Genomic DNA, 71,713 nt, shown 5'->3' with positions numbered 1-71,713 from the left:
GATCGTGCGCGTGCAAATTTCTTATCACTATGTGAATTGTGCTAGAATCAGGGTGCCTAAATATCTAGACTAAGACTCCTAATAAAAATACATATTTGCACAAGAGTCAACATTTCAAGGTAAATGAGCTCCATTTTTTTATGATTTTTCATTTTTTAATTTTTTTCAATTTTGATTTTTTTAATTTTTTTGGAATTTTTCAATTTTTTTCAAAAAGAAGAAGGAGTTCGTTTTCAATTATGGCAAATTATCATGGTATCTACTCTATACCCCCAAACCTAAACTAAACATTGTCCTCAATGTTTCAAAATATGGAAAGAATTAAAATGCAACATATGGAAAGGGACATGCTGAGTAGAGTAAAAGGAGAGAGAATACCCGATTTCGGCGAAAGCAGAATTAAAACTCCGTTATTCAAGGCAAAAATCCAACATATTTCAGCCGAGATCATATTGGATTAGCAAATATATACAAAAGGAACAAAAGGGTTTTTAAGAAATTTTATCTACTGGATTATATACAAAAAATTCACCATACACCAAAAGTCTAAAGAGTTGAGGATCAACCCAAAAGAAAAAGTGTAGAGACATAGAAAGTTTCAAAACACTAAAATTGGACTTAAATGGGAGTGAGAGTGAAAAACCGAATGAATCACCCCTAAACCTAAATTGTTCAACAGGTTTACTTTTAAGCACAAAATCTAACAATTTTAGGGGTGCAGGATTCAAAAGGTCTAACTCATAATGGACTGTTTTCGGGATGGGCAAAGAAATGCATTCCAACTGTGGCTCTTTAAAAGTGTTATATTTTGAAGCAAAATAGTCCAAGAGGACTTGGGAGGCACACAGTTCCAATCCTAGATTAGGAATTTTCAGAGAAATCGGTTTGACAATATGGGTACAAACCAAATCTAGGTTGGGTGGAAGGCCACCAGATTGTGACTTAGGTAGAAGAATAGGCATATCATTATCAATCAAATCAAAATCTTCTAACTCATCTACACATGTCACATCATGCTCACAATCATCAATCAAATTGGAAAGATTACAATCAGAATTATCAACAGATTTATTCTCGTGTATCGGCACATCAGGGGAAACATCACATGGAATACTAGAAGAAATATCATGCATTAAGGTCGGGGCAGAGAAGCCTAATGTATTTGAACCCAAAGGTTCCATAACATTTTCAGTATAGACATGTTCTTCTAACATAACATCATAATCATCATCATCATCATGATAGGGATTTTGCAATCTAGGATAATTTTCAATCCTAAGTTCGGAGCTATTACAAGAATAAAACTCTAATTCATGGGGGTGACTCATATCATGTGGTGTTGTTCCTGTTTCCCTAACGGATTCCCATTGATGGGTTTTCTCTGCAATCTCGGCTAAAAAATTCCATGCATCATCCACAGATTTATCAATAAACTCACCATTACACATAGACTCAACCATGGTTCTAGATTTAAAGTCTAGTCCCTCATAGAGGATGACGACAAGTCTCCACTTCTCAATTCCATGGTGCGGACATTCACTCAACAAATCATTAAAACGTTCAAAATAGTGAAAAACAGTTTCCTCATCCAATTGGACAAAACAATTGATACTTTGACGAATAGCGATGGTCCTATGATGTGGAAAGAATTTTTGGAAAAATTGATTAGTGAGTTGGTCTCAAGTGTTGATTGATTGTGGTCTCAAACCGTAAAACCATGTTTTGGCCCTTTCCTTTAAAGAAAATGTAAACAAACGCAATTTCAGAGAGTCTTCGGACATATGATCAGGTTGCATAGTCCGACAAATTTGTTCAAACTCTCTTACATGAGTATAGGGGTTCTCAGAATCGAACCCTCGAAATATAGGAAGTATTTGTATCATGCTTGCATTTATTTTAAAAGGGTTATTGGTTTGAGGTAATACAATACATGATAATGGAATTTTTATTGACGGATACATGTATTCATGGAGAGCACGAGGTTGGCCCATTTTGAAGAGACACAAAGCCCACTATTTGGTTTTAATGGGTTTTCAAAAATTTGGTTTTTTTTATGGGAAAATTTTGGTTTTGGTGGGAGACATTTGAAAAAGAAAATTTGGTTTAAAAATGGGAGCAAGAGAATTTTTTTTTTTTTTTTTTTTTTTTTTTTTTTTTAAAAACAGGGAAAAAAGTAAAGTTAAATTTTTTTTATTTTTTTTTTTTTTTTAAGAAAGAAAATAAAATTTGGTTTTTGAATGGGAGCAAGCCCACTGTTTGTCCTCTAATGGAATGGAAGGAAGGCTGCGGCCCACAATCGGTTACAAGCTCAGCTGGGTTTAAAAACCCAGAATACAAATTACCAGTCCAAATTAAACAAGCTCACAAAAATTAAATACACAAGCCCAAAAATTAAACAAACAAGCCCACAAATAAATTATTACAAACCCAACAGAAAAATAAAAAGCCAAAAAAAATTGGGTTAATTATTACAAGCCCACAATTAAAGAAATTGGAAGCCCACAATTAGGGTTCTCTTAAATGGGTTACCTTTTAAGCACAGCCCAGCTGCTCTGATATTGTTGCAAAAACCCAGTTGGGTTTTGGTTCTTTTCCTTGGTGGCGTCCCAGCAGAGGAAAAACAGGTTCAGAACAGCAGGTCCAACAGCAAATGAAGTGAAGCAGATGCAGATGCAAATGCTATGCAGTGAAATGCAAAAATAGCTAAGAAAAATACAGATAAAACACAGCACCAATCCCCGGCAGCGGCGCCAAAAACTTGGTAGGCTTCTAAAAGGTCCTAAAAATTATCCCCGGCCAAAAACTTGGTGGGCCCGGAGATATGTATAAAATTAAGCGCAATGAAACGCGGGCCTACAGTAATACCGCAAGTGCACGGTCGTCAGTTGTAGCTCGTGCAAGTACGGGTCGATCCACAGAGATCGGGTGTGTTTTGGAGTGTTCTAGCTATTTTGGGTTCTAGTTGCTATTGGGCTATGAAGCCTTTTGGCTTAGATTGGGCTTTGAGTACTAATGGGTTTGAATGCCCTTTGAATGAATTGGGCTCTGTAATGTGAACTGATGCTTTGGGCTCAGAGTTTTTGAACTAACAGTTATAATGGACTGGGCTTGACCTTTTTTCCTAGCAGTGAACTAGGCTTTGCCTTGAACTTAGGCTTGGGCTCAGTGTAGTGAACTGAGCTTGGGATTAAACCTGGGCTTTTGGTCTTTTGGGCCTTGGGCTAACAGTGACTGTGAATTGAGAATTGGGCTCTAGCTTTTCACCTGGGCTTTGATTAAGTCTACAGTGGGCTTTTGTAATTAATCTGGGCTTCAGCAGTAGCAGAAGCAATGCACAGCAAGGCCAAGAAAAAGAAGTAGCAGTAGCACAAGGCAATGCAAGTAGTAGCAGCAGGGGAAGAAAACAATGCAATGCAGCAGTGCAATGCAGCAAGGCAAGTGCAAGGAGACAGCTGCAGGGCAAAAGCAACAGCAACAGCAGCTGCAGCAGCAGTGTAGCAGACAGCTGCAAGGGAAGTGGAGTGGCAGCAACAGCTGCAGAAACTCAGATGCAGTGCAAGGGGAGGCAACAAGAGAAGAAGTGGCAGCAGCACAAGGCAATGCAATAAAGAAAATAGCAAACAAAATAAACATGGAAGCAACACAGGGCAACAGCAAAGAACAATGAAAGTGAACCAAGGCCTAAGGCCAAGGGCAAGGATGATAGTGAAGCTAACAGAGCAAGGCTAAGGCATTCATATAGAATGGGAAGAGAACTAGCTTGCTATGAGCACTAGTTTCTCCCAACTACTCAATCAACACAATGCACCTAAGCATACAAAAGGAATGGCAAGATAATCAGCTTGCTATGAGCACTGATTTCTTCCATTGCACAATCAAATCAAAGCTTCAAAGGCTTCTAGCCTAGCATTCCATCAAACTAACATTACATGACAGTGAATTAATCCTAACAGTGAGCATTTAACTAACAGTGAGCAACAACAGTGAACTAACATGACAAATTAACATTAAACAGGAACACATTAAACAGGAACATTAACAGGATATGAAAACAACATTTAACATTAACAGGAACATCTTACATACAAAAGAAACATGAACAAGAATAGCACAAAACAGTTTAGAACAATAGAGAAAACATGACATAAAATTGAACTTTTACAGAACTCACAGTTCTGGACACACTGGATAATCCAGGCATGAATCTCTCTTCACCTAATAGTTCCCCTTTTATACCCAAATTATCAAATTAGGGTTTACACCCATTTTCCCCAAAAATCTCCAATCGACAGTACAATTAGGGTTTCCCCTTTTTCTAGTGTTCTGGGTCTAATTTTTCCCATAACCCTACTCTCATCCTCTCCTAAGCAGTTCTATTACATCAATTGGGGTTTTCTAGAAAAACTCTAAATTATAAAGAAAATTAGGGTTTTCAGACTTGGGAGAAAATTACCATACTCTTCTGATTTCGTTGTCCCCTCTGCGATTAAGCTCATACCCATGCTTTATCTTCTTCTTCTGCTCCTGTCTCTTCAAGTTTTGTCCCCTCTTTCGATTGTGTAACCCTAGCTTCTCACTGTTCTAGCTTGTAGCACCTAGTTTGATGCTAAAAACGAGACAAGGGAGAAACTTGGGATGGGGTGGTGATGTACGGTGTGGTGTGGTGTCTGTTGCGACAAGGAAGAGAGGCAGGAGCTCGAGTTGCAGAGCTCTGCAACTGTCGGGTGAAGGAGAAGGAAAAGAAAGATAAAGGAAGAGGAAGAATGAGGTTGGTTCGATAGTTTTAGGGTATGGGATGTTCTGGTGTGAGGCGGGTCCATCAAGAGGTGATGTTTCGTGAGATGGGCCGTGGGATGTGAAGCTGGTAGGTGGATCGGATGGTTCCTCCTGAAGAGGCTGGTAGCGACCGTCAGATTTTTTGATACAACGAAGTTAACGGCTCTAGATGGGGTTAGGTGTTGTAGTGTAAGGCGGAGATATCAAACTTTGATGAACAGCAAGGGAGCGACCGTTGGATTCAACTACCATCTAATCTGAAGGCTTGGAATTTCAGCGCTGTGGTGCTTGGCAGAGACTTCAGATTTTGATGCTCTATGAAGGAGCGACCATCGGATGCTTCTGAGAACTGATCTGATGGCTGAGAACGGATGCGTTTTTGTGTGTAGAAAATGAGGTTGTGCGCACCATTCTTCGCGGCTTCCTTGCGTGATTTCTCCCGGCTTTTCACTACTTTTCTGCTCTTTTCCGCTCCGCAAGTCATCCAGACTTTATTTATTACCTAAAAATGCAAAATTAAGTAAGAAAAATATTTATTCTTGAAAACAATGAAAATACAGAATATGGGATAAAATGTAGAATTAATGCATAAAAGATGAGTTAAATGCCAACAAAAAGGGATAAATATATACAATATTTGGCACTCATCATAAAGAAAGTATTATTTCTGGTCCAAATCCCGATAATTTTAATGATTATTCACCTATTCAAAAGGATGTGGATTTTACTAGAGATACCATCGTTTTAGACGATGTAGTTCATGATCCTTTAGCTAGCAGTGTGTTGGATAATCCATTAGCTGATGTGCCTATCAGTGAATCGGATAAAGTAACTATGATTAACTCCTTAGCTAATGAGCCTTTACTATAAAATTTCGCTGATAATCCTTTATATGATTGTGATGATGGTTTAGAGGAAAAAGTTTATTCTGAGGATATTGTTTGGAGTCTAGCGATTTAGAAACATTAGTCTTAGACAAAGAAGATGGACTCATAGAGAGTTAAAATATGAGTGAGTATGCACCTCCAGATTATAACTTAGAAGAATCAATTGATCATTTTCAAGAATCTGATGATTTAGAAATTGTGACTAGTCTTCCTTAAGACACTGAAAACTCTAAGTTTGGGGGTGATTATCATTCTCCATGTGCCTTACCTTTAACTCTCAGAGATTTCCCTCGCGTAGGACTTGACATTTGTGCCTCAACCATTTTACAAGATTATCTTCATTCACATTTTCCTGAACCTAGTTATGTCCATAGAGAAGTTCAGTTGTTAGAAACCCATCCTCTGGTTGATGTGGTTAACCCATGCTATGATACCAAGATTGACTTTGTTTTCCACCGAAAACCTTTCTTCCAATTGTGGAAACATATGAGTTTCAGATGTGTCAGTTATTAATTTTTGAGACTAAACCTAATTACTTCAGGAGATTAGGGTCGACACATTTGCTTAAGAATGACCACCACTGTGGTCAACTATGTGAGTCAAATCTGATTGACTTAGAGGATCCCCAATTATTCAGGTTATTTTTATGTGCTTCTAAGTTCTTAGTTAAGTATTTCCATACTTTACAACCTCATCTTCCGGATCCTGCCTTTGAGGAAATCCATACGTTGAAAACTTTTTATCTAGACCTGTTTATAGAGCCTGAAACATAACTTGATGTAGTTGTCTTGAATAAAAGAGTAGATAAGGGTATGCTCATCTTTTTGGTCGATTCCAATTTCCTCTACTTGTGGTTGTCACTTTTTGCTCCAGATGACCCGCAGTTATTTCGGTTGCTGCTTTATGATTCTACGAGGTGACTAATCTCTTCCAATGTCTAGCTGAAGACATTAAACTTAGCTTTTCTTGAGAGGTATCCCTTGCTCATGCAACACGGAGATGGTGGCCTAACACTTGTAGATACTTGGAAATAAATTGCCAAGGGAGATCGATGTTGATACCCAAAATGACCATATAGAATTTAAGCCCAAATATGATAACAATAGGGTTACCAGAAAGGTCTAAGGAATGATTTGGATCCAAAGAATAGGAATCCTAATTACCCATTAAGAGAAGCCAAGATAATAAGTGCAAAAGGAAAGACCAAGGTGTCAAGTTAGAAAGGAGGAAAGGATATGCTTGTAAATACGTTTAAAATGATGGATTTTAGATAAGGCCAATTAAAATGATGGATTTTCCTAGAAATTTACAAACATGAAACAAATTAATGTCTATGATTTAGACATGAAACAAATTTCAGAACCTTTCCTTTTAATTCTGCCTGGTTTTTATGTTGCTTGCAGGACTTTAACCCACTCCTTTCTTCTTTAAGCCAAAATTTAATGCGCTCAACTGCTTAATGAAAATTATTAAGTTCACTACAGCTAGCTCGCATTGTAAACAAACCAAAGAAAGTAGAAGACGAATAAGTCCAGAAGAAAAGAAAATGTTGGAGCACGCTTGTTTGTTTTAGTCGAACGTACGTACTCCGGACTTGTCCCAGTATGATATGAGCCTATCTACGTTGCCGCAACCCAGAAGCGAAACCGTGCCTGGCGCAGCCAATTTGAAGGTTGTACTCGTGCATATATGCGAACCAGTTGTACGTATGTACGCCGATTCTTCAGGGTGCACTCGAATGATTTAATTTTAATTTCAAGCTTCAGAGTGAAGTTTCCAACTACTACCACTGAAATCCTATAAGAACTATAGCCATCTCATTGTGAAATCACAACAGTGTTTTGTTTGTTTGAAATTTAATTGCAAGGAAGGTTCTCATGGCTTCCCCTTCTCCTACTCAATTTTCTGCTGCTCTGGTTCTTCTATGTCTTTTGGTTTTCTCATTTTCCACGACTACATCTTCATCTAAAGTTGCAGTTGCAGTTGCAGTTGCTCCTCCTCAAGTAAATGAGCATACAATCTCAAAATCTTCAGTTGCTGCTTCTGTTGAAAAGGTGTCTTTAACAGTCTACTACAGTTCTCAATCTGTTAGATCTGCAAACTTCATCGCCTACAACCTAATGAAAATTCTCGAAAACGGGCTCATTGATTTTGTTGATCTTAAACTAGTTCCTTTCGGAAAATCTCGTCTATTGAAAAACGGAACAATCCTCTGCGAGGTATTCCTCTCTCGATCCACCTGATTTCTTTCAATAATAATTAATTTATTTCACTTCATAATCACTAATTAATTAAATAAATGGTTGTTTTTTCAGTGATAAGGGTGTATGGTTGATTGATACCACTTCATGATCACCTGATTTCTCGATCAGTACAAGCATTACTTGCACCACAGCATCAATTTAACACAGTGTAGAAATTTACTGTTAGGGAGTACTACACAATTAGCATTAGTCTATGCAATAACCAATTATGCAGAGTACTACACAACTTGAGGGTGTATGGTTGTTAATTAATCACTAATTAATTTATTTCACTTCATAATCACCTGATTTCTCGATCCGTGATAAGGAATACCTCGCAGAGGATTGATACCGCTGGGAAAAAAACAACCAAAGAAATCAGGTGGATCGAGAGAGGAATACCTCGCAGAGGATTGTTCCGTTTTTCAATAGACGAGATTTTCCGAAAGGAACTAGTTTAAGATCAACAAAATCAATGAGCCCGTTTTCGAGAATTTTCATTAGGTTGTAGGCGATGAAGTTTGCAGATCTAACAGATTGAGAACTGTAGTAGACTGTTAAAGACACCTTTTCAACAGAAGCAGCAACTGAAGATTTTGAGATTGTATGCTCATTTACTTGAGGAGGAGCAACTGCAACTGCAACTTTAGATGAAGATGTAGTCGTGGAAAATGAGAAAACCAAAAGACATAGAAGAACCAGAGCAGCAGAAAATTGAGTAGGAGAAGGGGAAGCCATGAGAACCTTCCTTGCAATTAAATTTCAAACAAACAAAACACTGTTGTGATTTCACAATGAGATGGCTATAGTTCTTATAGGATTTCAGTGGTAGTAGTTGGAAACTTCACTCTGAAGCTTGAAATTAAAATTAAATCATTCGAGTGCACCCTGAAGAATCGGCGTACATACGTACAACTGGTTCGCATATATGCACGAGTACAACCTTCAGATTGGCTGCGCCAGGCACGGTTTCGCTTCTGGGTTGCGGCAACGTAGATAGGCTCATATCATACTGGGACAAGTCCGGAGTACGTACTTTCGACTAAAACAAACAAGCGTGCTCCAACATTTTCTTTTCTTCTGGACTTATTCGTCTTCTACTTTCTTTGGTTTGTTTACAATGCGAGCTAGCTGTAGTGAACTTAATAATTTTCATTAAGCAGTTGAGCGCATTAAATTTTGGCTTAAAGAAGAAAGGAGTGGGTTAAAGTCCTGCAAGCAACATAAAAACCAGGCAGAATTAAAAGGAAAGGTTCTGAAATTTGTTTCATGTCTAAATCATAGACATTAATTTGTTTCATGTCTAAATCATAGATCTGAAACCTCCATCTCCAAAGCATCAGTTGGACTCGCAAGGATCTCGGACGGCTCGTTGACATGATCAGAATCTACATTCTCCATCTCATTGTCATTGCTAGGAGGAACCACGTTTTCATCTAACCCTGAAGGAACCACTGTTTCGGCATCAAAGCTTTGACCGGAAGGAAACATGCTTGGCACAATGGCTGTTCTGCGGTACTTAGACACATCCTTGTAAGAAGCTAACCATACACCCTTATCACGGACCTGCCATTTGTCAATCATACATAGTATCAGTTATATAGCTACATCAAATATCCAGGAATCTCTATCTACAAGAGTACACTAACAGCAACCGTAGGTATAAGAAAATCAACCTTCCAACTCTTAATTCCCGGGCGACGGACCAACTGAGGGAGCTCAGTAGAAACATCAAGAAGTTCAACAGATCCCCCGCATCTCCTCAGAATCTGAAGAAAATAAATGGAGATTAGGATGGATGAGGAGAAAAGGGAGCTAAGAAAATGTAATAGGGTAGCAGAAAAAAACTCATGTAGCATCAGTAATTTCCTTATAAGTAGCTTCGCCATTACCTCAGCAACTACAGCTTCATTCTCGACGGGATTCATCGAACAGGTTGAGTATACCATTCTTCCACCCACTTTAAGCAACGCAATGCCTGCAATGAACTACATGGATAAGTTTGGGGAATTATGGAAAAAATATAGTGTCGGATTCTAAGTTTGACGGAAGAGAGCATATATACGAATATAAGCTGATGTAGAGCAAAAATACACATCAGCACAAGCATCTGGTTATGTTATGACACAATGTGGTCATAAGCGAATCTGGTGAAATTGGAATAGCGGAGATTCACTTTGATACGAAACTTATGATTATGGTACAATTATATTGAAGACGAAAATCTGCCAGGAGCCAATTATGTGAAACACCCATAAAGCATTAACCTATAAATGGGTCATATTACTGATATAGTTCCCTTGTAAGGTTTGGTTGGATGCGTTCCAGATTTTCAAAAATAAATAAATAAAATAACTGATAAGGTTGTAACGAAGCAAATAAATTTCAATTCCCAAGTGTTGTTTATAAGAACTATACCACGCATAGCGATCTGCACTTGAAGGCGATGCACTCCGTTGCCCATACCTCCACTCCTGGATATAAATGGAAACTTTTCTCAACAAAAAGAAAACAAGGTAACAAGGAGTAAAAGAGAAAATACAAGATGCGAGTAAGTAACAACCACTTCCTCCAAATGTCGGGAGCCTTGCGAAGAGTTCCATCTCCACTGCATGGAATGTCACATAAGACTCGATCAAACAAGAGTTGACTGATATCTGGAATTCCAAATTCAGATGTGTCTAAGCCATTTTTGCTCAAATTGCAGCTTGGAAAGTGCTGAGCCTCATGGTTGGTAACTATCAAGTTGGCACAACACATTCTTTTGGTCTGGTGAATGAGAAGGTTACACCTTTGGGCGTCCACATCATTAGCGATAACCTAAACGAAATTAAAATAACAAGAAGCCATAAACCCCATAGAGCAGCGAGGTAAGTATATTTAAAATATCACAGTAGGTGGCTGGCAAAAGTCTATCCAGATTCAGCTGACAAAGCAAAAACATGAATATAAGAAATAAAAGAGAGAGCTGATTGAGAAAAGAGTATGACCAGTCCAGTAGGCAGTGCTGAGTCGGATGATTGATGTATTATCTCAAGTAATTGGAACGTTTTCGAGCCAGGAGCTGCACACACTGATATCGTAAAACAAAACAGTCAATCCAAGTCAGAATCTTCAAAAACTCATTATAAAAAATCGGCATCAACAAGTTTGCAGCAAATATCTAGGAACTACGTGACTGATCTTGGTCTGACATGCTTGTAGCAACATGGTATGAATGGTGTTCGAGAACTTGAGAGGCACAAATTGTGTTATTATAGTTTATGCATATAAAGCTAAGCAAGGACTGTCGATAAAATAACTCAAATCTCACAAAGAGTGTGGACACAAAAGTAACTTAGTATCAAGTACGAAATGTTCAGGGCGTACATCCAGGAACAGTGGGGGTACCTGTCTCACCCAAAATATCACCTTGTTAGCAAGTAATCGTTCACGAATAACAAGCAAAAAGAGCAGCGAACCAATGAGCAGATAATTTCTCCAAGGAGCCTGAATACTACTCAGTAACTAGAATAGACTACTTCATAAGCAAATGAACTTGAAAACATTTGCTCACCATGCTAACAGCCTCTTGTCGTGTTATGTTTCCAATATCATTTGCTTGCTTCAAGAAATGATGAAACCTGACATGATCAGCTGTTAATTATGTACCTCAAAGTAATGATTACAGAATACTGAACAAGGGAGACTAATCTCAATTGAAAACTTCCAGGTTAAACCATTTTGAAAAGGTAGTATCACGGACGTATAAGACATCATGGTTTACCTCTCAAGAGATTGATTCTTGCGTAGCTGCATTCTTGAAAAATTCGAATGCCAAGCCATATTATTAGGATACCAAGGTAATGGTCTGACAGGTATCCCTTCATCACCATCAGCCACCTGCCAAGAAGAAGAAAATCATCTCAAGCATCAAGCCAAAACTGCAGTAGATGCATTTAAATTTATATAAAGTAAATATACACACCTCGAACTCAAGAGTTTTCATAAAGTCATTCTCTAGCTGCAAACGAATATCCTCATAAAATTGTCCACTACAAATTTCAAACATCGAAAAACATCAGCAACAGTGCAACACCCAAAAAGCATTAAATTTTTTAATTGCACAGAAATAGAAGTTGTTATCCAATATATTAAGATAACAATAACACTGTAAAGGTAATGGATCAGTCCTCTGATTGTCTTCAACTGTCATAATCTTATTACGTGTTTGGCTTAAATAATGTTGTTTATAAATGTTATATAGATATCGAAGATTGCAGGACATAAGTGACGAACAGAAAAGGGCTTATGCAGAGATAGTGAAGAAACAAAAGGAAGTGTATCTTCATTTACGGAGGTCTATAATCAGAAGAAGGAAGAAGATGAAATAAATCGTTAAGAGAATGAAGATACGAAAATTCATAAACATGAAGCTGTTGAACAGCTAAAGAAAAGTGACAAAACAGGAAACATAATAAAGAAAACAACAGAAGTGAAACAAGTATAGCAGATCCTAACAAATCACAGATACCTGATTCTTCAATCATTCCTACTCAGGCAGGTTCTATTCATCAAATTTACAAGTAGTGTCGCTTCATACAGAGATATCTGGATGAGATTTCTAAAGCTTTTCGATTTTATCAATGTAGCAAAGAGATAGAAGATTTTGGTCCTTTAACAACAGAACGGATCAGCAATATGACTATTATTGCTCTAATTTCAGTGTAGTGGAATGACAAGGCAACAGAAGCCACAGAATCACACAACATGTCAGTTGCGGCTAATAATTCACAAGCTTGAGAAGGCGTACAGGTCTGACCATGTTCAAGTTGTTGTTTTGGTTGAGAGGGTATACAGGTCAATCTTCCATATGTTCGGGATTCATCCTTAAACCTTACATGCTACTTACTAACTCATCCAAAGTCTAAACCCTACCCTAATTTGAACTTGCATGAAAACACTAACAAATCAAAGCAACCCCAAATCAATCTAAAAACAAGAATCAAAACTAAAATTAACTAGAATTGATTCTGAAAGCAGCTGGAATGGTTTATGAAGAACATCCATAAACACCTTCCATTCCTCCTCCTTCACTATACCTTGTTCCTAATAAACCAAACAAATCAAAAATTAAAACCATGTATCTATGAATCAATAAGAATCAGAGAAAAAACAATCAAAGGGGTTTCTTCTTACTTTGTAATAAGCTTCAAAAGCTAAGTTCTGATTAGCAAAAGATTCCCACCCTGGTTGATGATTTTCACCATTGTTATTATCATTGTTGTTAGTAGTATCAGATCTAGTTTTCTTCCAAACGTTTTCTCTGGTCTGTTTAAAGTGTTTTCTCTGTGTTCTTCCTCTCTTTTGTCCGCCACCTCTTCCTACTCCACCCATGGCTGCTGTTGCTTCTTCTGCTGAAACCGGAGAAGAGAGGGATAGAGAGAGGTTAAGGTTCATCGGAGGTTTTAGGGTCTCAGTTTTTAATTCAATTTTTGTTGATTCGGGAATTGAATCTAACGGTCACGATCGTGGCCTCATATTGTTAGTGCCGCGCGGCCCGTGCCCATTTTGAGGGAAGAATCATTGTTTGGGCCATGCCTTGTTCTAACAAGTTGTTATTGGTGCCGAGGCGAATGACTCTCGGCAACAGAAATATCGGCTTCGGCATTGATAAAGGACATGGTGAAATTTCTTACCATTGGTTCTGACAGTTTTGATAGTGAGATGAATAATTTTCGTGAAGAGGATAGGAATAGAAAGTTTATTACAGACAGTAGTCTTTTTTTTTTTTGGTTTTTCTTCTAAGGTTCTGGGTGTTTTCTTAAACCTTGTGGATTGTGTCAAGACCAAAAAAGAAAAGGGATTTTTACAGAAATAGGCCTGTTTTTTTGGTGCTTTTCAAATCTAGGCCACTTTTTTTACTTATTGCTAGACTAGGCAAGTTTTGACCAAAAGTGATGGATGGAAAGTTAGCACCGTTAAGTGTAACTAAAAAGACCTAAAAGTCCTTTGAATCGTTCGTTCAAGTCTGTGTCACTGATTTAACTCGACTAAGTCAGCATGGACTTGGTACACCTGGACTCGAATATGTCATGTGGACTCTGTACACGTCAACATTTTGACAAGTGGCACTACTGCACAATCCCATTTCATCGCCGTTAGACCAATATCACCTGTAGCTTCATGCCTACACAATCCACTCACAGACCTAAATCAACAGCAACCTTACTGCAGCTTCAACAACATCCAACCATCAACAGTCCCCAATGAAACAAACTTGGTGTACACCTAGGATTAGGTTTCAACGCAATGCCAAATCACTCAAAAAAGTTATGCAGGTCCAGTTTTGAAACCTATACCCATCCTACCAACAAAAATTCTCCCTGAAGAATATTTTGCAGTACAAAATACTCTCCGAATTGCTGGAACAGAAGGTATCACTACTCATGAACATAAGCAAAGGTCTGTACCTATGTTGAGTTTAGAAGATTCTTTTATGATCTCCATTGAAGAAAATATTCTATCAGATTCATCATCATCGAATTCTCCACTTTACCCACCTGGTTTTGAGTCATATATAAGTGAATTATCTGAGGAAGTAGACTCAACCTGTAAAGATACAGTAACATCTCAGCAGGTTGTGTCAAAAAAGCTAAAAACTGAATGGAAAAGGCTTGGAGTGACTGTGATAGATATACACTCACCAACAACTAAAAGAGCAGTCAAAACAAGGGGACACTATGGTTCTTCATGAATCTTTCAATCCTAGACTGGAATGTGAGAGGACTCAATTCCTCCATTAGAAGAACAGTTGTCCACAAAATGATTCAGTTAATGAGACCTCCAATAATTATGCTCCAAGAGACAAAGATGACGCAATGCACTCAATATGACATCAAGCAAATCTGTGGTTACACAAATGTGGGTTGGACTTTTCAAAAATAAGGTTTTAGTATTTCTTTACCTTGGACACTTCAAGTGGGATACATATCATGCTTGTATAGCGCCCGAAGAAAGCTCAAGAGAAGCAACTCCTAGAATGGACAACACATACAGTCTTCAATCTCTACCAGCTGCAACACCTCAACCAACTATCACCACATCAAATTCACTACCTTCAACAGCCTTCACTACCTTCTACAGCCTTGTAATCTCATCATTTTCGCAGCTTCAACTTCAGTTACAACCCTGCAATTACAGCTTGCCCTCAGCTCTTGTTAGTTCATCTCACCACGGCATCACTCCGCTGCAAACCACCTACCAACTCAAGAACCCATCTGCTCATTAATTGCACACTTTTCTCTGTTACTCACCTCATGCCTCACTGTCATGAGCTACAACCACCAACAATATCTCAATACCACCTGTAATTCTAAGTACCAGCACCATCTGAGACTGCAACCATTCTTGCAGTGCAACCCCTGCATATCTCGACAACAGAAACTCATACCCTGTGTTGTTCTTGCTCAAATGCAACTACCAGCACCAATTACCATCAGAACTCAGTCACACACAAACCAAAATCAAATCTAGGAGCAACCCAATCTTCTTAATTCATGTAATTTTCGGTTTCAATCTTTTGTGAAATTATACACAACACCCATCTCTACATCCAGGCCATCACGAACTGTGAATTAGTAGCACCACCATCTTCTTCTTCTGATGCTGTAATTAATCCAACAAGAACCCCACCTGAATTCCCATCGAGCTCAAACCCATTCACCAGATGAGTCATACCCATCTCTATTCATCAACACAACTGCTGATTGCTTCATTAAAAAGCTTCTCCTCAGATTCACCCTAACTCTGAATCACCACATCTTAATCATTTCTTCTATTTCTGTACGCATCTCTTGTTCACAGTTCAACCTTGCTCAATTCACCACCATTACCATCTCATAATCTCTACCAGTACCCATCTTCAAAACCTCTTCTTCTTGATAATTCGAGCACAACAGCAAATCACATCCCGACCAATGGCATCTCCATCAGTTCATGTTGGTTTCTCTCTTCAATCGCATCGATCTAATACTCAATTATAGAAGAAACCCGTCTCTGATTCTCCTCAGATTAGATCCAAACACCATCAATACTTTCTTCACAAACCGAACCTTAATCTACTTTGCTTCTCAATTTCTATCAAACCCTTTTTCTCGAATTTCCATGTTTAATCAATTTCAGAACCATCATCAATTTCTTCCCACAAATCTTTTCAGTGAAACCCTAATTTAATTCCAAATCCTCTCTTCACTAATTTGAGCATCAAAACATTAGCCAAACTCTTCAGATCAATCATACCCCTAAGTTATCTCTCGATTTTAGCAGAAAAAAATTGATTTAGATGAACCAGAGAGAAGAACTAGAGAGAAGAAGGAAGAAGAAACAATGTAAATCGACCTCTCTCTGAAGGGTTTTCATGTGAAGGACATTTTAGTAATCTAACCACCTCCACGAGATCTCTTTACACGAAATTTTGACGATAATTTGACTAGTCAACTCGATAAATTGACCGAGATGGTTAAAGTGGATGTTATCCGTTTAACTTGCCTAATTTTGCAAGAAATAAAAAAAGTGGCCTAGAAATAAAAGTGAGGGTCCAGACCAGGCCTACTTCTGCATATAATCCAAAAGAAAAAAAAGAACATGGTGAAATATGATATTTGGTGTGGTCTGTGATATCCCAGCTCCCGCACTACAAGGTGATAATGGTCATGCCCAATTTAAAATTTATTAATGAGATAGAGAAGAAATCTTACAATGTTCACGAATAAAGATTACAGCAATTCTAAACGAACCGCCCTGAAAACAACCGAAAAATCACCCTCTCACGATTTTTCCGAAACAGTGGACCCACCTTTCGGGAGTTTATCAAGGATCATACATATTGTGTGTTGCGGTTTTTTTGCGTTGTTTTTATATTGGACCATCGAAATCTTTTGTAAAGATTATAGGTTGTTGTTACTGTTGTTGCATGTTACTAATTATTATAGATATAAATATTTCGATATATTGGAGGATTTAGCTTTTTTATTTGAAAAAAATATGAATGGGTTTTATAGCATTTTAGTAAAATATGACAATTGATACTTGAAATAAGTTTATTTAGACATTTGAATCAAGAGTACTTCTCATTCCTTTATTCAACTTATCTCATTTTTATGGATAAATTGCAAAAATAAAAACGTCTAGAGCTAGTTATATACCACATACATCAAGGTTACAGACTCAAATAATAAAGAAAATCCTACAACAAATCACACCCATTTGAAGGGCAAATCCAAATGATTCTCATCCTGTGCTTTGTTGCATCTTTTAAGGGCATGCATCTGAAGTTTCTCTCTGCTAGGATCCAATACCCATAGCAGCGGAGGAAGGTGTGCCAGTTGATATTTCAGTTGCAAGACATTGTATCTGAATCTCAGATGGTAAAGATGTGGAAGGTGGGAGAAGATTTGCTGGAGGGATGCTAGGATGGCTTTGAACTGCTTTAACAGGTGAGTGCATAGGATTTTGGTGTTGGAGTTGAGTGCATTGATTATCGTGTGATGGAATCATTTGGATATTTTCTTGGATTTCAAAGTTCTTCTGATACAATTGATATGGAAGTTTGAGAGAAGGACTCAGTTCAAAGTCCATTGTCATAATTTTTTCCTTCGTTTTCCTTTCCCTTTGAGCTGTGATTTGTAGCATTGCTTTCATCAATTTAGTAGAAAGTTTTACATTTTCTCTTGTCCTTCTCATGCTTATTCTCTTCTTTCCACTCCCAAAATTAATTGATTCTTCTTAGTTGAGTCTAGCATGCTTCCTTCACCCTTTGTTGAGATTGCATCTCTGGTATTCATATCAGTGCTTCTTTCTTGACTTGCTCCCTCCCCATTTTCTGTGATTGATAGTTTTGAGTTTCCAAGGGGTAGTTTTTCCTTGTTTACCATTACAAAATGCCCCCTCATTAGTTTCCTCAATTGTCTACTCTTTTTCTTTGTGCTTCTTAAGCATTTCAGCTGAGACCCTCCCTTGAACTTTTGTCAGATGAGTTCTTCTTGTTGGTCTAGTATGCTTCTTGAAGTTTCCAAATCCTGGAGGTGGTCCAGCAAATGATGTGTGGTCTACTAGTTGGAAAGCAGCGTTAGGATTTGTCACAAAATTCACCACCTCAGAAGGTCCATGGAAAAATCGAAAGATGCTTGATTTTCTACCCGTCTTTTTGAACACCCTGCCATTATCATTTCATGTTCTTTCTTTGTATATTTGGTGTTGGTGACATCTCTTCCTCTTCAGATAACTGTCTTTTTGAATGTACATCTTCATTTTCGAGCAAGGTATCCTAAAGTAAGACTCCTAACTTGAAGCTTGGGGCTGGAATTCCATTCAATAAATTAGCTACCTCAACAGTTGTTTGAGAAGCTGCTTGATCAAACTGGGACTTACTAGATTCTCATGGCTGAAAGTTTTGTGGTTTTTTGAGCAAGTAGGTTGATGTGGCTTTGAAAGCTGCATTTGTTATTGCTTACAAAAACTTCATTCTCTTCTTTTTCTTCTAACTCCTCAATTTGGATGTCCTGTATGGTTTTGCGAAAATGTTGATGAGGGACACGTTTTCTCTTTGGGTGATTGAGAATTCTATAATGTTTATAGAATACTTTGGACAGTTTCTCAAAAAATAGCTTCACTTTGATGGGTTCTTGTTTTCCCATGTTGACTGGAATGTGGCCCAAATTTTTTCATTGACATTTATCTCAACAAAAACTCTGGGAAGGATATATTTAGCCTACTCCTTGAAGGTTACTTCACTACGAGGCATGTAGCCATAGAGCTTGAAATAAGTTTATTTGAACATTTGAATCAAGGGCACTTCTCCTTCTTTTATTCAATTTATCCCATTTTTAATGGATAAATTGGGAAAATAAAAAAAATAAAACTAATTATGTACCACACACAACAATGTTACAAACTCAATCAATCAAGCAAATCCTACGACACATCACTCCCATTTGAAACAAAATAAATAAATAAATCAATCAACAGCTTCCGAATATCGAATTAAAAAAGAAAAACTATCAACAACGAGGAAGATCTGCCGGCGGTGGAGGGAGCCTGGTCGATAGTGTTGGTCCATTTTCGACAATGAATGCCATTGCAAGACCAAGCGGCATATGAACATCCAAGTGGCAATGCATCATCCATACACCTACACAATACCATCAGTTGAAGATCAATTTTTCCAAAGATATAACGCAATTACTCATTTCCAGCAACGTAAAATAAAAAAAGAATTACCTAGATTATTTGCTCGGAATCTGATAACAGCCCATCCACCAGTCGGCACAGCGATCGTATTTCTTTCCTGTGGGTTAAAAAAGTTGAATTTCTTCATATCTTTCTTGCTATTGTAATTCCCAAACCCTTGAGCCAAAACATGGAAATTGAAACCATGAAGATGCATTGGGTGGTTCTCAGGAGTAAGCAAGGCTGTGTTCTGAAGCACAATCTCGACTATCGAATTGGACTTCACTTTCTTAACCCGCGTGCTTTTCTCGGTCATCCACAGCGAACTGCTCAGGTTAGCCTTTGTGTAATCAAATTTCAGTGGTGGATGGTCAGGAAAATCTTCTGTGTAAACTCCTTTTACGCCATTAGAAAACGCTTCCAACATCGACGTACTGGTAGGGAGCTCGAACGAGTGGTTATTCATACTGGCGGCGAATGAAATCATAGGTCCGAATGGACTGTTGATACAACCATTTGGTGTTCCGCAGACGCTGATTCCCAGTCCAAAGGTTATGAACATTTTCTCATCCGGGTGACGCGGAACCGGAACGAAGAACCGCGAGGTTGTTAAACCTGTCAGATTGGTGTAGAATTTGTGAGATGTTGCGGTGTCATTCAAGGCTGGTAGGATTGGCATTTTGGCTGTTGAATTTTTGGTTGGGCCACCGATGTAGTGGACTATTCCGGTGGTGATTGTGTCGTCGGAAAACGGACCAGCTACTGCTACGCTATTATATGGACGAGCTGCCATGTAATAATCTGCCATGGGTTGATTAGTCTCCATCAAAACGTCCACTGTTTGGCCTGGAGCTATTACAACTACGCTTGTGCGGTAAGGTTCTATGTAACTGGCATCAATAGCGACGACTGTAAACTTGTGATTTGCGATCTTGAAGAAATGTTGAGAATTGAGTGCAGCGTTGATGATCCGAAGAAGATAAGTTTTTCCTGGTGTCACCTTCAACTTATATGTATCTGTTGGATGACGCCATTGCCAAAACAAAAACATTAATTTTGGTCAAAATTGACTTCAGTGGTAAAGTCACTGGGTGATGTACCAGAGAAACTAGCCTGCACCAACAATTTTATCACAATAAATATTGTATGTGCTTACGTTTTTTAGAATACGGGTAAAGATCACCAAGGCGACCGTTGATGGAGTATGCATCGGAGATATTTGGGACACCACCGGTTGACATACCTATCCGCTCTACATCCATCACGTTGGCATTCCACCACTCGCCTGAAAATTTCACCGGAAGGGTATTTTAGTCTTTTAAATGAACTGAAAATGAATCGTAACCGGAAAATGAAGAAAAAGAAGAATACCTATCATAATTGGGACTTCTCTATATGGTTTAGGGAACGGGTATTTTCGGCCTATCCTTGGACGGATAATGAGAGCACCGTACACGGTGGCTCGCATATATGATGTGTGGGCATGCCACCACAAGGTCCCTTAGCTTGTTTAGTGACTTTGAATTTGTAAGCAGCACATATGTTGCGTACCTCTGATCCAAAATCTGTTTCAAACATTGAAAGTTAAAATAAGTTTGTGATTTCTCTCTGTAACTGGTTTCTTAATCTCAAATGTAATTAATAAATCTCAATTTCATAGATAAATTTTATTTTCATTAATCAAAAACAAATAAAACGTCGTAGACTGACCCGATCAAAACAATCCCCTGGACTCATAGTGTATAATCATCTATAAGAAATTGGATTGATGGTAATGCTTGATGATGAAGATATTCATGCAAGGTTTCAATGCAAGAGTTTCTTGAAATAATCGCTCTTAATGTTTCTTACGGTGAAAAAAGAAAATTCCTTCTTTCTGTTTTTGCGTTTTTGATATTTTTGCAGACATGGATGAGAAAATACAAACATCTCTTCCATGTGGCACGACACGTCAATCTTTGTTGTCAATCAGCTGTTATATAGCGTGAACAAATAGCAATTTCGTTTTATACCGACCATTTTCTTTATCAAATCTAAAGATTTAAAGGCCTAGACAAATAAAGCTCTCATGTTGAACGGTGAGGACATCCTCGATTTCTATTGGCCGAAATTGTTCTTTTTTGAGTTTTGTGAAACGAGCTTTTTGGTGAGGACAATTGGGAATGTATGATAGGTTTAAAAATAATAGAAAAAAGATTAAAAAAAGGAAACCAAATTCAATTTGTAATTCATGAAGTGACAATATTTATGTGACAACACTAGGCAACGTATGATTGGTTCAAAAATTACAAACTTAAAAGGAAATCATAACTTACCGTGTTTGAAATTTTATGAAAGTCCAAATTCAATTTGGATATTGAGTGATTACTATGTTAGGGCAATTTTATCAAAATTAATATATAAAGGGGAAAAATCCACAAAAAAATAAATAAAATATGCACATATCCTCCACCTATAATGTATTTTTCCTCCACACAATCCAAAAATACATCTTCACGGGGCCGGGCAAAGCCACGCGCACACCAAATCAAAATTGCATTGTCGTAGGGTGGGGCGAAGCCCCGTGCACACCAAATTAAAAAGAATAAACAAATAAAATTTGCACATATTTTCCACCTATTTAATGTAATTGTCCCGCCACACCAAATCAAAAATACACCTCCAGGGGGTGGGGCGAAGCCCACGCACGCCAATTAAAAAATACATCGCCACGGAACGGGCCGAAACCCCGCGATCGCCAAATCAAAAATACATCTCCACGGGGCGGGATGAAGACCCTCGCACACCAAGGTAAAAAAAAATATATGCCCGGTGCGTAGCACGGGCACAAATCTAGTATACCCTTAAAGGCACAGTCGACTTACGTTTGAGTAGTGTCCTAGGCGAATTTAAAATTGGAGGCCTTTATGTGATATAAGGTCAAGAGTAGAGGAAAAATTTTAATTTGGGAGATAAATTTATACACTATCATTAGTTTGAGTAGTGTCGGCCACCATCTATGTCCGACACGTGGCGAGCCTATTTCGTGTATCCACAGTTTCAGGGGATACTTCAATGAGATACGATACATGTTGGAGAAAAGGGATTGTCATAAGCTTCGAATTCAATAAAATTCTTTGATGACTTATGTAATGAGTTGGGCCTTATTGAATTGACTTTTACTGATGCGAAGTATACTTGGAGTAGACCACCTAACAACAAGAGAAAAATTGACTGTTTTCTTTTCTCGTCGGAATGGGAAGATCATTTTCCAAATATCAACTTCAAGCGACTTGCAAGACCTTTTTCGGGACACTTTCCCATTCAGTTATGCTCAAAGGACCAGGATTTGGTTTCGATTTTAATTAGCTTGCTTGAAGGAACTAACATAATTTATTTAATGAAAGAATGGTGTGAATCTTTTTTCTTTTGTAGGTACGTCGGGTGAATGTTTATCAAAGAAGTTACATGATTTCAAGAAGAAATTGAAGGTGTGAAATCGAGACGTCTTTGGGAACTTTGAAAGGGAAATTGACTTGGCACTTACCAAGATGAAGGAGTTAGATGAACCAGATGATGAAAGGGGTCTGACCGAAGGTGAAGAAGACATGGTTGTGACCGCTAAAGTGGAGTTTGATGTGGCTCATCGTCGTCAAAGCATAATGATGCGGCAAAAGTAAAGAATTAAATACTTTCGAGATGGAGATAGAAACACCAAAAAATTTCATCGAGTAGTGGGGGTCATAGAGCTTTTAACAACATCAGTAACCTTCGTATAAATGGTCGATGGACCGGAAACAAAGAAGAAATCAAGTTGGGTATCGCAAATCATTTTGAGTTAACGTTTAAAGAAATTTCAAATAATTGACTAAGAATCAAAAATATGTGTCTAAAGCGTATTGATGAGAATGCAAGCATATGGTTGGCCAGGTCGTTTAATGAAGAAGAAGTTATGAATGCAATTAAATATTTGTGAATTGATCGTGCTTCGGGTCCGGAATGGGATCCCTTATGATGTTCTTCCTTGTTTGTAGGTATTTCCTAAAATATGATTTAATGAAGGTTTTCGAAGAATTTCATGACGATAATATTCTTCATTCGTCTTTGAAATATTTTATTGCGCTTATCCCTAAGAAGGCTGGCGTAGAAGAAGTAAAAGACTTTCGGCCTATTAGTCTTATTGGGAGTGTGTACAAAATCATTTCAAAAGTATTTGCGGAGCGTTTAAAGGTATACCTTCCTACTCCAATCTCAACAACTCAATCTAGTTTCATTAAAGGAAGAAAGCAAATTCTTGATAGAGTTTTGATAGCAACCAAATGTGTAGATTTCTAGACTTCGTCAAAAATTACCAGAGTTGGTTTGTAAGATTGATTTCGAAAAGGCGTTTGATAATGTGAATTGGAATTTTTTAAATGAAGTTTTGTTCAAAATGGGGTTTGGTGGTGTTTGGAGGGATTGTATTAGAAATTGTTTAACATTCTCAAAGTTCTCGGTTCTCGTAAATGGATCGTCTTTCGGTTACATCGGAAATAAAAAGGTACTTCGTCAAGGAGACCCCCTTTCTCCTTTTCTCTTTATTATTGTTGGTGAAATCTTAAGTTGTATGTTGAACAAAGCACAAGAACATGATCAGATCTCGGATTTTTCCGTCAAAGAAGGGGGAACAAAAATAAATCACTTGTAATTTGACGATGATACTATGATTTTTCTTGATGCTAAGAGAGAACAAGTTGATTACCTTCTTCTTTGTTTAAAGTTAACTTCGGGTTTGAAGATAAATTTCTCGAAAAGTAGCTTGTTTGGAGTCGTTGTGGAGGAGGAAGTTGAAAATTATGCTAACATGCTAGGATGCAAGTATACAAGTTTTTCTAGCATATATCTTGGCCTACCTTTGGGAGACAAGGTAGAACGCACTCAAAAATGGGAAAAGCCACTTGAAATATGTGGGTAAAGAGTTATTTCTTGGAATCGAAAAACAATAGCAAGAGGAGGTAAGTTAACTCTCATCAAAAGCGTTTTAGTTAGTCTACCCATTTATTATCTCTCTAATTTTCTTGCTCATTGTTCCATAACTAAGAAAATTGATAGAGTTGTGAGAAATTCCTTATGGGATAATCAAAATAAATAAAAAAAAGAACTCACGATATTGGTTGGAAATTGTCTTCAAAACGAAAGAGAAAGGTGGTTTTGGTATAAGAAGAGCTAAGCAAGTAAACTCGGCTTTGCTAAAAAAATAGTGGTGGCGCTTTGGCGTAGAGATTGAGAATTTTGGAGAAGATCATAGTTGAAATATTTGGTGAAACAGTTATCGGTTGGTAAACTCTCCAACCTAAAGGATCGAAAGGTGGTAGCTTGTGGTTTAATATCTATAAAGAGCTTGAAGATTTCAATAAAAGTATTAGATTCAAGATTGGATTGGGTGAGGAAACTAGATTTTGGAAAGATTCTTGGCTTTGTGAAGAAAGATTGTGTGAAATGTTTCCTTTGGCTTATGAAGATTCAGGGACCAAGGAGTTTGTGGTGGCTAGTATGTATGAAGTTAGAGAAGATGGTGTAAGGTGGGTGTTTATGTCTAGGCAAAGATACTCTCAAACCATTACAAGTGAAGTGTTATCTATATCAAATCTTCTCTCTTACATATCTATTCAAGAAGGAGTTATGGATACTCGAATTTGGATTGGTAGTAATCATGGTGAATATACGGTTAAGGATGGATGTAAAGACAACGACAATCAAGTTGAGCCGGATTATCCAATGTTGTATGGAGTAATGAGTACCCTCACAAAATGAATTTTTTTTCTTAGGAAAATATTGTGATATCTTTATCTAATTTATTATACCGGCTTCCGTAACTTTTTATGTTCTTTTACTTAGTTAGCCTAATTTCCTTTCGGTTCCCCTTTTTTGTTCAGGTTGTATCATTGGGTTAAAACACCCCTCCTAAATGTTTTTTTTCAATAAAATTTCTATTTGACCTGTTAAAAAGAAGGAAGGAAAAAAAATAGGCTTCAAGCTTTTGAGTTGGATATGGGGCCGGTGGTGCTGAAAGACTTGATGAAACTCACCAATCACCATCCAAAACCGAAACATTCATGTGCACAAGTAATTGAACCTCAATAATCTATACTTTCTGTTCCAACTGCTACTACCACTCATTCAAGAAACCCAGATATGGTAACACTATGCCAACTATAGTTAGTTATCCCATTTCATGGCTTAATGCAAATCTTTATTTGGAGAATGGTCCATAATGGGTTAGGCTGCCGTGATTCAATGAGAAAAATAATTAGCAATATTGACTTTAACTGCTGTTATCCCATGGAGGATTCGTCGAAGTACTCCTACATCAAACAAGATGCCAACGACATGGCACATGATCTCGCATAGCATGAATTACATCCACACTGTGTGGGTCTCTCCAAATCTCCCCTCGTGTATCACTTCTCTTTCTTTATTTCTTTATTTTTTTGAAGCACCTGTATCACTTCCCGAACAGGAGCCTGTGTTGTTTTTTGATTTCTTTGTTTTTGGCCATCAAAAAAAAAAACTAGCTCTTGATTTAAGAGTGATATTGCATTACTCATGAATATTGCCTAAGTTGATCAATCCAAACACGTTATTTTATGAAATTTTATTCAATTTTAATTAAGCTCAAGAACAAAATTACATGTCTCAATAACTGGAGAATTATCATTTCACCATACGAATAATGGCAAGAGAGATTTTAGTAAGCTGAACGAAATCACCATTTATTATGGTCATTCTTGAGCGCACACCACTTTTCTTATAAGTTTTTTCACAACCATTTCCAGCACCCATTGTAAGCCTCATGAACTTATTAGTTGTACCATAATCTTTAGCTTCAAAACCTTCGATAGCATCATTAACAAAATCTGTACTAACCGCATACCCCAAATAAAAAGTCTCTAGAGGCTCTACATATGGCTTTAGATTTGGTCCTTGTTTTCCCCCTTCCAAGATTTTATAGATATTAGATTGAATAGAAGTTGCATTTTGTAGACATTTTTGAATCGATATTTCTCCAACCCCAAAAGGTTAGCATCTTTACTTGCAGGGTTTTCTAGAAAAGATGCAACACAAAAATCATACTTTAGTCGTGGATCACTTTTGGATGCACTCCTACATACATCACTGATCAAATCACCATTTACGTAATGATTATCAAAGCAGCTGGAAAGAAAAAAAATGAAGATCGGAAAGAGGGACAGTAATGAGAATGTTGGAGAACTCATGTTTTGCTTTAGAAGTGTTTTTAAAAAAGACTTTGTAATGTTCTTCCAAGTCATGATTATATTCATTCATATTTATAGATTAGAGTTGATGCAGCCTCCATGCAGGAGAGAGCCAGAGACTTGATAATATTTTTGGGAATCAAACATTAAAGGGTCATTAAGATGATGATTTTGGGGAATATTAAAGAGTAATAAGGTGATATTTTTTTGGATTTGACCAAATATTGTGTCATAGGATATTGGATGTTTTCCATTAATAAAAATTTAAGGGATTTTTGCAAAAATAGAACCCGCAATTTTGGGACACTTTTTCCAATCGGGGATATAAATTACGAACCTCATCCAATATTATATGTTAAGGGGTGTGTTTTTTTTTTCTGTGTGTGTAGGTTGGGGGAATACTAAAATACCCTTTAGGTTCATGCCTTCCATCTAAATTAAAATTAAAATCAAACTCCGACAAGTTCTTAAACATATGTTAAATTGAATTGTTGTTGAGCAACAAGAAGAAAAAGAAATAGCTTCATTGAGAAGGTACATGATACCAAATCTTAAGTGTTGTTGTTGTTTTAAAACTCCGTCTGGGTTAGAATCATAAAATGAAACTTTTTAGTAAAAATTTCAATCTGGTCCTGGAAATTTGTTCATGATGAATACCATGCCGATATCTTGTGCTGGCATGGCTTTTAGAATGAATACCATGTCGGGACCAACATAGCAAAGAAAGTTCATCCCAAAACTTGTTTTTGCCGGCATGATCGATATCCCAAGTGTACCGTGTCGATTTGAGGACAAAAACATATAAAAAAATTTGTATGAAATAGTAAGTTACAATGTACATTGCCGGCACTACTAACGGCACGCTCGATAATGAACATTCTGTGTCGATAGTGTACTTACAATTTCAAAATTGGGGGGTATTTTTTATCGTCCTGGTAAAAGTATGAATACCATGCCGATTTGGTACCTTCCGGCATGGTATTCATGCTTTTACCATGCTGACACTGAGTTTCCCAGGTGCAACAATGACGAATTTAATGAAAAAAATCAAATTGAATATATTTTAATGAAAAAAAAATCAAATTTAAATACTTTAATACTTATAAATGAGTAATTGGAACACTTGTATGTTCAGCTTGTTTACTTTCCTGGATTGGTTCTGATCATCTAAACTTTCATGATCATGAATATCTTTATTTGACGTTGTTGCATCAATAGATTCAACAATAATGATTTATTCTAATTATTATCAAACTAATCTATTAACTTAACTAATTATATTTAACTACTAAACATGATTAGTGAAGGTTTGATTAGGAATTATATAAATTACCCGGATAGATGGTGACCTTAATTTACTAGTTAAATCTTTTTATCGTTTTCTTATATCCCCAATTTCTTTTAGTATCCTCCAATTGTACGTTCCAAAAATAGGCATTTTTTATGGTCTACAAAATTAGGCCAGTTTTTTTAATTGTCATAAAACTATGTCTAGTTTGACCAAAAAAGGTGGATGGAATGGTAAGCTCCACGCGGGAAGTTAACATGACTTAGGAATACATATACGCCCTTTGAAACAATGAATTCACTCAGCCTACATTGGGAAGACCATTGCTTGCAGTTCAAATTCTTGTAAAGACTCATGAGAGGACTATTTCCAACTCATCACATTCTTATTTGAAACCAAACACCTCATTTAAGACCATAACCATCATCATTCATCGTGTCAACACCAACAACACAGACGACCACCACTACACCTTCACCAGTCAATCAATATCCACCAATCCAACGATTATACCAGTGCAACATACAAGTAAGAAGTAACAATCTTAACAATGCATTGAAACTCTATTTCAATCATTGAAACTTTCTTAGAGGATGAAAATAGTCGTTTTCACACACTATTAGCATCAAAGCGATTTTCAAGTTATTGAAATAATCATAACGAAACATTTCAAGTCTACACCAAATGTGTGTATCACATAAACCATGTAAGATGTTACTCGGAAATTCTCACATGATCATCTTTTGACTTTTGTCAAGAATATAAGATGAACTTGGTTGAAGCGAAATCTTATCAACACATATTTTGAGAAATAGATGAGCGAGTTATACTCAGCTCGAAGTCTCAAATGTGTATAAACGAAAACTATCATAATACGACTTTTGCCTCAATATAGGAGATAGAGTAGAAATAGACTTTCCATGTGATGGATGAGTTTCAGTCTTCACATACCTTTTTTAGATGAAGTTCCACAATCTCTCCTTAGTAGTTCTTCGTCTTCAAATGATGAACGTCGTGAATTCTAAAGCTCAACTACACTAAATTATCCTAGTCCGAGACGTCATTATAAGTAGACTAGAAATCAAGACTTACAGTCTTGATCACTAACATTGACAAACAACCTTGAGATAGCAACGCTTGAGAGATCGACCGACAAGTTCTCTAAAGTAATTACTTGATGAGTTATGTGGTGCAACTGTTTTCTCTAAAGTGTACATGCGCTCAGCCTATAACCAAATTCGATTACATGATCTTGGCATGCATAAATCAGCTTTTAGAACACATGATGGCCATTATGAGTTTTTGGTCATGCCATTTGGTTTGTCAAATGCTCCTGCGACGTTTCAAAGTCTGATGAATGATATATTTCATCCTTACCTTGGAAAGTTTGTTTAGGTATTTTTCAACAACATATTGGTTTATAGCAAATCTTTATCTGAACATGTTAAATATTTGAAGATAGTTTTTAAGGTGTTAAGATCGCACCAGCTGTTTCGTAAAGATTCAAAATGCGAATTTGCAAAGACATCTATTGGTTATCTTGGACTTATGGTTTCGGCTAAGGGAGTTGCAGTGTACAATGGAAAATTTTCTATTTTCAAAAATTGTCTTATTCCAACTACAGTTAAGGATCTTCGTGGTTTCTTGGGTTTAGCTGGTTAAGTTTGTCACACACTACGACACTATATATAAGTTCTCCATTAACTAAGTAGTTAAAACATAATGCTTTTGCTTGGAATGACGAAGATACAGTGGTGTTTAATTTATTAACAGAAGCCTTAACAAGTACACATGTGTTAGCATTACCAGATTTCTCGAAATAATTTTGCTTAGAATGTGATGCTTCCGGTACTGGTTTATGATCTTTATTAATGCAAGAAAACATACCCATTGCACTCTTCAGTAAACCACTCTCGGGTAAGAATTTAAATATTTATGTTTATGACAAGGAAATGTTGTCTATAGTATCAGCAGTTCAGAAGTGGCGGCACTATATTCTTGGTCGGAATTTTAATGTTTATATAGACCATCGTAGTCTTAAATATTTTACGGAGCAGCGGTTATCTTCAATTGAACAACAAAAGTGGTTTTACAAACTATTGGGTTATGATTATGAGATAATCTATCTATATGGTGCAGCAAATAAAGTTGTTGATGCGTTATCTCGCATAGCTAATCTACTGGAAATTACTGCTCCAATATTTTTTAGCATTGATGATATTATCAATGAGTCACATTGATGCTGAATTAAGCATTCTTATAGAAAACTTGAAGAATAAAGCAGATTATAAAGCTCATTATTCTTATGATGCTGGGATTCTACGTTACAATGGACGCAGTGTCGTAGTACCTACTTCTGATTGTTGTTCTAAACCACTTAAGGAGTTTCATTCATCTCCTTTGGGAGGTCATTTAGGGTACTTACTTACTTCTAAACGTATACAACTCAATTTCTACTGGAAGGATATGAAGTATGCAATCAAAGAATTTATTAAGAGTTGCGACATTTGCCAACATAATAAATCTGAGTCAATTATTCCTCAAGGGCATTTATAACCATTTCCAATTCTTATTGATGTGTGGATAGATATCTCCATGGAATTTGTTGATGGATTTTGAGTCTCCAATCGTAAAAGATTTATATTAGTGGTGGTATATCGATTGACAAAATATGCACACTTTATAGCACTATCACATCCTTACGTTGCTGCCAAGATTGCTGACATTTTTGTATGTGAAATCGTGCGTAGATTTTTTCTCTTTACAAGACACTCTGTTGTGCCAAAGTTCAGCATATCATCCTTAAACATATGGACAAACTGAGGTAACCAATAGAACTTTGGAATGTTACGCTGCTTTGCTGGAATAAAGCCTAAGGATTGGAAAAATTGGCTACCATGGGATGAATGGTGGTACAATACGAGTTATTTTTCAGCAATCAAGATGACTCATTATCAAGCTATTTACATTCGAATTCCACCAACAATTTTGACCTATATTTCAGGATCAACTTATGTGCATGTTGTGGATGAAATTTTAAAGGCTCAAGATCACACTTACTCAAGCTAGAATGAAGACATATGTTGATGCTCACAGAACTGAACGTACATTTGCAATTAATGATTGGGTTTTTCTAAGATTGCAGTCCTATTGTCAAACATTCATAGCTAATCCATCTTATACTAAGTTTTCTCCACGATTTTATGACCCTTTTGTGTTGTTGAGAAGATTGGGTCAGTCACATATAGATTGGAATTACCAATTACTAGTAAGATTCATCCAGTATCTCATGTTTCACAGCTGAAACTGAGACTTAGATCTTCAATTGTTGTTGATACACAATTTCCTACTACTTTGGACTATACATCTTGGGAACCTGAGTCAGTTTGGAGCGCGAAATGTTTAAGAAAGAAAATGCAGTTGGAAAGAAATGACTAGTAAAATGGAAAGATCATCCTAATGAAGAAGCAACTTGGGAGGATGTTGATGGTATTCTTGCTCGATTTTTCCATACTTTGAGGCTTGAGAACAAGCCATTTTTCAGGCGCAGTGGGATGTTAGGATACCTTCTGATAGACACATTTTCTGTCTAAATTGTCCTCAATATTTGTATTGTTGGAACTCGATTTTTGTACTAATATTGTGATTTTATGTTTGTGTAGGTGTTTTTTGAGAAATACACTGTGTGGGAAAAGTTGCTAGAAAAGTCTTATTTGGACCCCCTGGAGGAAAATACTAAAGGCACCCTCATCTTGGATAAGGGGCACCTCAATTACTAAAGGGAATCCCATTTCCAGGGCATTAATATTGGCACCCCATCATAGGATAAGGGGAGGTCTTCTTCAAGAATTCAAATTCAAGTTCTGGCGGGAATTATTTTTACAGCGTAGCATATTTTAGGCTTTGATTTTGGAACGATTATGGAGATATTCAATCGCTGAGTTCTCTTCGGTTAGGCTTGAATGGACTAAACAGGGCGTGTATGGGTGTTTTATTCGATCAACTTGGGCTGGATTTTTAGTATGAAGTGAAACAGGGAAAGTTAGCCTTCACTGGCGCGCGAAGAGTTCTGCATGATTTCGAGAGAGTTTTTGTTGGATATTCTCGCTGGATAAGATTGTTTGGGCCTGGTTCGGTCAAACAGGGATGGTAGTACAATTTGATTATTATTCTTTTATTCTTTTTTGAAACTATAATTAGGATTTTGTTGTTGTAAATTTTCGTTTTATTTTTTGGACATTTTTCTTTTTATTTTTCGACTTTTTGGACATTATTATTCTTAAACCCTAAGGAAGGGGAAATTTAAATATAAACTGCACAGGGAAGGAAGACAGTTACGATACTGTCTCGGCCCCTCGGGTTCGTACACTGACATAGGAGTCGGTGGCCTGAGTCAACTTCAACGGTTCATCCCCCGTCTGGAACGGGAGGTAAGAATTCTAAACACCCGTGAATCCACTGTCAGCGGGTTTACTGGATGATTTTGTTTGCATATATATTGAGTTCTGAATACGGTTTAATTTCTAGTAAAGGGCAAGGCCTAGCCAAATTTAGATAAGTACTAGGATTTCATCACCGTTTCATTCTTGCCCGCCTTGGGAACACGTAACCTACGCGAACCTAAGCCTTAAAATTTTACTAGAACGAGACCGACAGGGTAACGAGGTTAATAGGAAAGTCGTTCGAAATATATTGGTTGCTCTATTAATCATACTTCGAAGTTCATGATGGTTAATGTAAGTTGAGTGTGTCGCGTTGTAACCTACGTGAATATTTTTCCAGTGAGGCCTAGGTGTCAAAGCTCCATTGAGCTTCCGTTGTCTCTATTCAACTTACTTTAACTCAGATTGATTCCAGAGGGGTTTGCTGAACTTGTAAAAAATGCCTTTCGAAAGAGTAGAAGCTGGTCTAGAAACAATCTAATGGATGCATCATGCTTTTTATTTGCTAGATAAAATAGGCTTGTTGTGGTCGAGTCAGCCTTGTTTGTGTTTGTGTAGAATTCCCTTGCAGTTAGGATGTCAAACTTGTATTATAATAACAATTAGAATGAATATGATTATCCAACTGAACAATATGGACATTATTATTTTTATGACCATAGTGTGAACAGTGGTTGGGAATGCCAACCTTTTGAAGGTTATGGGTCATACCATGGTGAGCCCAATTACTATCCACATGTGCATCAGTCATACGAACAAGAAGGTTATAGTACTAGTTATTTGTCTCTAGAGGATACAATCAAACTATTGAAAAGTAGTCATTTTTATGATCCATCTGTTCCTATTCCTTCTCTAGAAGAGTCCCTCAGGGGTTTAGCTGAGTCGACACGTAAGTTAGCTGAATCGACATGTAAGTTAGCTGAGGTGAATAACGTAGTTATGGACGAAAGAACTGCAACAGCGATTGAATCTTCTCTCGAAGATATCCTCAATAGGTTAACTGAAAACTTAGAGCCAACACTAAGGGAACTTTCTTTAGAAGAGACCCTTGATAGGATAGCTGAGTCGACACGTAAACTTGATTTAGAGACGAACGAACATATTGCTCGAAATAACTTGAATTTCCAATATAGTGTTTCCAATAACACTCTTGAAAATAATGATAGTTTTTATTCACATAATCATGATAGTGAGGTTAGAATTGAAGACACTACTTTAGATAAGGTTCAGCCATTTTCATGTTATTATAATTATAATGAGGATAGTGTTGATGAAGAATCATACATATGTAGGCATAGTAATCAGGAAATGGTTGCTCCAGATGAGCTTCATAAGGATAGTATTATTTCTGGTCCAAATCCCGATAATTTTAATGATTATTCACCTATTCAAAAGGATGTGGATTTTACAAGAGATACCATCGTTTTAGACGATGTAGTTCATGATCCTTTAGCCAGCAGTGTGTTGGATAATCCATTAGCTGATGTGCCTATCAGTGAATCGGAGAAAGTAACTATGATTAACTCCTTAGCTAATGAGCCTTTACTAGAAAATTTTGTTGATAATCCTTTATATGATTGTGATGATGGTTTAGAGGAAAAGTTTATTCTGAGGATATTGTTTGGAGTCTAGCGATTTAGAAACATTAGTCTTAGACAAAGAAGATAGACTCATAGAGAGTTCAAATATGAGTGAGGATGCACCTCCAGATTATAACTTAGAAGAATCAATTGATCATTTTCAATAATCTGATGATTTAGAAATTGTGACTAGTCTTCCTAAAGACACTGAAAACTCTAAGTTTGGGGGTGATTATCATTCTCCATGTGCCTTACCTTTGACTCTCAGAGATTTCCCTCGCGTAGGACTTGACATTTGTACCTCAACCATTTTAAAAGATTATCTTCATTCACATTTTCCTGAACCTAGTTATGTCCATAGAGAAGTTCAGTTGTTAGAAACCCATCCTCTGGTTGATGTGGTTAACCCATGCTATGATACCAAGATTGACTTTGTTTTCCCACCGAAAACCTTTCTTCCAATTGTGGAAACATATGAGTTTCAGATGTGTCAGTTATTAAGTTTTGAGACTAAACCTAATTACTTCAAGAGATTAGGGTCGACACATTTGCTTAAGAATGACCACCACTGTGGTCAACTATGTGAGTCAAATCTGATTGACTTAGAGGATCCCCAATCATTCATGTTATTGTTATGTGCTTCTAAGTTCTTAGTTAAGTATTTCCATACTTTACAACCTCATCTTCTGGATCCCGCCTTTGAGGAAATCCATATGTTGAAAACTTTTTATCTAGACCTTTTTATAGAGCCTGAACCTGAACCATAACTTGATGTAGCTGTCTTGAATAAAAGAGTAGATAAGGGTATGTTCATCTTTTTGGTCAATTCCAATTTCCTCTACTTGTGGTTGTCACTTTTTGCTCTAGATGACCCGCAGTTATTTCGGTTGTTGCTTTATGATTCTACGAGGTGACTAATCTCTTCCAATGTCTAGCTGAAGACATTAAACTTAGATTTTCTTGAGAGGTATCCCTTGCTCATGCAACACGGAGATGGTGGCCTAACACTTGTAGATACTTGGAAATAAATTGCCAAGGGAGATCGATGTTGATACCCAAAATGACCATATAGGATTTAAGCCCAAATGTGATAACAATAGGGTTAACAGAAAGGTCTAAGGAATGATTTGGATCCAAAGAATAGGAATCCTAATTACCCATTAAGAGAAGCCAAGATAATAAGTGCAAAAGGAAAGACCAAGGTGTCAAGTTAGAAAGGAGGAAAGGATATGCTTGTAAATAAGTTTAAAATGATGGATTTTAGATAAGGCCAATTAAAATGATGGATTTTCCTAGAATTTACAAACATGAAACAAATTAATGTCTTTTGATTTAGAGACGAACGAACGTCTTGCTCGAAATAACTTGAATTTCCAATATAGTGTTTCCAATAACACTCTTGAAAATAATGATAGTTTTTATTCACATAATCATGATAGTGAGGTTAGAATTGAAGACACTACTTTAGATAAGGTTCAGCCATTTTCATGTTATTATAATTATAATGAGGATAGTGTTGATGAAGAATCATACATATGTAGGCATAGTGATCAGGAAATGGTTGCTCCAGATGAGCTTCATAAGGATAATATTATTTCTGATCCAAATACCGATAATTTTAATGATTATTCACCTATTCAAAAGGATGTGGATTTTACTAGAGATACCATCGTTTTAGACGATGTAGTTCATGATCCTTTAGCCAGCAGTGTGTTGGATAATCCATTAGCTGATGTGCCTATCAGTGAATCGGAGAAAGTAACTATGATTAACTCCTTATCTAATGAGCCTTTACTAGAAAATTTTGCTGATAATCCTTTATATGATTGTGATGATGGTTTAGAGGAAAAAGTTTATTCTGAGGATATTGTTTGGAGTCTATTGATTTAGAAACATTAGTCTTAGACAAAGAAGATAGACTCATAGAGAGTTCAAATATGAATGAGGATGCACCTCCAGATTATAACTTAGAAGAATCAATTGATCATTTTCAATAATCTGATGATTTAGAAATTGTGACTAGTCTTCCTAAAGACACTGAAAACTCTAAGTTTGGGGGTGATTATCATTCTCCATGTGCCTTACCTTTAACTCTCAGAGATTTCCCTCGCGTAGGACTTGACATTTGTGCCTCAACCATTTTAAAAGATTATCTTCATTCACATTTTCCTGAACCTAGTTATGTCCATAGAGAAGTTCAGTTGTTAGAAACCCATCCTCTGGTTGATGTGGTTAACCCATGCTATGATACCAAGATTGACTTTGTTTTCCCACCGAAAACCTTTCTTCCAATTGTGGGAACATATGAGTTTCAGATGTGTCAGTTATTAAGTTTTGGGACTAAACCTAATTACTTCAAGAGATTAGGGTTGACACATTTGCTTAAGAATGACCACCACTGTGGTCAACTATGTGAGTCAAATCTGATTGACTTAGAGGATCCCCAATTACTCAGGTTATTGTTATGTGCTTCTAAGTTCTTAGTTAAGTATTTCCATACTTTACAACCTCATCTTCCGGATCCTGCCTTTGAGGAAATCCATACGTTGAAAACTTTTTATCTAGACCTGTTTATAGAGCCTGAACCATAACTTGATGTAGTTGTCTTGAATAAAAGAGTAGATAAGGGTATGCTCATCTTTTTGGTCAATTCCAATTTCCTCTACTTGTGGTTGTCACTTTTTGCTCCAGATGACCCGCAGTTATTTCGGTTGCTGCTTTATGATTCTACGAGGTGACTAATCTCTTCCAATGTCTAGCTGAAGACATTAAACTTAGCTTTTCTTGAGAGGTATCCCTTGCTCATGCAACACGGAGATGGTGTCCTAACACTTGTAGATACTTGGAAATAAATTGCCAAGGGAGATCGATGTTGATACCCAAAATGACCATATAGAATTTAAGTCCAAATATGTTAACAATAGGGTTAACAGAAAGGTCTAAGGAATGATTTGGATCCAAAGAATAGGAATCCTAATTACCCATTAAGAGAAGCCAAGATAATAAGTGCAAAAGGAAAGACCAAGGTGTCAAGTTAGAAAGGAGGAAAGGATATGCTTGTAAATACGTTTAAAATGATGGATTTTAGATAAGGCCAATTAAAATGATGGATTTTCCTAGAAATTTACAAACATGAAACAAATTAATGTCTATGATTTAGACATGAAACAAATTTCAGAACCTTTCCTTTTAATTCTGCCTGGTTTTTATGTTGCTTGCAGGACTTTAACCCACTCCTTTCTTCTTTAAGCCAAAATTTAATGCGCTCAACTGCTTAATGAAAATTGTTAAGTTCACTACAGCTAGCTCGCATTGTAAACAAACCAAAGAAAGTAGAAGACGAATAAGTCCAGAAGAAAAGAAAATGTTGGAGCACGCTTGTTTGTTTTAGTCGAACGTACGTACTCCGGACTTGTCCCAGTATGATATGAGCCTATCTACGTTGCCGCAACCCAGAAGCGAAACCGTGCCTGGCGCAGCCAATTTGAAGGTTGTACTCGTGCATATATGCGAACCAGTTGTACGTATGTACGCCGATTCTTCAGGGTGCACTCGAATGATTTAATTTTAATTTCAAGCTTCAGAGTGAAGTTTCCAACTACTACCACTGAAATCCTATAAGAACTATAGCCATCTCATTGTGAAATCACAACAGTGTTTTGTTTGTTTGAAATTTAATTGCAAGGAAGGTTCTCATGGCTTCCCCTTCTCCTACTCAATTTTCTGCTGCTCTGGTTCTTCTATGTCTTTTGGTTTTCTCATTTTCCACGACTACATCTTCATCTAAAGTTGCAGTTGCAGTTGCAGTTGCAGTTGCTCCTCCTCAAGTAAATGAGCATACAATCTCAAAATCTTCAGTTGCTGCTTCTGTTGAAAAGGTGTCTTTAACAGTCTACTACAGTTCTGAATCTGTTAGATCTGCAAACTTCATCGCCTACAACCTAATGAAAATTCTCGAAAACGGGCTCATTGATTTTGTTGATCTTAAACTAGTTCCTTTCGGAAAATCTCGTCTATTGAAAAACGGAACAATCCTCTGCGAGGTATTCCTCTCTCGATCCACCTGATTTCTTTCAATAATAATTAATTTATTTCACTTCATAATCACTAATTAATTAAATAAATGGTTGTTTTTTCCCAGCGCGGCTCCAAAGAATGTGAATTGAACAGATTGCAAGCATGTGCCATGAATGTAATTCCTGGTGCCTATAATTACTATTACCCTTTCATATACTGCACGGAGGTGATTGTTTCTGAAGGAAAGACTACCGAGGATTGGTTACAATGCTTAGAGGTCGGAAACCAGTACAAGGACAGTATTTACAAATGCTTCACCAATGGATTGGGTGAAAAAGTATTGATCCATCTCCATTTTTCTTGATTGTTTTGTATATTTACATTACATAGTAGCATATTATTGATTAAACTCTTTTCTTATTTACAGCTTCAGTTGCACAATGCGAAAGTGACTGCCTCCCTCAATCCTCATCTAGAATTTGTTCCCTGGGTTACTGTGAACGACCTTCCTATACGCCATGTAATTTGCTCATCACTCTCTCAATCTCTTCTTCGTATTATATATGGTGAGTCTTGATCCGATATTCATTTGCAGGATACTCGAAACTTTATTAGATACGTCTGTAAAGCATACAGAAGAGGTGCTGTTCCTTACGCGTGTAGGGGGGAAATAAGGAGTTAAGGACCAAGTTCTGATGATATTGCTTTGGTTTCTTCGAAAAAAATTGTCTGAAAAATAGTTGAATGAATTTGTTCTGAAAAATTAGTTGAATGAAATGCAAGAAATCTTGGAATTATCTTGGTGCTTTAAGTTTCATAGATAGCAGTAGTAATCTTGGTCTAGATCCTGACGAAAATCAAGACTAGTTTCTAACTTTTTCTATTCAAGATGAAGCAAGTTATTTGATAACAGATTTCACTACAAATTTCTGGCAAAAGAATCATATAATTGCAAATACAGCTGAATCAAACTGGTAAGTAAAAGTGACGAAAAATAAAACACGAAAAATGTTCAATAACTCAACCAACTATAGCTTCTTCTTCTACTGGTTCTTTCACTAGCTTCTCTTCAGCATCATCTTTCTTTCCTCTCCTAACTGTTGGTTTTTCTTTCACCGGAACCATCTCGAACCCCAAACGTGCAGAAAGCCTCTCAAGAAGTTCTTGGCAGTCTGTTTCTGGAACCATTACACTTACACTGGACTTCCCTCTCCAACAACCAATAGCTATTGTCGATGCATCCATAGGTTTTGAAGTAGGTTGATCTTCTGCACAGCCATGATGAGCGTTAGAATTTGTATCTAGGTAAACTGATATTACAGCAATAGTATCACAGATGTGTGAATACCTGTTTGCAGTACAACAATACAACACCCTAACTTAATCTCCGATGATGCCTTCTCGCCAAATTGAGGATTGACAAAATCTTGAAATTTGATAGACCTGTACTGCAACAGGTGCTTGAAGTCCGCCAAGGATGCACATAGGATTTGCTTGCTGATGTAAGGAAGAAGTAATGGTAATCCTTCAGACGATATACGGTACATGCATTCGGAAGCACTATCTTCTTTTACTGTTTGTCGCTCCTGAAACAACAAAGAAAAATATAAACGGTTAAGGTTCATCCTGAAATAATTATTGCATGCTACTTGGAAGATTTTGTGAACAAGAGGGACTATACTTACAAAGGCCTTTAGACCAATAGATATTATCTTCAGTTGTTGCCCGACTTGAAAATTCAGCTTCATAACATCCTGAACTGACTTTGAAATGTAGTAAATTCTCTTACAACTCTGGAAATCAGTATTTCGCGTCACAAGGTGATCATTCAATGGGAATGAATCACTGATTCCATAGAAATCCTTAATACTACTAAGAACAGTGTCCTCCCGGAAAAAAACAACTGGATCAACACCTCTCCACTTGCCTTGATTTTGCAACCTCCGGTTACCTCCAGCTTTCTTAGTGTCCGTCTCTGCATTCACATTCTCTGTGTGTTCTTTCTCATTTTCTTCTTCGACTACCTCACGAGAATTAAGTCCTGTAGCACCAACCTCTGTTTTTCCATCTGATGATTCCACATTTGATATAGCGGATGGTTCTGCGCTATTAGTTTCTCTGGGTACCTCATCTGATACCTTCAAGGGTAACTTGTGATTCCCGTTTGTTAAAGTTTCCTTCGGTTTGGTGGAACTTGAAACCGCTGCAATATACAAATGGAATCAAACGTAATGAACAGATCGAATTTATACTGCAGTTAAAAGTAAACATACATTAATATAAATGTGATGCTGGTGCATTGCAAGGAAAATACACAATTAACACACTGGGAGGATGTTGACATACGATACGAAGTCTAAGGAATTCATATCTCATTTTTAATATTTTCTAATAATGACCAATAAAATGAAGAGCTTACCAGGAAGAGGGGATACTTTCTGAAGAATTGCAATGAAAAAAGCTCCAGTGTTCTGATCATGGGGCACTATCCTCATGCAACGTTCTAGAGGGAGATCTGAAACCTCCATCTCCAAAGCATCAGTTGGACTCACAAGGATCTCGGACTGCTTGTTGACATGATCAGAATCTACATTCTCCATGTCATTGTCATTGCTAGGAGGAACCACGTTTTCATCTAACCCTGAAGGAACCACTGTTTCGGCATCAAAGCTTTGACCGGAAGGAAACATGCTTGGCACAATGGCAGTTCTGCGGTACTTAGACACATCTTTGTAAGAAGCTAACCATACACCCTTATCACGGACCTGCCATTTGTCAATCATACATAGTATCAGTTATAGAGCTACATCAACTATCCAGGAATATCTATCTACAGGAGTACATTAAGAGCAATCATAGATATATGAAAATCAACCTTCCAACTCTTAATTCCCGGGCGACGGACCAATTGAGGGAGCTCGGTAGAGACATCAAGAAGTTCAACAGATTCCCCACATCTCCTCAGAATCTGAAGAAAATAAATGGAGATTAGGATGCGTGAGGAGAAAAATGAATTAGGCAAATATAATACGGTAGCAAAAAAAAAACGCCTGTAGCATCTGTAATTTCCTTATAAGTAGCTTTGCCATTACCTCAGCAACCACAGCTTCATTCTCGACGGGATTCATCGAACAGGTTGAGTATACCATTCTTCCACCTACTTTAAGCAAAGCAATACCTGCAATGAACTACAAGAATAAGTCTGGGGAAATATGGAAAAAGTACACTATCAGATTCTTAGTTTGACGGAAGGGAGCATATATACGAATATGAGTTGATGTAGAGAAGATATACATCAGCACAAGCATCTGGTTATATTTATAGTCTTGACACAATGTGATCATAAGCGAGTCTGGAGAAATTGGAATAGCTAGGTAACACTTGGATATGAAACCTTTGATTATCGTACAATTCTTATTGAAGACGATCAGGTGCAAACTATGTGAAACACCCATAAAGCATTAACCTATAAATGGGCCATATTACCGATATGGTTCCCTTGCAAGGTTTGGTTGGATGCGTTACATATTTGCGAAAAGATTAAAAAAAAAACACTGAGAAGGTTGTAAAGAAGCGAATAAATTTCAGTTACTCAGTGTTGTTTAAAAGAACCATACCACGCATAGCGATCTGCACTTGAAGGCGATGCACTCCGTTGCCCATACCTCCACTCCTGGATAAAAATGGAAACTTATTTCGATAAGAAAATCAAGGTAATAAGACTTAAAGTAAAAGAGAAAATACAAGATGCAAGTAAGTAACAACCACTTCCTCCAAATGTCAGGAGCCTTGCGAAGAGTTCCATCTCCACTGCATGGAACGTCACATAAGACTCGATCAAACAAGAGTTGACTGATATCTGGATTTCCATGTTCAGATGTGTCTACGCCGTTTTTGCTCAAATTGCAGCTGGGGAAGTGCTGAGCCTCATGGTTGGTAACTATCAAGTTGGCACAACACATTCTCTTGGTCTGGTGGATGAGAAGGTTACACCTTTGGGCGTCCACATCATTAGCGATAACCTAAACGGAATTAAAACAGCAAGAAGCCATAAACCCAATATCAGAGCAGCGAGGTAAGTATATTTAAAATATCACAATAGGTGGCTGCCAAAAATCTATCCAGATTCAGCTGACATAGCAAAAACATGAGTATAAGAAATAAAAAAGAGAGCTGATTGAGAAAAGAGTATGACCAGTCCAGTAGGCAGTGCTGAGTCAGATGATTGATGTATTATCTCAAGTAATTGGAACGTTTTCGAGCCAGGAGCTGCACACACTGATATAGTAAAACAAAACAGTCAATCCAAGTCAGAATCTTCAAAAACTCATTAAAAAAATAGGCATCAACAAGTTTGCAAAAAATATCTAGGAACTACACGACTGATCTTGGTCTGACATGCTTTCAGTTTCAGCAACATAATATGAATGGTGTTCGAGAACTTGAGAGGCTAAAATTGTGTTATTATAGTTTATGCATATAAAGCTAAGCAAGGACTGCCGATAAAATAACTCAAATCTCACAAAGAGAGTGGACACAAAAGTAACTTACTATCAAGTACGAAATGTTCAGGCCGTACATCCAGGAACAGTGGGGGTACCTGACTCATCCAAAATATCACCTTGTTAGCAAGTAATCGTTCACGAATACCAAACAAAAAGAGTGGTGAACCAATGACCACATACACAATAATTACTCCCCAAGGAGCCTGAATACTACTCAGTAACTGGAATAGATTACTTCATAGGCAAATAAACTTGGAAAAATTTGCTCACCATGCTAACAGCCTCTTGTCGTGTTATGTTTCCAATATCATTTGCTTGCTTCAAGAAATGATGAAACCTGACATGATCAGCTGTTAATTATGTACCTCAAAGTAATGATTACAGAATACTGAACAAGGGAGACTAATCTCAATTGAAAACTTCCAGGCTAAACCATTTTGAAAGGTAGTATCACCGAAGTATAAGACATCATGGTTTACCTCTCAAGAGATTGATTCTTGCGTAACTGCATTCTTGAAAAATTCGAATGCCAAGCCATATTATTAGGATACCAAGGTAATGGTCTGACAGGTATCCCTTCATCACCATCAGCCACCTGCCAAGAAGAAGAAAATCATCTCAAGCATCAAACCAAAACTGCAGTAGATGCATTTAAATTTATATAAAGTAAATGTACACACCTCGAATTCAAGAGTTTTCATAAAGTCATTCTCTAGCTGGGAACGAATATCCTCATAAAATTGTCCACTACAAATTTCAAACATCGAAAAACATCAGCAATACCCAAAAAGCATTAAATTTTTAATCTCACAGAGATAGAAGTTGTTATCTAATATATTAATATAACAAGAACACTGTACAGGTAATGGATCAGTCCCCTGATTGTCTTCAACTGTCATAATCTTATTGCGTGTTTGGCTTAATTAATGTTTTTCAGAGATGTTTTCTACAAATCGGAGATTGCAGGACATAAGTGAAGAACAGAAAAGGGCTTATGCTGAGATTGTGAAGAAGAAGGAACAAGAAGATGAAATAAATCAGTTGGAAGAAGATGAAGATAGGAAAATTCATAAACATAAAGCTCTTGAACAGCTAAGGAAAAGTGAGAAAACAGGAAACATGATAAAGATAACAACAGAAGTGAAACAACTACAGCAGATCCTAACAAACCGATGATACCTAATTCTTCAATCATCCCTACTCAGGCAAATTTTATTCATCAAACTTGCATGTAGCGGCGCTTCATACAGATATATCTGAATGAGGTTTCTAAAGCTTTTCAATTTTATCAATTTAGCAAAGAGACAAAGAGGCACTAATTTCAGTAACACGACTATTATTGCTCCAATTTCAGTGTAACGGAATGACAAAGCAACAGAAGCCATAGAATCACACAATCAGTTGCGGCTACTAATTCACAGGCTTGAGAAGGAGCAAAGGGTCTGACCATGTTCAAGTTGTTGTTTGAGTTGAGAGGGTATCCAGGTTAATATTTCAGGTATTAAATGCTCCGTGTTAGGGTTTCATTCTAAAACCTTACACCCTACTAACTCATCTAAACCTGCCCTAATTTCAATGCTGCAGGATATGCATGAAAACAGTAACAAAAAATCAAATCAAAGCAACCCCAAATCAAATTACAAAGAAGAATACCTAGAATTGATTCTGAAAGCAGCTGGCAATGGTTTATGAAGAACATTCATAAACACTTTCCATTCCTCCTCCTTCACTATACCTTGTTCCTAAAAACCAAACAAATCAAAAATTATAAATCAATAAGAATTAGAGAAAAACAATGAAAGGGTTTGTTTCTTTCTTACTTTGTAATAAGCTTCAAAAGCTAAGTTCTGATTAGCAAAAGGTTCCCACCCTGGTTGGTGATTTTCACCATTGTTATTATCATTGTTGTTAGTAGAATCAGATCTAGTTTTCTTCCAAACGTTTTCTCTAGTCTGTTTAAAGTGTTTTCTCTGTGTTCTTCCTCTCTTTTGTCCACCACCTCTTCCTACTCCACCCATGGCTGCTGCTGCTTCTTCTGCTGAAACTGGGAGAACGCAAGACGAGAGGGGTAGAGAGAGGTTAAGGTTCATTGGGGGGCTTTAGGGTCTCAGTTTTTCATTCAATTTTTGTTGATCGGGAGTTGAATCTAACGGTCACGATCGTGGCCTCATATTGTTAGTGCCGTGCGGCCCGTGCCCATCTTGAGGGAAGAGTCATTGCTGGGGCCGTGCCTTATTCTAAGAAGTTATTATTGGGGCCTAGGTGAATGACTCTCGGCAAAGGAAATATCGGCTCTGGCATTGATGAAGAATATGACGAAGTATGATACTTGGTGTGGTCTGTGATATCTCAGCTCTCCCACTAGAAGGGGATATTTGGTCATGTCCAATTTAAGATTTATTAACGAGGTAAGGAAGAAATTTTACAATGTTCACGAATATAGATTACAACAATTCTAAACGAACCGCCAAGAAAAAAACCGAAGAATCACCCTCTCACAGTTTTTTGGAAACCTATGGTTCCAAGTGGACCCACCCCTTGGGAGTTTAGCAGGGATCACACATATTGTGTGTTGCGTTTTTTTTTTTTTACGTTTTTTTTGTACTGGTCCATCGAAACTTTTTGTAAAGATTACAGGTTTTTTACTGTTGTTGCATCTTACTAATTATTATAGTTAAATATTTCGATATTTTGGACGACTTAGCTTTTTTATTTGAAAAATACGAATAATTTTTATAGCATGGTAGTAAAATATGCGAATTGATACTTGAAATAAGTTTATTTAGACATTTGAATCAAGGGTACTTCTCATTCTTTTATTCAATTTATCCCATTTTTATGGATAAATTGGAAAAATAAAAATGTCTAGAGCTAGTTATGTACCACATACATCAAGGTTACAGACTCAAACAATAAAGCAAATTCTACAATAAATCACACCCATTTGAAGGGCAAATCCAAATGATTCTCATCATGTGCTTTGTTGCATCTTTTAAGGGCATGCACCTGAAGTTTCTCTCTGCTAGGATCCAATACCCATAGCAGCGGAGGAAGGTGTGTCAGTTGATATTTCAGTTGCAAGACATTGTATCTGAATCTCATATGGTAAAGATGTGGAAGGTGGGAGCAGATTTGCTGGAGGGATGCTAGGATGGCCTTGAACTGCTTTAACAGGTGAGTGCATAGGATTTTGGTGTTGGAGTTGAGTGCATTGATTATTGTGTGATGGAATTATTTGGAGATTTTCTTGGCTTTCAAAGTTCTTCTGATACAATTGATGTGGAAGTTTGAGAGAAGGACTCAGTTCAAAGTCCATTGCCATAATTTTTTCCTTCATTTTCCTTTGCCTTTGAGTTGTGATTTGTAGCATTGCTTTCATCAGAGTCTTCTGATAGTTTGATTTCATCAATTTAGTAGAAGGTTTTACATTTGCTCTTGTCCTCCTCATGCTTATTCTCTTCTTTCCACTCCCAAACTTAATTGAGTCTTCTTAGTTGAGTCTAGCATGCTTCCTCCACCCTCTGTTGAGATTGCATCTCTGGTATTCATATAAGTGCTTCTTTCTTGACTTGCTCCCTCCCCATTTTTTGTGATTGATAGTTTTGAGTTTCCAAGGGGTAGTTTTTCCTTGTTTAGCATTACAAAATGCCACCTCATTAGTTTCCTCAATTGTCTTCTCTCTTTTTTGTGCTTCTGAGGCATTTCACCTGAGACCCTCCCTTGAACTTTTGCCAGATGAGTTCTTCTTGTTAGTCTAGTATGCTTTTTGAAGTTTTCAAATCCTGGAGGTGGTCCAGCAAATGATGTTAGGTCTACTAGTTGGAAAGCAGCGTTAGGATTTGTCACAAAATTCACCACCTCAGAAGGTCCATCGAAAAATTGAAAGATGCTTGATTTTCTACCTGTCTTTTTGAACACCCTGCCATTATCATTTCATGTTCTTTCTTTATATATTTGGTGCTGGTGACATCTCTTCCTCTTCAAATAACTGTCTTTTTGAATGTACATCTTCATTTTCGAGCAAGGTCTCCTAAAGTAAGACTCCTAACTTGAAGCTTGGGGTTGGAATTCCATTCAATAAATTAGCTACCTCAACAGTTGTTTGAGAAGCCGCTTGATCAAACTGGGACTTACTAGATTCTCATGGCTGAAAGTTTTGTGGTTTTTTGAGCAAGTAGGTTGATGTGGCTTTGAAAGCTGCATTTGTTATTACTTACAAAAGCTTCATTCTCTTCTTTTTCTTCTAACTCCTCAATTTGGATGTCTTGTATGGTTTTGCGAAAATGTTGATGAGGGACACGTTTTCTCTTTGGGTGATTGAGAATTCTATAATGTTTATAGAACACTTTGGACAGTTTCTCAAAAAATAGCTTCACTCTGGGAAGGATAGATTTAGCCGACTCCTTGAAGGTTACTTCACTACGAGGCATGTAGCCATAGAGCTTGAAATAAATTTATTTAAACATTTGAATCAAGAGAACTTCTCCTTCTTTTATTCAATTTATCCCATTTTTAATGGATAAATTGGGAAAATAAAAAAAATAAAGCTAATTATGTACCACACACAGCAATGTTACAAACTCGATCAATAAAGCAAATCCTACGACACATCACTCCCATTTGAAACAAAAATAAATAAATCAATCAATCAACAGCTTCCGAATATCGAATTAAAAAAGAAAAACTATCAACAACGAGGAAGATCTGCCGGCGGTGGAGGGAGCCTGGTCGACAGTGTTGGTCCATTTTCGACAACGAATGCCATTGCAAGACCAAGCGGCATATGAACATCCAAGTGGCAATGCATCATCCATACACCTACACAATACCATCAGTTGAAGATCAATTTTTCCAAAGATATAACGCAATTACTCATTTCCAGCAACGTAAAATAAAAATAGAATTACCTGGATTATTTGCTCGGAATCTGATAACAACCCATCCACCAGTCGGCACAGCGATCGTATTTCTTTCCTGTGGGTTAAAAAAGTTGAATTTCTTCCTATCTTTGTTGTTATTGTAATTCCCAAACCCTTGAGCCAAAACATGGAAATTGAAACCATGAAGATGCATTGGGTGATTCTCAGGAGTAAGCAAGGCTGTGTTCTGAAGCACAATCTCGACTATCGAATTGAACTTCACTTTCTTAACCCGCGTGTTTTTCTCGGTCATCCACAGCGAACTGCTCAGGTTAGCCTTTGTGTAATCAAATTTCAGTGGTGGATGGTCAGGAAAATCTTCTGTGTAAACTCCTTTTACGCCATTAGCAAACGCTTCCAACATCGATGTACTGGTAGGGAGCTCGAACGAGTGGTTATTCATACTGGCGGCGAATGAAATCATAGGTCCGAATGGACTGTTGATACAACCATTTGGTGTTCCGCAGACGCTGATTCCTAGTCCAAAGGTTATGAACATTTTCTCATCCGGGTGACGCGGAACCGGAACGAAGAACCGCGAGGTTGTTAAACCTGTCAGATTGGTGTAGAATTTGTGAGCTGTTGCGGTGTCATTCAAGGCTGGTAGGATTGGCATTTTGGCTGTTGAATTTTTGGTTGGGCCACCGATGTAGTGGACTATTCCCGTGGTGGTTGTGTCGTCGGAAAACGGACCAGCTACTGCTGCGCTATTATATGGACGAGCTGCCATGTAATAATCTGCCATGGGTTGATTAGTCTCCATCAAAACGTCCACTGTTTGGCCTGGAGCTATTACGACTACGCTTGTGCGGTAAGGTTCTGCGTAACTGGCATCAATAGCGACGATTGTAAACTTGTGATTTGCGATCTTGAAGAAATGTTGAGAATTGAGTGCAGCGTTGATGATCCGAAGAAGATAAGTTTTTCCTGGTGTCACCTTCAACTTATATGTATCTGTTGGATGACGCCATTGCCAAAACAAAAACATTAATTTTGATCAAAATTGACTTCAGTGGTAAAGTCACTGGGTGATGTACTAGAGAAACTAGCCTGCACCAAAAAATTTATCACAGTAAATATTTTATGTGCTTACGTTTTTTAGAACACGGGTAAAGATCACCAAGGCGACCGTTGATGGAGTATGCATCGGAGATATTTGGGACACCACCGGTTGACATACCTATCCGCTCTACATCCATCACGTTGGCATTCCACCACTCGCCTGAAAAACTCACCGGAAGGGGATTTTAGTCTTTTAAATGAACTGAACATGAATCGTAACCGGAAAATGAAGAAAAAGAAGAATACCTATCATAATTGGGACTTCTCTATATGGTTTAGGGAACGGGTATTTTCGGCCTATCCTTGGACGGATAATGAGAGCACCGTACACGGTGGCTCGCATATATGATGTGTGGGCATGCCACCACAAGGTCCCTTCTTGTTTAGTGACTTTGAATTTGTATGTGTACTTGTGCCCTGGTTTTATCGGACATTGGGTTGCAAACTCCGGTCCATCTGCCCATCCACTGAACAGCTGAAATATTCCATGCCTGAACCAATAATATACACAAAAGCACCTTGATATACAGGAATCTCTTGGCTGAAACGATAGAACAAACCACGACGAATTGAATTTACGTACCAGTGGATGGTGACATCGTAGGGAGATTTGTTCAGAACATGAACAATAAGTGTATCACCTTCGTTTACCAGTATTGTCGGACCGGGGAGGCTACCGTTCACTGCTATTATAGTGCGTTCTTGACACATTTTCCTGGTAGTTATGTTTCCCACCTGAAATTACAAGTATCAAAAACAAAATTTTACTTTCAAAAAGAAAGGAGACAACATATGGTCGGATTGACGAAATTCAGACAGAAAGGCGACACGTTATAAGTGAGGAAAACTTACATGGAAAGTGTGCTCGACAACTTTAGCATGAATCAAAGATGAAGAACAAGCCAGAGTGATTATAAGAACGTATACGAATGGGACGAAACATAATTGTCGTCCCATGATTAATCTTGAGTGCAAAACAAGAATTTAATCAACAAGAAGAAGACGAAGACGAGGATGAAGATGAAGCTCCCTCTTCTTGTGTTGTTTTATAGGAAGAAGAACGCATGGACGAAGTAAAACGTGATAGCTACTACATGCCTACTCATGATGTCAATGATCTGCTCTTTGAATATTTTTATAATGGAGTCAGCTGTTAATATTATTTTTTGCAACTTAAGCATCAACTCACCATGTTCATTAACACCAAACTGATGTGACAGCCTAATTTATCATGTCCGAGGGTTTTCATACCTAAGAATGTCAATCCTCGTTTTGTAGAAGAAAAAAATTCTATCAAAATGGTTGGATTATAATCTCGAAATTATTTCTTCGGTTTTCGAGTTGTTACGTATTCATGTTGGTATTTCATTACTTGTCTTCGCAACATACTCGTACGTTTTGATAATGGCAATTTGTTGATATAAATTTGGATTGTTTGACTTGTGTACCTACTACTTATTGACGTTAGTCGAGAGAACATTTCCACAAAAAAAAAATATGCCATTTAACGTTGGTCAAGAGAACACTGCCAAAATAATTGGTTGGTATGAGGACATGACAGATGATTAACTAGTGCCACCGGTAACCACCACATATTATATATATCCGGTGCCAGAGCAACTTGCCATATTTTTAAAAGATTTGCAAATGCAAAGCCGATAAGACGAAACTACCTAAATTCCTATGTACATTACTGAGATTCTATAGTTGGCCAATATATAAATCGGCATTAAGCATATAATCCTGTCACCATGTGAATCATTTCGGGTTTTTGATTGCGTTGTCCCAATGATTAACTTGTGTTTTCGTTTTTAAATGAGCTTAAACAAGACTTGGTCGTGCTAGCTCATGGTGTACATGGCATTATTCGATGATAGGAGCTACTGGTTGTTGCGGATAGCATGTGGATATCCAAAGGCATTAGTCAACTGTACGTCCAGCAGGAACCGTGTTATCTTAGCTAACAAAAAAAAAAATGTTTTGGTCGCGCTCGAGCATTGGGATCTAGCGGCATGCTAGCTTTTGGGAGATAAGATAAAAAGACGTTCATGGTGTATTTAGCATGAATTTTGCTTATTTGGGTTTTGGTTTTTGGTTTCATATGAGCAAAGGCCAGGACGGCCAATTTGTTGCAAACATCCAGAGTGCAACATTTTTTTATGGACAAATGAAACGCGCAGAATAAAACAGAACACCAAGCAACAAAAAGCATATGAGAAATGCAGCAATGAGCACCGGTTGTGAATTCTGTTTGGCAAAGTGAACGTAGTTAATAAGCCGCACCGTTGGTCCCTCTTCTGATCTAAGTGACCAGTTCTAGATCAAGCATTTGACATTCCGGTATTGAAATTTGGTGTCTGTAAAAGCTTTTTAAATCATGTATGTATCTGTGAGATTCCAGATATCCGGAAAATGACACCAAGCGAATCATTTTGGCTTTGAATGCTATCAAAATACCATCTATTCTGGTTAAAGGTTTACCTACCACCTGATCGTGCTAGCAAGTAAGTATTTGACAGCAGGACTTGCTCGCGGACTACATTTATCTCGCGTCAAGGTATGAATGAAATACTATGATCATGGATCAACCAATCATCATAAACTCATCGTGTTAGGTAAACACTACTCCCTCCGTCCCACTCCTAAGTGACCTATTTGAAATTTGCACAATTTTTAAGGCAAGCAAGAAAAATATTAATTTTAAGCATTTTTTACAATTATACCCTTATGAATAATAACTATCGAAATTTAGAAATGGTTTACCTCTCAAAATACTCCACGGATGTTCGCAAACTTCATACCATTGAAAAGCATTTTAAAACACCTACGTAACGAATATAAACATGCCTATCAAATTATGCATATTTCGTATATTCTTTATAATTAACTAAAAGGATAATTCCGGAATATCTCATTGTTTAATGATATAGGTCACTTATCATTGGGACAAAATCTAAAATCAAATAGGTCACTTAGGAGTGGGACGGAGGGAGTACATGACTGGAATTGTGCAAAATGATACAGTAATGCGTCTCACTGAGATTAAGCCCAAAATGAAGATAGAAAAGAACGATTTTTTGGGGAGCATGGTCTTTTTTGGGATCATGGTTCTATTTTTAGTAAGACATTCAGAAGTAAATCTAGGTCACCCCTTATCTAGACATTTATATTAATACCTAAACTACCCTCCTGATTAATTTTGAGTAATGATTAGTGAAATGATTAAGTTAAAGAACTAGAAGTATTGAGAGAGTAAAGTTAGAGAAGATAAAGATGAAAAACATGGAAAATAAATTTTTTTTCCAATTCACTAAGCTTGAGTATTCAAGTGATGATAGCTCATCTGATTCTTCATCTCCATCCTCTCCTAGAGTATTTGTTAATCGTCACAATGATCTAGATATGAGTTATTTCTTAGATAGTGAATGTACTCTTCCACAAACTCAATCTCAAGATGAAAATGATGGATTTTACCAACCACAACCGGAGGAAGAGTATTTGGGTACCAAGTATGCTTCAAACTTAGATAATGGTGGTTGAATTGGTCCAAATATTCATAAAACTGTAAATTTTTGTAAAAAATTCCTGCTAGGTTCAGGTAGTTCGGTTACCAAGTGTGAAGAACAGGTAACTGAACACGGAGTTCGGTTAATAAATGTCAAGAACATATAACCGAACACAGAGTTCGGTTTCTTTCTTCAAACACGCAGGTAGCCGAACTTTAGTAATAAGATTTACAGATGTATGTTCGGTTAGTTCGCAAACTTCAACGCAACCAAGTTCCCTACCGAACTGCAGGTTAAAAGTAACCTAGTGTTAGAAGTTCGGTTGGTTCGCAAACTTCAACATATTTTGCGAATCAACCGAACTGGGCTTATTTATGCATATATTCAATTAGGCAAACGTTCAGTTATTACGAAATTTATTTCTTGGCGAATTAGGTAGAGTTCGGTTACGAAGTTTCAAAGGTAGAGTTCGGTTACAAAAAAAACTGAACATTTTTGCGAACGAACCGAACTTTTGGACTTCTCATTATTTTCGTAAACTAAAGTTCGGTGATATTATTTTGCGAAGGAACCGAACTTATGGACTTGTGTTGTTCTAATACAAGGAGTTCGGTTAAAAGTCTTTTTGCTAATCAACCGATCTCTGAGTTCGGTAAGAAGAAATTAATTCGTGATAACCGAACTTTTTGCGACGAAACTGAACGTTTTGCGACGTAACCGAACTAAAAGTTCGGCTGAGACTTGTTTTTTGCGACGTAACCGAACTTTTCTCTGAAAAAAACCTCCATTAAACCTCTCTGCAACTTCCATTTTCAACTCATTTTGATGATTACTTCTCATTTATTCAACCAAAAACGAATGACAAGTAATGGGTTTGTGTGAATATCTTTGTTAATGTTTTAAATTAAGCTATATATAGAGGTAGTGGTGGTGGTGGTGGTAATCGGTGGTTGGTGGTGGTGATAATCGGAGGTGGTGGTTATATATTTATAGGTGATTATTAGGTTGGTTTTAAATTAAATTAGGTTAAGGATAGGTTAGTCATTTTAACGCTTTAGGACATCCCTTATAATAGGGAAGATGGCCTAATAAAACCATGGTCCATCAAAAATCATTCATAGAAAAACTCAGGTAACTGAAAAGAAAAGCCAGGCCCAAAATGAAGATAGAAAAAAAAAAGAAAGCGACCACAGTGGGAGTCGAACCCACGACCTTTTGATCCGAAGTCAAACGCGCTAATCCACTGCGCTATGCGGTCTGTTGTGCAATCATTTCTTTTCCTATTTACTTGACCATGCAATCAAATTGAATAGTGTTTTGAAGGGCGTAATGTACATTTTTTACAGAGATGCAATTCGTACGAGTGAGTCTGTTGGATGCTCGCAAGCTAATCGAGCTTGTATAATTGAAAGACCAAGTCTGCAAATATGGAGGCTAAGACAAAAGAAGGAACGAGAAGGTATAATCTGAGCTAGAGTCGCATCAGATTGTTAACTTTTGAAGCTGGCATTGAGGTCGAACACTGGAGCTGGTTGGTTACATAGCTTTATTCTTTTTCACACTCCCAAGTCCCAACCACTCCCAAAGAACGGTTTTTTGGGACCAGCCTTTGTTTGGGGACCATTGTTTTATTTTGGGTAAGACATTAGAAGTAATTCTAGGTCACCCCTTATCTAAATATTTATATTAATACCAAAATTATCCTCCTGATTATTTTTGTATAATGATTAGTTAGTGTGATTAATCATTGATTAAGGTTAAATTAATAGATTGTTTTTTTTTAAAAGTAGAATTATTGAGTGACTAAAGTGATAGAAGAAGAAGAAGAAGAAGATGGAGAAAAAAATTATTTTAAGATGGCTGAATATGGAGAAAAAACATCCTCTGGGTACCGAAGTATGCTTGTAACTTAGTGAATGTTGTTATAAATGGCCTAAAATATCTACAAAATCAAAATTGTAACAAAAAAAATTCAACCAGGTCAACAAAGTTCGGTTAGATTATATGAAGAACATGTAACCAAACTTTCTGCAAATGCAGTTCGGTTAATAAATCCAAAATCACAGGCAACCGAACCAGAGCTTTAATGGAGTTTTTACTTGTTCGGCTAGCTGATGAAAAATCAAATGTAACCGAACTACTATGCTTGAGTTTATAGAGTTTGTTCGGTTCAGTCGACTCGACCACGTTGTAACCGAACTTTAAATAACAGAGTTCGGTAAGTTCGCAAAAAAAAATTGCGATTAAACCGAACTCAACATTTGGCTATACAGAGAAGAGTTCGGTTTTGAAATTATTTTTGCGAGTTAACCGAACTCATTATATAGGTTTTCTGAGTAAAGTTCGGTTAAGATTTTTTTTTGCGATTAAACCGAACTCAACATTTGGCTATATAGAGAAGAGTTCAGTTTTGAAATTATTTTTGCGACTCAACCGAACTCAGGTGTTCGGTTAGGCAAAAAAAAAATTCTTAGCCGAAGTGTTCTTCGTGTTCTTCATTTTTAAAAGTTCGGTTATAAAACTAGGTTTTTTTTCAAAATTATCCTAACCGAACTTACTACTGTAACCTCCAAATTCAACATATTTTGATGACTACGGTTCAAAATTTCAATCAAAAACGAATTAGAAGTAATAGATTTGTGGGAAAATATTTATGGATAGGTTTGTTTATAAAAGATTGATTAATCGACGATGAAAACTCAATGAATCGACGACGATGAAAATTTTATGATTTTGATTAGATTTGTATACGATCAGGTTTAGATGATCATATATTGATGAAGAAGAGAAGAAGAAAAATTGTAGAATAGAGGAAGAAGAAGTTATACATTAGTTATAATTTTATTTAGGTAAAAGGGTAAACTAGTCATCTCCACCTTGTAGGACACCCCTTATAATTATAGGGAAGGTGGGCTAATCAAATCATGGTCCCCTCAAAAAACTCATGGTCCCAAAAAAACCGTTCCTCCCAAAATGGTGAGAATAGTTACTTACCGATTCAGCCAACTCCTCCAGGCTCAAGGATTAAGTTAAGGAGCCCACTGCGAAGATATGTATTATAAGCCCATTCAAATTTTTATGCATGAAGTAAGTCCCCATTGACATCGGAAGTGTAATCACACTAGTTTACTTTTAGTTTTTTTAGGAACGCGCGATTGGATATGGAAACTAATTTGGGGATATGAGTTACTTCCCCCAACCGAAGGTGTCTGCTAAGGAGTGTTTTATGGGGGCGAAAATACCAAAACACCCTTAGATTAATTAAAAAACATTATGAAATGACTGTTATACCCTTTCCCTTAAAACTTAAAATCAAAAACCAAATCAAATATCTCCCATTTAGACCATCAGTTCCGGCATTCTTAGTTAGGGTTAGGTTTCGATTTTTTTTTTCTTCATCTTCTTCATCGCTCACACCATCGTTCTTCATCGACGATTAATCGTTAAATCAAAAAAAATCGTCGATTAACCTACCCGAATCATAACCATGCCTCCACGAAAGAAAACAACTTCCCAATCGAACCCAAGATCGATTGCTCAACAGAAATTAAAAGAAAAACTTGGTTTGATTGCTCAAGAGGAAGAAGACGAAGAAGCAGCGTTATCGGACGATCAACTACTTGCAAAGATGGCTTCTGTGAGAAGGTTAGTCGTCTTAAACTGTTTAATTAGTGTTTCAATCGATTTGTAGCCGTGGGTTTAGGTCAAAATCGCGAAACCCTAACTGAAACAGTTGAGTTTCAGAACTCCCGGCATTCAAATTAGTATGAATACCAAACCGGGATTAGGTACCGGCATTCGATCTAGGATGAAGACCACACCAGTAGCGCTTCTCGGCATTCAATTTAGTATGAATACCACATCGGGAACGAGTACCGGCATTCGATCTAGGATGAAGACCACGCCGGAACACAGTTTTAGGATGAATACCACTTCGTAATTCAGTACTGGCATTAATTTGAAGTTCTACGAGTACGCCGGTAGTGAGCTTCTAATAAACAGAAAACCATATGATTTTGATATGTGTACCGGCATACATTTTTGGTTATATTCCATGCCGGTACCAGAGATTTGTTATCCAGGAACTTCAAAATTAGTACCGACATCTTCGATATTTTTTTCCAATGCCGGTATTAGGTACTGGCTTGGTTTTTGTTTTACGTTTATGCCGGTACTTGTATTTTGTGTTAGAGCATAGCTCGGTCGACCTCGCATGCGTTTCTATATCAAGCATGTTTGTCAATGTTAGTGATCAAAACTATGAGTCTTGATTTCTAGTCTACATAGCTAAGTCTCGGACTAGGATAAAAAAGTGTAGTTGAGCTCAAGGACTTCATGGCGATTCATCATACAACGACGAAGATCTACTCAAGGAACCGTGGAACTTCATCAACAAAAAGGTATGTGGAGACTTGAACTTATCTATCACTCAAAAGTCTATCTCTTCTATCTCCTACTTCTTATGAGACAAAAGTTGTATGCTATATAGACTGGATCATACACATTTGATATTTCGAGTCGAGTATATCTCGCCTATCTATATCTCGAAATCATGTGTTGGTAAAGCGTTTCACTTTGATCGGGTTTATCTTCACCTAATGACGAAAGTCATAATGTTTCAATCACCTTAAAAATCGCTTTGACGAGAAATAGTGTAACAACTATATAACGTCCTCTAAGAATGTTTCAATGGTTGGAATGAGAGGTTAGGTCAATATAACCAATGATGGATATAAGCATTGTGTGGTAACACATATGTGCATAAGTCCCATTCCTTAATCCGAAGTTTGCGAACTTTGTTGATTGAGAGAAACCGGAGGAGTTGGCTTTGCCAAGTCCGCGAACTGACGGAAGTTCTTTTACCGAGAATTTCTGCTGAGATTTTCCAAAAACTCGTTTGCGTGTTTAGTCCGCGAATAGGCAGAAGTCTCCTTGCCGAGACCTGAGTTTGGAAAACTCTGCCAGTTGCCTTAAGTCCACGAACTTGTTTGCGTACTCGAGTGGGTTATGATCTAGAGATGTACTCTGAACATGAAACTTGAATTACTAAGGAATGGAGTATGCAAACCGTGGATAAAAAGTTCATGAGCCGATTCAATCTAATCGAATCATCTTTGTTTCGATTTCGTCATGTGTAGTTACATAAGATCTCATAGCAATTGAACAACTCTCTAACTAGTTCATTTGAGTCAATTGAACTAGTTTTGGTGAAGAAGAACAAGGTTAATATGAAATTCTCATATGGTTAACCTTTTGGGTTACTATGTCGAACCAACATACACGTACACGTTTGGGCACGGTTTTCACAAACCCAGTAAACGTATATCTCAAGTGTGTGTGACAAGCTAAGTTTTCGATCTAACGTTTGAGAAATATTAGCTTGAATCTAAATCAGGTTTTCATCTAACAATGAATATTGATTGCTTTGTACCTAAGGCAAAACCCTGATTTGAAGACTATATAAAGAAGACATCTAGCACTGAGCAAAACTAATCCCCACACGTCTGTGTGATACTAGTGCGCTCGCTAGATTCGATTCTCCTCTAACCTTTGGTTTTCTTCTCTAAAACCAGGTTAACGACTTAAAGACTTCATTGGGATTGTGAAGCCAGACCGATACTACTTTTATCGTAGTTGTGTGATCTGATTTTGCATCTTTTATCGTACGAGTACAATCTTATTGATTGGATTGATATCGTGAGAGTTCTCCGATAGGCAAGATAAAGAAGTCACAAACATCTTCGTCTCACTGTTTGTGATTCCTCGATGTCCTCTTGTTTATACAAGTAAGATTGTTGTGAGGTGATTGATTAATCTAGGCTGTTCTTCGGGAATATAAGACCGGATTATCAATTGGTTCCTGTTCACCTTGATTTCATATCATAAGACGGAACAAAAACCTAGGGTTCTTTTGTAGGAGACAGATTTATCCTTTGATATACTTTTCTGTGTGAGACAGATTTGTTATTATCAAGTCTGCGATTTTGGGTTGCAGCAACTCTTGGTTATGGGTGAGATCAGCTAAGTGAATCAATTGCGCAGTATCCTGCTGGGATCAGAGGCGTAGGAGTACAACTGTACCTTGAATTAGTGGGAGACTGATTGGTGTTCAACTACATTCCAGTCTGAAGTTAGATTGGAGTAGGCTAGTCTCTGTAGCGGCTTAATACAATGTGTATTCAATCTGGACTAGGTCCCGTGGTTTTTCTGCATTTGCGGTTTCCTCGTTAACAAAATTCCTGGTGTCTGTGTTATTTCAATTTCCCGCATTATATTGTTTTATCTTTATAATTTGAAATAATACAGGTTGTGCGTTTATGTTTAATCAATTAGAGATCCGACCTTGTTGTTGTTGATTTCATTGATTAACACTTGGATATTGGTCTTTGGTATCGTCCAAGTTATTCCTTGTGTTTGATTAGGACTCGCTGATTTCTATTAGCTTAAGTAATATCAAAAACAAGAGAGAGATAATAACTCCTTGAGATACTTTTATCTAGATTGAGTCTGACTGTCTAGTTGATTCTCTATCAAAGTATTTCGGAGTTACTCCATATAGATTGCTAAGTGAAATATTGGGTGGTGTTGTTAGACCCCCGCTTTTTCAATTGGTATCAGAGCAGGCAAACACGTTAAAAACCTTATAAGTCTGTGTTTGTAGCGATCTGATTATGGACGAGTCTATCTCTAATAACGTACCAGTTCAGAAATTACCAGATGATTCTAAAAGCTTGGATTCACCTGAGAGAACTGTCATATCTAAGTCAATATCTAAACATTCTCTTGATGTAAAAATTGTTGATTGGGAAACTCTCCTAGAAGAACAGTTGGATGAACTTTCTGATGAAGGTGATTCAGATATTGATAGAGATGTTGATGAGGAAGTCTCAGAGTATGTTAAGTTTCTGAATTCATGAAAAATTGAAAAGATTACAACTTCTCATGTCTCACCTCTTCTGATTCCTCTCTGTCGAGAAAACAAGAAATTGAGAAGATGTTACGCAGGTGTTTATTTTTCGAATCGTTCTTGCGAATCGATCCTCAAGGATTGAGGAAAACCTACGTATGAAGTCACTTGAATGTGAGAATATTTATCAAAAGTACTTTTTGTTGGAAGAGAAACTTGCAAAATCTGAAGCAAGGTTTAACGCTCAACAAATTAGTTTTGATGACAGAGAAAGTACTTGTCTCGCTCGAGAAAAACGCCTTGAGGCTGATTTAGCTGCTTCTTTTGATAAAATCAAGATGTTGGAAGATGACTTGAAAAAGTTCAATACTAGTTCAAGAAAATTAACCACTATGCTAGGAGCAAGTAAAAATCATCGTGATACACGAGGATTGGGATATAAGGGAATAGATGCTCCAAGTATTAGCAAAGAGGTAAAATTTGTCAAGGCTAATGATTCTTCTCAACAAAAGGTTTCCAATGATGGCAAAAGTGAAATACCTTCACCTGTAGTTAAGGTTCAAAAGAGAAAAGTTTATCAACCTCCAAAGACATCACACATGGATCGAGGTAAGAACATTCCTTATGTTTTCCACTATTGCGGAAATAAAGGTCACCTAGAAAGGAGATGTCGTTTCCGTATAAGGAATGAGAAACTTCATGATGTTCTTGTTTGGGCATCACAAGAAGGTGTGAAACCAAGATCATACGTTAAGATTGATCCTCTTAACATTACAGGTTGTAATTGTCCAACCTTTAGGCAAGGGAATCAGTGCTATGATAAACCTAGATTTTCCTATAAACGTCGTACGAATCCTTTTCACAATCGTAATGGTTATCAAAAGGATAACTTCGTAAAGACAAAGACAAGAACCGATGCTCCCAACTGGAGAAAGACTAACTTGCAAAAGAATAGTCAATCCAATTCTCTTCCGAAAATTCTAGAAGAGAGTAATGGGAAGAAGGTTCCAATTGTTCCTAAAAGCACTCAGAAGTGGATACCAAAGAAAGTCGTTTTGAGTGTGAAAAGGAATGATCTCCCAGAAAATTCCATGACTATGGAGAAGGCAATATCCATGATGTTGGAACTTAACAAGTTTTGGGAAAATATAATTGGATGTGAAAGGTTCTAAAAGATATCTCTTTCATTATAATCCAAAGATCACTGGTCGTGAGCAAGACATTGTTCACCCCAACACAACTTGATTGTGTTGTAAGTGCGTCCTCACCAAGGAATGCCCTGTTATGTATACGGTGAGGGAAGCACGAGAATTGGGGCGCACAGATTATTTTTGGTAAGGCTGTAGAATTCAATTGGACTTTTCTAAAAAGGTGTGTCTATAAACTTGAGCAAGATTTGTACTTTTATTTGCTTAGAATACTTATAATAATCTTGCTTATCGTTCATTTCTACCTAACATGATCTGTATTTAAGGTTCTTAAATGTTTAGGTTTGAAAATAATATTTCGGGATGTTTGGACTACAGAGTACACATACCAAGTATGCATAACAACATTTAATATCAAAATCGCAAACCCTTATGCATACTTGACGTCGATATTCTGTAAACTTGTTTTGGCCGTAACTTCTTCGTCCGAACTCGGATTTACCTCATTCTTTTTGCATTCTCTTCCTTACTGAATTACCTTCAAAATGGAGATGAGAATTGTTGAATTTGGATGAGTTAATATTGGTCTTTGTCCAGTCTCTTATTTTTTAGTGTTTGCTCCATTTCGTTGCACTTGTTCTATTCTCTTGGACTTGGGCACTAGGATTATTGGAGAAATCCTATTCTAAGCTATTTTGTGGTTGTTACAAGAGTTATGTTGGTGAATCACAAAGAAGGAAGTTCGAGAATGGGTAGTAGTTCACATTACTATATATTCTTGAGTTTTCACAATCATCTCATGTGAACTATGGTGCATAGTCGTCAATGACTTTGTATGTTCTTCTTTGTTAAGGAAATCTTTTTATACGCTTTTGGTAACCACTCTTGGTATAAATCCGTGCGAAAAAAGATTCATTCTACCTTCTAAAGGCAAAGATTTTTATTGCAGTATTAATCTTTATGATTTTGTGATATTGCAATTGTTTATGGGATATGTATTGTTTGCATCCGTGAACTTGAAGGTCCCATATGTTGTCAAAAGTAAAGTCGTTCATAAATTGATATTCGTATTGATAAAAGGACGAATAGACTTCTGACATTTACAAAAGTTAAAGCCTATATTGTCATTTATTTGATGGAAGATAGGTTAAAATCTTTTGTTTGCAAGGATAAAGTCTATTATGTCATTATGCAGATAGTGATGGAAAAATAGAATAGATCATTGAATGTATTCCACAGTATTTATCTTTATTGATCCATATCTTATGTATTACTATGAGGCTCCGTAATGTGTCTTATGTCGAGCACGATACAACTAAGTTGATTACTTTGTGATTAGCTTTGTTGGTTGTTCCGTAAGGTACTTTATGTCGAGCATCTTTGAACTAAATTAATCATCTTCGTTGGTTATTTAGTTATTTGCTCCGAAATTCTTCTTTTGTCGAGCAAAACAATTGACAATTAAATTGATTACTTCTATGACTAGTTTGGTTGTGTTTTCCAATTAGATTAATTATAAGTTCTCTTGTAATTAGTCTAGTGGAGTATCCATTTATTCCACAAGTCCTTGTGTTGAGTATATAAACGGCTATACTAATCATGTTATATTGGTTAATGTAGTCGTATATTCCGTAAGGTTTTCCTTATGTTGAGTATGTGAACGATTAAGTTAGTCATCACCGTATGATTACCTTAGTCGTAGCTCCGTAAGTTTACTTATGTTGAGCAAAATCAATTAAATTGTTCACTTTTGTGGTTTTGATTTAGCTGTGCATTCTAATTAAATTAATCATGGGTTTACTTGTGATTAATTTGACTGAGTTTTGGATATAGAAAATAATTCCTATGGTTTTTGGTGTCCAATTAAAAATCCTTCTTTTCTTTCGAAATTAAGGTCGCTCTTATTGTTCTTTTGGGAATGACATCAAATAGGGGAGAGTTCTTTCGAACTTGTGCTTAATGGTAATATCTTGCGGGTTGTGCGGCTTTGGAATTTTATATGGGTTATCTTATATCTTAAAACTCCTTGATGAATGCATTCAGCTTCGACTTTATGATTGCATCTAAATTAAGTTGGTATGTATTTTTTATTTTAGTGTATGAAACGTCTCTTCTCGGAAATTTCATTAGGATCCCGTTCTTGTACCTTTGCCAATTTTATTGACAAAAAGGGGGAGAATTAATGTGTAGTTCTACTACATATACATATGGTTTTCGGATCATTGTGTAAGGGGGAGTGGTTTCCATGTGAGATGGAGTATTAACTAAGGGGGAGTGATACATATCACCGTAGTATTATTGTTAAAGTCGTGATGCAATTGGAATTTGATGTTACATAATAATACTATGTCACTGTATAATGATGATCGAGAATCTCGATTTCTCTCATTGTTATAGCTACAGATCTTCAACAACGATGATGCTAAACTTACAACCTTTGGGATCATTGGAGTACTTGGAAGGACGAAAATTTCAGGGAACGTTGAAGATTAGACTATGGAATAGGATCCACTAAATTTTATCTTTTTTGTATTCCATATATATTAATAGTTTTGTCACTAAATTTAACAAAGAGGGAGATTGTTAGAGCATAGCTCGGTCGACCTCGCATGTGTTGCTATATCAAGCATGTTTGTCAATGTTAGTGATCAAAACTATGAGTCTTAATTTCTAGTCTACATAGCTAAGTCTCGGACTAGGATAGAAAAGTGTAGTTGAGCTCAAGGACTTCATGGTGATTCATCATACAACGACGAAGATCTACTCAAGGAACCATGGAACTTCATCAAAAAAAACGTATGTGGATACTTGAACTTATCTATCACTCAAAGTCTATCTCTTCTATCTCCTACATCTTATGAGACAAAAGTCGTATGCTATATAGACTGGATCATACACATTTGATATTTCGAGCCGAGTATATCTCGCCTATCTAAATCTCGAAATCATGTGTTGGTAAAGCGTTTCGCTTTGATCGGGTTTATCTTCACCTAATGACGAAAGTCATAATGTTTCAATCACTTTGAAAATCGCTTTGACGAGAAATACTGTAACAACTATATAGCGTCCTCTAAGAATGTTACAATGGTTGGAATAAGAGTTTAGGACAATATAACCAATGATGGATATAAGCATTGTGTGGTAACACATATGTGCATAAGTCTTATTCCTTAATCCGAAGTTTACGAACTTTGTTGATTGAGAGAAACATGAGGAATTGGCTTTGCCAAGTCCGCGAACTTAAGAAAGTTCTCTTACCGAGAATTTCTACTGGGATTTTCCAAAAACTCGTTTGCGTGTTTAGTCCGCGTACTGGCGGAAGTCTCCTTGCCGAGATTTTCTGCTGAGTTTGGAAAACCCTGTCGGTTGCCTTAAGTCCGCGAACTTGTTTGCGTACTTGAGTGGGTTATGATCTATAGATGTGCTCTGAACATGAAACTTAAATTACTAAGGAATGCAGTATGCAAACCGTGGTTATAAAGTTCATAAGCCGATTCAATCGAATCGAATCATCTTTGTTTCAATTGTGTCTTGTGTAGTTACATAAGATCTCATAGAAATTGAACAACTCTCTAACTAGTTCATTTGAGTCAAATGAACTAGTTATGGTGAAGAATAACAAGGTTAATATGAAATGCTCATATGGTTAACATTTTGGGTTACTATGTTGAACCAACATACACGTACACGTTTGGGCACGGTTTTACAAACCCAGTAAACGTATATCTCAAGTGTGTGTGACAAGCTAAGTTTTCGATCTAACGTTTGAGAAATATTAGCTTGAATCTAAATCAGGTTTTCATCTAACGGTGAATATTGATTGCTTTGTACCTAAGACAAAACCCTGATTTGAAGACTATATAGAGGAGACATCTAGCATTGAGCAAAACTAATCCCCACACGTTTGTGTGATACTAGTGCGCTCGCTAGAGTCGATTCTCCTCTAACCTTTGGCTTTCTTCTCTAAAACCAGGTTAACGACTTAAAGACTTCATTGGGATTGTGAATCCAGACCGATACTACTTTTATCGTAGTTGTGTAATCTGATCTTGCATCTTCTATCGTACGAGTACAATCTTATTGATTGACTTGAGATCGTAAGAGTTCTATGATAGGCAAGATAAAGAAGTCACAAACATCTTCGTCTCACTGTTTGTGATTCCTCGACGTCCTCTTGTTTATACAAGTATGACTGTTGTGAGGTGATTGATTAACCTAGGCTATTCTTCGGGAATATAAGACCGGATTATCAATTAGTTCCTATTCACCTTGATTTCATATCATAAGACGGACCAAAAACCTAGGGTTCTTCTGTAGGAGACAGATTTATCCTTTGATAGTCTTTTCTGTGTGAGATAGATTTGTTTATTATCAAGTCTGCGATTTTGGGTTGCAGCAACTCTTGGTTGTGGGTGAGATCATCTAAGGGAATAAAGTGCGCAGTGTCATGCTAGGATCATAGGCGTATGAGTACAATTGTACCTTGAATTAATGGGAGACTGTTTGGGGTTCAACTATAGTCTAGTCCGAAGTTAGCTTGGAGTAGGCTAGTGTCTGTAGCGGCTTAATGCAGTGTGTATTCAATCTGGACTAGGTCCCGGGGTTTTTCTGCATTTGCGGTTTCCTCGTTAACAAAATTTCTGATGTCTGTGTTATTTCAATTTCCGCATTATATTGTTTTATCTTTATAATTTGAAATAATACAGGTTGTGCGTTGAAGTTTAATCAATTAGAGATCTGACCTTGTTTTTGTTGATTTCATTGATTAACACTTGGATATTGGTCTTTGGTACCGTCCGAGTTATTCCTTGTGTTTGATTAGAACTCGTTGATTTCTATTAGCTTGAGTAATATCAAAAACAAGAGAGAGATAATAACTCCTTGAGATACTTTTATCTAGATTGAGTCTGACTGTCTAATTGATTCTCTAGCAAAGTATTTCGGAGTTAGTACATACATATTTCTAAGCGAAATATTGGTTGGTGTTGTTAGACCCCCGCTTTTTCATTTTGTATTCCAGGAATTTACCAAAGTGTACCGGCATCCTCGATAATTATTTCTCAATGCCGGAACCGTGTCCCGGCATGTTCGATACCTTTTTTCTATATGCCGGTAGTGATGATTCTATGCCGGAATATGTTGGGTCTATGCCGGTATTAGAAATGAAGGTTACTTTTCTTATATTTATTTCGTGCTTCTTTGAAATAGATCTAAAGCAATGGAAGCCAAAGCAAAGGAGGCTAACATAGGAAAAGCTAAAGTTGTTGTCACTAAGAAAAAAAGGAAGGATGGTCTTGATACTCTTCAGTCTCTTCCTCCTCGAGGGAATAACAAAAAACGTTTGGGTGATGAGACAAGAGGGGATATTTGGGAGAGTGGTCGTGATCGTAGTAAAATCGTAATCCGTGAATCTGCCAGAGCTGTTGAGGAGGAAGATGAGAAAGAGGAGCAAGATGAGCAAGATGAAGAGGAAAGTGAGGAGGAAGATAATGAGATTGATCCAAGTCAAGTGGTAGTGGAACAAGTTGGGTCAAGTCAACAACCGACACAAGGAAAGGGCACAGGCAGAGTAAAAGTTAAAGGTTCACACCTTCCTCATATTGATGACATGATACCTGACCTTGATCGTGGTAAAATTTGGGGTGCAACTTCTTTTGATCTGGGGCATCTATTTGGCTACAAGGACTCTTTGGCTCGTACTATCTATCAACCCCATGTAAGAATTTCTATCTCGTGCATGTGTATTGCTTTGTATTTATATAAAACCTCTTAATCGTATTATCTCCTTATTGTAGGATCATAAGAAGGCTATGCGTTGTTGCCGAAACCAAGCCGCCTCTCATTGGGATTTGTCCAAGGAATGTGAAGAGGTCCAAACATTAGTAAAGGATTCTGGTCTATATGGTTGAAAATTATGTGAAGCCAGATATTGTGACAATCAATTGCTTCGTCGAAAGGTATCATGGTGAAATAGATACCATGCACTTCCCGTTTGGAGAGATGACCTTGATCCCTGATGATGCTCAGAACATTCTAGGCTTGAGTGTTACCAGCAAATCAATTGCAGAAGATCATTTTTCGGAGCTAGAATGGTCGAAGTTGCACGCTCTTACTAACAAGTTGTTGGGTTGGGACTACAAAACTTCTGTGGAAAGCTTCTATGTATCTAAGAATAGTAGGACAAAGACCATCAAGATGACTCTTCCTAAGAAGACCTTTGAAGGCACGGCGCAGAGAAAAGACAAGGATGGATGGGACCCCGTACAGATTCGTTATACAGCCGTTGCGTACCTGTTATTCATCTTGGAAACTAGGGTGTTCCCTGACACTAGTGGCAACAGGGCTAGTGTAAATTACCTTCAATACTTGGATCCGTTGGAAGAGGTCTTTAGCTATTCTTGGGGAACCATGGTAATGGCACATTTGATGTAGGAGATGAGAATGGCCTCTAAGTCGGTTACAAACCAATTTGTCGGGAATTTCACTGTACTCCGGGTAATTTTGTTTTTAAACTTATGTTCTTATGTACCCTTATGATGTTAGAAACAAAATTTACTGATTTTTAAATGTATCCTTTCACATTTGTATAGGTGTGGGCTTATGAACATTTCCCAACATTGTTCAAGGGCAACTCCTTCTTGAAGATTATACCCATTGATGACCCCGAGGAGCCTAGAGACAAGAGATACCAGTTCAACAGCCATCCGAAGTCCGGTAACAATCGTCGACTGATAGCTATGAGATTGGCTCTGGACGCGATGACTACCAAAGATGTTGTGTTCGACCTTTACAGGGAGGCTAGAGAAAATCGCCAATATTTGAGGTACTATAACGTTGCATTTTAAAATGGGCCTTTGATCCACCCAAAGGGATATGTTATGGCTGACCCTCTACGTATGATGCGGTAACTTGGATATAAGAAATTACCATGCTTCATGACAGCCTCTCATGAAAGGTATGTGCTTGACCTTAATGTGTCTATGTCAAGTTCCACAAGGTTGAGGGTAGAGTATGATCCAATTCCAGAACCAACACATTTGAGGGATAGGGAACCACGTCGTTTGGTAGATGCTACTAATTGGGAGCTTGTGAACAAAGGTGATAAAACATTATTAGAGGATGTTATATAGTTGTTACACTATTTCTCGTTAAAGCAATCTTCAAAGTGATTGAAACATTTTGACTTTCGTCATTAGGTGAAGATAAACCTGATCAGAGCGAAACGCTTTACGAACACATGATTTCGAGATATAGATAGGCGAGATATACTCGGCTCGAAATATCAAATGTGTATGATCCAGTCTATATAGCATACGACTTTTGTCTCATAAGAAGTAGGAGATAGAATAGATAGACTTTTGAGTGATAGATAAGTTCAAGTCTCCACATACCTTTTTGTTGATGAAGTTCCACGGTTCCTTGAGTAGACCTTCGTCGTTGTATGATGAATCGCCATGAAGTCCTTGAGCTCAACTACACTTTTCTATCCTAGTCTGAGACTTATCTATGTAGACTAGAAATCAAGACTCATAGATTTGATCACTAACATTGACAAACATGCTTGATATAGAAACGCATGCGAGGTCGACTGAGCTATGCTCTAACAATATCCCCCTTTGTCAATTTTAGTGACAAAACTATTAATACATATGGAATACAAAAAAGATAAACTTTAGTGGCTCCTATTCCATAGTCTAATCTTCAACGTTCCCTGAAATCTTCGTCCTTCCAAGTACTCCAATGATCCCAAAGGTTATAAGTTTAGCTCACCGTTGTTGAAGATCCGTAGCTATAACAATGAGATAAATCGATATTCTTGATCATCATTATACAGTGACATAGTATTATTATGCAACATCAAAGTCCAATTGCATCACGACTTTAACAATAATACTACGGTGATATGTATCACTCCCCCTTAGTCAATACTCCATCTCACATGGAAACCACTCCCCCTTACACAATGATCCGAAAACCATATGTATATGTAGTATAACTACAAATTAATTCCCCCCTTTTTGTCAATAAAATTAGCAAAGATACAAGAACGGTATCCTAATGAAATTTCCGAGAAGAGACGTTTCATAAACTAAAAGAAAAAAATACATACCAACTTAATTTAGATACAATCATAAAGCCGAAGCTAAATGCATTCATCAAGGAGTTTTAAGATACAAGATAACCCCTATAAAATTCCACAGTCGCACACCCCGCAAGATATTACCATTAAGCAGAAGTTCAAAAGAACTCTCCCCCATTTGATGTCATTCCCGAAAGAACAACAAGAGCGACCTTAATTTCGAAAGAAAAGAAGGGTTTTTAATTGGACACCAAAAACCATAGGAATGATTTTCTATATCCAAAACTCAATCAAATTAATCACAAGTAAACCCATGATTAATTTAATTGGAATACACAACTAAATCAAACCATAAAAGTGATTAATTTAATTGATTGTTCTCAACATAAGTAAACTTACGGAGATACAACTAAGATAATCATACGGAGATGACTAACTTAATCGTTCAATACTCAACATAAGGAAAATCTTATGTAATATACGACTACATTAACCAATAGACCATGATTAGTATAGTCGTTCATATACTCAACACAAGGACTTGTGGGATATATGAATACTCAACTAGACTAATTACAAGAGAACTTATAATTGATCTAATTGGAAAACACAACCAAACTAATCACAGAAGTAATCAATTTAATTGTCAATTGTTTTGCTCGACAAAAGAAGACTTTCGTAGCAAATAACTAAATAACCTATCAAGATGATTAATTTAGTTCAAAGATGCTCGACATAAAATACCTTACGGAACAACCAACAAAGATAATCACAAAGATAATCAACTTAGTTGTATCGTGCTCGACATAAGACACATTACGGAGCCTCACAGTAATACATAAGATATGGATCAGTGATGATCATTACTGCGGAATACATACAAGGATCTATTTTATCTTTCCATCACTATTTGTATAATGACATAATACACTTTATCCTTTTCAGACAAAAGATTTTACCCTATTTTCCATCAAGTAAATGACTGCATTGGTATAACTTTTGTGTTTGTCGAAAGTCCATTCGTCCTTTCATCAATACGAATACAAATTTATGAACGACTTTACTTTTGACAGCATATGGGACCTTCAAGTTCATGGACGCAAACAATAAATAACCCGTAAAAATATTGCAATACTTCAAAATCAAACAGATTAATACTGCAATAACATCATCCTCCAAATATTTTTAGAATTTAAAACCAATAAACCTAAAAAATAACACAAGAAGATGAAAACAAAAATAGCTATGTGTAGTCACAATCTTTGCTATTAAAAACACTAGTTATTCTTCCAACTAAACCAAAAGGAAGACATACTAGGTATTAATGAAAATGTATTACTCATCACCTTCGTCATCGGACAATTCCAAGATGCTTGAATTGAATCCAACTTTTCCTTGAGCTCGGGACACTTGGTTCCAATCAACGCCACTTGATCTTTTAAGCACTCCACTCTTGCATTTACCTTACACACACCCTTGTGAATTTTTTGAATAATCCTCAAGGTGGTGGGGTCTTCAATATCAAGAGGAGTACCTCTTTGTCGTCTCCGAACATTTTCCCTTATACGTCGGAAGGTACACGGACGGACAAGTTTGGGAACCCCTAGAGAATTTCCAATAAAATCAAGTCCATGATTACGACAAATTTGGCTAATCAAATAAGGATAGCCTAACATATTGATGTGAGAAGTCATCTTCATCATTTGAAAGATGATAAAACCACAAATATCAAGACTTGTATTACCGGATACAAGGAAGTAGACCAATTCCGCAAACTCATAACTCCACCATGAATTTTCAATTGTGGAGGGGCAAAGGTTAGGAATGCCAAGTTTTCCAAAAGCTACTAAAGCAACACTAAGATCAGTAGTAGGAAACTTCCCTTGACTCCAAACAATCTTCTTTCCACAAAGTCCAATAGAGATATCATCATATGATGGACGTTCATCACTTGGTCTAGGTAACCATACGTTGCCCAATGGTATTTCAGTAATCTTTGAGATCAATTCTCTATTAACAAGAAACCTTTTTCTATTTACCATGGGTTTTAATTCCATCTTGTTAAAATCAACATTATGAATGTTGGCATAGAAAATCCTTGTTAGAGAATCAAAACCTTCACCAAGGCCATTAAAGATATTACCAAGATTGAATTTTCTAAAGCATACCAAATCCTCTTCATGCCCACTAGAGAAATCCAATTTATTTTCTAGAATGAACCCTTTTGAAGCAATCTTATCAAACATTCTAGCATAAGAATCATCCACAAACCTAATTCCAAGAGAGTTTTGATCACAAGGAGGTTTCAAGCTAGAGGATTTTGAGCTTTTAGAACTCCTTTTCATGCTCCTAGAAATCATCATAAATAGATACACAAGAGTAGATTACTTACTTGAATAGAACCTCAAACACCCTTCCTTTTGATTTCTTAAAAGAAGAAGAAGATTTAATGGTGGAGAAGCACAAACCCTAGTTCACGTACGCGGACGGAAGATGAGGAAGGAGAAAGTTCGCGGACCACATACATATATATCCCTCATTCATGGGCTTGGGTTGTATACGAACCGTGACCCACAAGACTTAAGGGATTTTCTTAGCCCTTTCCACATTAGAGGTATGCAACCAACATACATGTGGAAGATAACAGAAGTAATAGAAAGCTAACCAAACAACAACACAACTTTACACAACTCAAGCCATTTCTTGCCCCACTTCAAGATATGTACAAATGGGGAAAGCCAGTCTTGTTACCAAGAGGCATAATGCGCAGAGAAATTCTAATGCGGATCTTCTGGTTGATATGTGTGAACAGTCCCTGTAGTATAATCAAAGTAATGATGATAGTCAGGGAAGTTAGAGCTTTTTATCCTTCGCTTATTCTGGCTAGAAGAAGGATTCTTCCGATTTCTGGGTTGTACAGTATTAACATATTTAACACATACGAAACCCTTTTCGAAATGATTCTTAGACTTAACAGAAATGAGTTTTTATAAGAATTCAAAAATGCCTTCGAACGCTTTGAACAGATCTTTATCAATCGATCCTTTACGATAGTGTTCCTCAAAGAGATCAAGAGTTAATCTAGTGAGGTTCCATCTCATTGAGCGTGTTGAACGTTTTTTCAATTTTTCCTTCTTTTTATTCTTTTCCTTCTGATTGCTTCTTAACATCTAAATCTCCCCTTTTATATGAAGTAAGATTATCATGAGAAACCAGAGGTTTTAACCATAACAATCTTTAAGGAATTCCGTCGTGCGTTACAGATGCCAGGAGCAAGTTTTCCAAACAAATTTCCCACAGGGAAATTTATAAGGAACGAACAAACACAAACTTATTAGGTTTACCGTGTTTGCCTGCTCTGATACCAATAGAAAAAGCGGGGGTCTAACAACACCACCTGTAGGATCAGAATCTCGCAGCAATAATGCCTCACCGAAATTATCAACAACACAACACAACAGCGTCGCAGAACAATTTCAGAAGTGACATAATAAACGACGTCAGCTAAAATCATGAGAAAAATGTGATGGTTCTGCGAAAATAAGAGAGTTTGCGAGATTAACATTTGTAAGGTTGCGAGAATGTCGCAAGACATATCCGAAAATAAAGGACAGATTAGCTGTCATCCACTATATACTTCCCTATAAATAGTCCTTCAGTTGTAAAGGAAAGGGGGGATCAATTTTGAGTAAGAAACAAGTAAATAAGAGAGAGAAAATCTAGAGCAGTGGTTATTCTCAATTCCTTTATCTTTTCTTGTAAGATTGTTCAAAGATTCATCAATAAAATTAAGATTGTTAATCTAAAATGAGTTGAATGTTAATGAAATCATATGAGGGGGTGTAGTGTAGGATTTCCTGCAACTACATAATGGCGCTAGAAACAGGGAACATTGAAGATTATTCTAGAA

General features: G+C 37.1%; 5 protein-coding genes and 1 non-coding gene across 6 annotated transcripts; 2 read left to right on the top strand and 4 right to left on the bottom strand.

Moving 5' to 3' along the window:
- The first annotated feature begins 6,901 nt into the window (after nt 1–6,901).
- Nucleotides 6,902–8,299, top strand: LOC113312128 (GILT-like protein F37H8.5). Its single transcript, XM_026560889.1, has 2 exons — nt 6,902–7,882; nt 7,979–8,299. Exons 1-2 carry the CDS (start codon nt 7,541–7,543, stop codon nt 7,979–7,981), a joined length of 345 nt encoding a protein of 114 aa, XP_026416674.1. The 5' UTR covers nt 6,902–7,540; the 3' UTR covers nt 7,982–8,299.
- A 611-nt stretch (nt 8,300–8,910) lies between these two features.
- Nucleotides 8,911–11,311, bottom strand: LOC113312119 (tRNA (cytosine(34)-C(5))-methyltransferase-like). The gene is made up of 8 exons (XM_026560880.1): nt 11,297–11,311; nt 10,897–10,979; nt 10,470–10,726; nt 10,325–10,380; nt 9,799–9,884; nt 9,583–9,675; nt 9,230–9,472; nt 8,911–9,118 (listed from the first exon to the last, which is right to left on the bottom strand). Exons 3-8 carry the CDS (start codon nt 10,664–10,666, stop codon nt 9,062–9,064), a joined length of 732 nt encoding a protein of 243 aa, XP_026416665.1. The 5' UTR covers nt 10,667–10,726; nt 10,897–10,979; nt 11,297–11,311; the 3' UTR covers nt 8,911–9,061.
- A 25,652-nt stretch (nt 11,312–36,963) lies between these two features.
- Nucleotides 36,964–38,473, top strand: LOC113312113 (gamma-interferon-responsive lysosomal thiol protein-like). Its single transcript, XM_026560873.1, has 4 exons — nt 36,964–37,702; nt 37,801–38,013; nt 38,104–38,196; nt 38,272–38,473. Exons 1-4 carry the CDS (start codon nt 37,355–37,357, stop codon nt 38,356–38,358), a joined length of 741 nt encoding a protein of 246 aa, XP_026416658.1. The 5' UTR covers nt 36,964–37,354; the 3' UTR covers nt 38,359–38,473.
- A 2-nt stretch (nt 38,474–38,475) lies between these two features.
- On the bottom strand, nt 38,476–44,266 carry LOC113312090 (tRNA (cytosine(34)-C(5))-methyltransferase-like). The gene is made up of 15 exons (XM_026560854.1): nt 44,002–44,266; nt 43,835–43,923; nt 42,862–42,928; nt 42,661–42,776; nt 42,452–42,518; nt 42,228–42,276; nt 41,872–41,954; nt 41,442–41,698; nt 41,294–41,349; nt 40,769–40,854; nt 40,552–40,644; nt 40,096–40,441; nt 39,362–39,879; nt 39,025–39,262; nt 38,476–38,944 (listed from the first exon to the last, which is right to left on the bottom strand). The coding sequence occupies exons 1-15, from the start codon at nt 44,197–44,199 to the stop codon at nt 38,697–38,699; spliced, it is 2,511 nt and encodes an 836-aa protein (XP_026416639.1). The 5' UTR covers nt 44,200–44,266; the 3' UTR covers nt 38,476–38,696.
- Nucleotides 44,267–46,612: 2,346 nt separating this feature from the next.
- On the bottom strand, nt 46,613–49,207 carry LOC113312095 (laccase-7-like). The gene is made up of 6 exons (XM_026560858.1): nt 49,015–49,207; nt 48,746–48,897; nt 48,409–48,653; nt 48,194–48,322; nt 47,089–48,054; nt 46,613–46,999 (listed from the first exon to the last, which is right to left on the bottom strand). Exons 1-6 carry the CDS (start codon nt 49,117–49,119, stop codon nt 46,869–46,871), a joined length of 1,728 nt encoding a protein of 575 aa, XP_026416643.1. The 5' UTR covers nt 49,120–49,207; the 3' UTR covers nt 46,613–46,868.
- Nucleotides 49,208–52,852: 3,645 nt separating this feature from the next.
- Nucleotides 52,853–52,926, bottom strand: TRNAR-UCG. The gene has a single exon. It is a non-coding gene; the product is annotated as a tRNA-Arg (tRNA).
- Between the last annotated feature and the right edge of the window lie 18,787 nt (nt 52,927–71,713).

This window comes from Papaver somniferum, chromosome 1 (assembly GCF_003573695.1).
Source record: "Papaver somniferum cultivar HN1 chromosome 1, ASM357369v1, whole genome shotgun sequence".
NCBI classification, from domain to species: Eukaryota; Viridiplantae; Streptophyta; class Magnoliopsida; order Ranunculales; family Papaveraceae; genus Papaver; species Papaver somniferum.
Note: the sequence above shows the minus strand (reverse complement) of the source record. Positions and strands in the feature narration are given on the sequence as shown.

Coding starts and splice junctions, on each gene's coding strand:
- LOC113312090 (XM_026560854.1), bottom strand. CDS start 44,199: ATGGGTGGAGTAGGAAGAGGTGGTGGACAAAAGAGAGGAAGAACACAG. Junction 42,929..43,834: donor GCTTTCAGAATCAATTCTAG/GTATTCTTCTTT, acceptor TGAAATTTGTAG/TGGACAATTTTATGAGGATA. Junction 39,263..39,361: donor CTATTGGTCTAAAGGCCTTT/GTAAGTATAGTC, acceptor TTGTTGTTTCAG/GAGCGACAAACAGTAAAAGA.
- LOC113312128 (XM_026560889.1), top strand. CDS start 7,541: ATGGCTTCCCCTTCTCCTACTCAATTTTCTGCTGCTCTGGTTCTTCTA.
- LOC113312113 (XM_026560873.1), top strand. CDS start 37,355: ATGGCTTCCCCTTCTCCTACTCAATTTTCTGCTGCTCTGGTTCTTCTA. Junction 38,014..38,103: donor CCAATGGATTGGGTGAAAAA/GTATTGATCCAT, acceptor TCTTATTTACAG/CTTCAGTTGCACAATGCGAA. Junction 38,197..38,271: donor ACGACCTTCCTATACGCCAT/GTAATTTGCTCA, acceptor ATTCATTTGCAG/GATACTCGAAACTTTATTAG.
- LOC113312095 (XM_026560858.1), bottom strand. CDS start 49,119: ATGGGACGACAATTATGTTTCGTCCCATTCGTATACGTTCTTATAATC. Junction 48,654..48,745: donor TACGATGTCACCATCCACTG/GTACGTAAATTC, acceptor TTATTGGTTCAG/GCATGGAATATTTCAGCTGT. Junction 48,323..48,408: donor AGAAGTCCCAATTATGATAG/GTATTCTTCTTT, acceptor TGAGTTTTTCAG/GCGAGTGGTGGAATGCCAAC.
- LOC113312119 (XM_026560880.1), bottom strand. CDS start 10,666: ATGTGTTGTGCCAACTTGATAGTTACCAACCATGAGGCTCAGCACTTT. Junction 10,381..10,469: donor CCCGACATTTGGAGGAAGTG/GTTGTTACTTAC, acceptor ATTTATATCCAG/GAGTGGAGGTATGGGCAACG. Junction 9,473..9,582: donor CGGGAATTAAGAGTTGGAAG/GTTGATTTTCTT, acceptor GACAAATGGCAG/GTCCGTGATAAGGGTGTATG.